At 41.9% G+C, this 59362-nt stretch overlaps 1 protein-coding gene across 1 annotated transcript; it reads left to right on the top strand.

Annotated features, from left to right (window-relative positions):
* Positions 1-17290: 17290 nt before the first annotated feature.
* On the top strand, positions 17291-49836 carry LOC124788580 (ketohexokinase-like). The gene is made up of 4 exons (XM_047255853.1): positions 17291-17426; positions 28966-29085; positions 35148-35333; positions 49560-49836. Exons 1-4 carry the CDS (start codon positions 17329-17331, stop codon positions 49834-49836), a joined length of 681 nt encoding a protein of 226 aa, XP_047111809.1. The 5' UTR covers positions 17291-17328.
* The last annotated feature ends 9526 nt before the right edge of the window (positions 49837-59362 follow it).

Below are 59362 nucleotides of genomic sequence, written 5' to 3'. Positions count from 1 at the left end.
ATCACTTAAATCTTTCTGTGCGAACTCTAATTAATTTATTATGATGACATTTCTCGATTTGTAGATGGGCGCGAACAAAATATTTTCGCATTCAGAGGAAAAAGTAAGTGATCGAAATTTCATGATAAGATCCTACCGCAAAGAAAAACTCCTTTTTTAAATGATTACCACTCCAGTTCGCATATCGTGTCCGTGGCACTTTCCCCGGTGTTTCGCGATAATACAAAACGAGCTGCCCTTCTTTAAAATTTTTCGTCAGTACCATCTGATACTAATCCCAAACCGTGCAGCCAAACTCCAGAAGAGGACAGACAAGTGAAGTGTAGGCAGTCTTTTTAGTAGACCTGTTGCATTTTCTAAGTGTTCTGTCAATTAAGGGCGGTCTTTGATTCTCTTTCCCCATATTATATATGTGATCATTCCAATTTGAGTTATTCGTAACTGTGATTCCTAGGCTTTTAGTTGAACTGACAACCTTTAAATTAGTGTAATCTTTCGTGTAACCGAAATTTATTCCTTTTAGTACTCACGTGGACAATTTGACGCTTTTCGTTATTTAGTCAATTGGCACTCTTCTCACCATACATATATCTTGTATAAATCATTTTTCAATTGGGTTTGATCATCTGATGTCTTTACAAGACTATAAAAGAAAGTATAATCGGAAAACAAACTAAGAGGGCTGCTGAGATTGTCTCCTAACTCGTTTGTATAGATCACGATCAGCAGAGTACTTGTACCACTTCGTTGGGGAACGCCAGCTGATACTTCTGTTTTACTCGATGACTTTTCTCAATTACTACGAACTGTGACCTTTTTGATAGGAAATCACGAATCCAGTCTCACAACTGAGGGGATACTCCGTAGGCACGCAATTTGTTTAGAAATCGATTGTAAGACACTCGATGTGGGGCCCATGGCTTGTCCTGATTCACAGCCTTTGACAAAGTCTGAGATAAATTCTAAATTTGCGTCAAAACTACATGGACTGAACATGCTAAGTACTTTACCTGAAATCAGCTCCCAAAAATACCCCAGAAAAACCTCTTGTCCTTGAGGAAAAAACTTCATTGTTAACCAATGTTATGACTTGTTTACACCCATACCATCTATCATAGATGGTTGTATCGATTCTACAGGGATTGAGTATATTTAACAAATTCACAACTTCATTAACATTTATGGCTAAAACTAGCTGAAAATTGTCACGGCAAATAAAAGAGCCTCGTTTCGAACGTAAATAGTCAAGTAAGTTCAATATGAACACTGTAAGTGCTTAAGTAAACAATAGAGCCAGACATATAGTGGGTATAGCCAGAGTCTGTCAGCATCGTAAAGACAGGAGGCACAAATAGTAAGTAATGTGAGACGTAAGTTTCTTCTGGCGTAACCAATGTTCAAATAACTTACAGGAATCGTCAACAATCGCCGGTATTTTGACATGACCACGCCCTGCCATTTTCAAGGCATGACTGCACAGCACTTGTATGTATATATGTATGTGTGTATGTATGTATTGAACTGGGGACCTAGAAACGATGGAGAGGCTTCGTCCCCGCCGTAGCCCTCAGTGGTACACAACCCCGCAACAGGCTACAGTAGTCCACTAACCCACCGCCGCCCCACACCGAACCCAGGGTTACTGTGTGGTTCGGCTCCCAGTGGATCCCCCCGGGAACGTTTCATTCCATGAGTGTAACCCCAATGTTTACGTGGTAGAGTAATTATAGTGTACGAGTACGTGAAGGCAGTGTTTGCACAGCAATCGCCGACATAGCGTAACTGAGGCGGAATAAGGGGAACCAGTCCGCATTCGCCGAGGCAGATGGAAAACCGCCTTAGAAACCATCCACAGGCTGGCCGGAACACCGGACCTCGACACTAATCCACCGGGCGGATTCGTGCCGGGGACCGGCACGCTTTCCCGCTCGGGAAGCAGTGCGTTAGACCGCACGGCTAGCCGGGCGGGCTTGCACAGCGCTTACTTGCCCTACTTAATGCATTGAAAATGGCAGGGTGGGCTCCTTCCGAAATATCGGCTATTGTCGACGATGTCACCCGGTTGCATTCCTGTAAGTTATTTGAACAAATGAAAAGTACTGTAGATCGTACATACGGGGACTGTCCAATGTCAAGAAGATGCATCACAGGTCCACAAGCATATCTGTGTCATTTCGTTGGTCGGCTCTTAATTCCAGTGCCGATCGAAGGGTTGGATCATGTTATAAAATGGTGTCAAGAAATTTTATATTATTAGCCATCAGACAAAAAACCCATATATTACTTTCTGGATCTTAATGTCGGTCCCACCGTACTCTGGACTTAACTGGTGGAGTTCTTCGTATCTGCATTTTTCTGGGAGCTGTTAATCAGTGACAGTCGCTAGGTAATTTGCACGTGGTTAACGGACGTCGGCTGACAGCAGAAAAGTTTGACAGTGGTAACTCGCAAGCATCTTTATCAAAGACTCTCCCAATGCAGTAACGGATAATTTCCCAACGCGAGAACTATGAGACTGTAGGTTAACGCTGGCGCATTCGTTTGAGATGTCAGCATCTGTTAGTATCCGAGATCTATTAGGTGCCACGACGAAGCCCCTGGGATAATCATACATAACTACACTGTACAAATATAATTGGTCGCCCTCAGCAGACCTCACTCTAAGGCCGTGTAGCATCATCTCAAAACCCGATGATGGTCTTAATTGCGCGAGAAAGATAGTCCACCTTTTTATTCAAGTCTGCTATATCCGTCTGAAGCCAATCACTGATGATTAGATCCCATAGAGCAATCAAATTGCGATGACGTTGATTTGCTACGATTCGTCTACTGTTCCAGATTGTTCCAGACATTTTATATGGGATTAAAGTCAAGTGATTTAGCGGACTAGTCGAAGAGTAATATGGTGAGTGAATGGTCGGTCGTCAACAAGAAATACAAGCGTGAAATCCTGTTAACAAGGCTGTTGTCGTATTGGAAGACGGGATTGTCCACACGAAGATGTAATTTTGTAATCGTGAATGGACAATTTTCTTCGGTGCTGTCATTAATCTTTGCAACAAATTCATTTGTTACATCAGATGGCGGTCCACTTCTTTCTCATCATGGGCGTTCATGTGACCTTCCTAAAGAATGTTACCATTTTTTTAAACATTGCTGTTACTGATAATGCCGGGTTCGCTTCCCGGCGGGGTCAGGGATTTTCTCTGCCTTGTGATGACTGGGTGTTGTGTGATGTCCTTAGGTTAGTTAGGTTTAAGTAGTTCGAAGTTCTAGGGGACTGATGACCATAGATGTTAAGTCCCATAGTGCTCAGAGCCATTTGAACCATTTACTCATAATGTTCTCTGCGTACATTGCACAAAGTACGATATGATTGTTTACAGCTTTCATGTGTTTCCCACACGTAATGCAAAACAACATGTAATTCAAAGGCGGTGGGACTTACGATGATAGCGGCCATTTTGATTCTCAGTTGCGGCACAACCAATAGTTCAGTAACCTTATTACGTACTACCCCCACTTCTTCGCACACTATACGGCATCGGAACTTACTTGCCAAAGAGATCTCGTATTATAGGAGAAAAATGAAGAACGAAATTGGTAATCTTACAACTAACATAAACGAACGAATTCGGAAAGGAAGCTCACTGAGTCAAACATCATAATGCCGTCATCTCTTTTAGTTCAATTTTTACTTTACAAGTTACTCTTGAGGCCAATATCCTATTTGATTCAGTTCATCATAAGAGAAATGGGAGTTACTTACATAGTGTCAGTTCTGTATGCCTGAAAATCAGAAGTATAATATTTTGATTCGACAACCTTCTCATGAAAACAGAAATGATAAAAACACAAAACTTACTGTAAAATTGCCAGAATAAATTCGAACAGAATGCTATTCTTACCCATGGTACCCATTATAAAGGGTATTGCGAAGCGAACCCCCCCTCCCGTCGCCATAGAAAGCAGTTACTGCACGAGGTTGCTTGCTAGCGCGCTAGCAACTGGTTTGGTCAGTGGTCGATATTAACTACAAAGGGCGTTCAAAAAGGTTTGCACATTCGCCTCCATTTATTTTTATTTTTTTTGCAAGAGAAGAATGAAATTCTTTGTGAACATACTTGGAACATTTAGCTATAAATTGAGTTTACTCACTCTAGCCTCCATCAACTGTGACGCATCTGGCCCAACGTTCTTTCCAAGATGTAAAAGCACTTTGGTAAAATTCTGGGATTGACTTTTACACCATCGCTTTACACAGGAAATAAGGTCTTTCTCACTATGAGATGTTTTACCGTATAGGTGGGCCTTCAGATGACTAAAGAGGTAGAAATTAGACAGGGCCATGTCCGGACTGTAGAGAGGATGAGGAACAATTTTCCAACCCATTTTCTTGATGTTCTTCCGCATCATAAGGGCTGTATGGGATTTGGTATTGTCATGGTGTAGCCTGATGAGCTGACCCTGAAGCTGTGGTCTGTGGGTCTTGATGGCATGTCGTAGCTTGTCCAATGACAAACAGTAATGGCCCCGGTTAATTGTGGGGCCAGGTTCCAAAAAGTCAATTAAAATGACACCACATTGATCCCAGAAGAAGGAGGCCATCACCTTTCGGCCCGCTGTTCGTGAAAGTCTTGGTTTCTTTTTCCGAGGGGAACCCAGATGACGCCACTCCATGGATTGGGTTTTGCTCTCAGGTTCGGACAAAAACAACCATGTTTCATCCTCGGTAATGGCGCCGTCAAAACACTGTTTCCACTCTTCAGTAAAGGTCTTCATGAGACCCTCGCACACATTCTTCCTCATCGTTTTCATTTCTCTTGTCAATAACCTAGGCACCCAACGTGCACAGATTTTTCTGTACGCTATTGACTGTACCAGTGATCCCACACTACCCAATGACAAACGAGTCATTTCAGCAAACTGTCGAGTCGTCACACATCTGTCGTTTTGGATGATTTGATGAATGGTCTCCTTATTCACATCACTCACTGCCGTCGATGGCCTACCGCATCGTGGATTGTCCATTAGTGAGAAATCACCTAATTGAAACCTTTGCAACCACCGCTGGATACTGCTGCTATCCACTGTGTCCTCCCCATAAACAGGGAGCAACTTCCTGTGAATAGATGTGGCAGATCATCGCCGGTCTTGAAGAGGAACTCCATCGCCGACCATTGCCGCAACCTGACATCTACTTCACGGTCCATTATGGCTCACATGTAAATAAAAGAAAATACTTTTATATACCAACTTATAGCTAAATTTTCCAAGTCGCTTCACAAAAAGTTTCATTCTTCTCCTGCAAAAAATAAAAAAAAATTAGAGACGACTGTGCAGAACTTTTTGAACGCCCTCTGTATAGGACTGATAAGATTTGCAGCATAATGATAGGCAAGTGAACAGCATTTGTTAAAATAATGTACAGTGAAACACTGAACTCTGAGTGGTGTATGATGGGTGGCTCTGCAGTTTAAGTCCTATACACTAATCCAACCTAACACAGTGAAAGAGAACTATTTAATCTATAGAAGTTTTGTCTGGACTCCTGTAACTAATAACTTTTTCTTTAGGCTCGGAATACTGAATAACATTTTGAGACAGTTTGCTTATTTCTATGCGACGATCACTCGTTGACAGCGGCTGGCAACTAACTGGTCGGTGACTGTTGCTGCCGCTGAATTGCTAGCGATGACGTGCGACAAGTGGCCGAGTGTGGCCTTGCAGCCACATTTATCCGCGATCGGCAGATGAATCGTCATCTGCACGCTATTTGAAGGAGGCAGGAAGTAGTCCTTGGTTTCGGCGGTCCATGTGGCATCAGACAGAACTATCGGTACTGTTTTAATGTCTTGCGGTGGAAGCGCAGTACACTGAGGTGACAAAAGTCTTGGGATAGCGATATGCACATATACAGATGGCGGAAGTATCGCATACACAAGGTACAAAAGGGCAGTGTATTGGCGGACGTGCCATAGGTAATCAGGTGATTCGCGTGAAAAGATTTCCGACGTGATTATCGATGCAGTAAGGGAATTAACAGCCTTTAAATGCCGGGTTCGTAGTTGGAGCTACATGCATGGGACGTTCAGTTTCGGAAATCTTAGGAAATTCAGTGTACTGAGATTCACAGTGCCAACAGTGTGCCGAGAATACCAAATTTCAGGCATTACCTCTCATCACTGACAACGCAGTGGATGACGACCTTCACTTAACGACCGAGAGCACAGGTGTTTGCGTACAGTTGTTAGCGTTAACAGACAAGCAGAACTATTCGAAAGCACCGCAGAAATGAATGTGGGACGTACGACGAACGTGTCCGTTAGGACAGTGCGGCGGAATTTGGCGTTGATGGGCTACGGCAGCAAACGACCGACGCGAGGGCCTTTGCTAACAGCACGCCATCGTCTACAGCGCCTTTTCTCGGCTCGTGACGATATCGTTTGGACCAAATGGTTCAAATGGCTCTGAGCACTATGGGACTTAACTACTGAGGTCATCAGTCCCCTAGAACGTAGAACTACTTAAACCGAACTAACCTGAGGACATCACACACATCCATGCCCGAGGCAGGGCCGGCTCGGTTGGACCCTAGACGACTGGAAAACGGTGGCCTGGTCAGATGAGCCCCCATTTTATGTTGTAAGAGCTGATCGGAGGACCGAGTGTGGCGCAGACCACACGAAACCGTGGATCCAAGTTGTCAATAAGGCAATATGCAAGCTGCTGCTGGTTCCATAATGGTGTGGGCTGTGTTTACATGGAATGTCCTGGGTCCTCTGGTGCAAATGAACCGATCATTAACTGTAGTTGGTTATGTTAGGCTATTTGGAGCCCATTTGCATCCATTAATGGACATCCTGTTCCCAAGAAACGATAGAAATTTTATGAATGACAGCCATTTCACCAGGCCATAATTGTTCGCGAGTGGTTTGAAGAATATTCTGTGGTTTGAAGGAATGATATGACCACGCATTTCGCCCGACATGAATCACATCGAACATTTATGGGACGGAAGTGAGAGCTCAGTTCGTGCACAAAATTCTGCACCCGCAACAATTATGTTTCTGCAGGGGACTTTCAACGACTTGTTGAGTCCATGGCACGTCGAGCTACTGTACTATGCCAGTAAAAAGGAGGTCCGATACTTACATTGGGAGGTATTCAATTACTTTTGTCACCTCAATGTAAGGTTCCTGTTACGTGTGCTATCTGCCTGGCGACAAATCAAAACTCCTTGCCCCATGCCTTAGACTGCCTAGCGTTGGCACCCACCATAGTTATGGGCGTGTACTATGTGTGTCGGTGGACAGGCCAGAGAAGTACGAATTTGGAATCAAATTTTGTAAGTGCAATTTATTTTGAAAACAATGTATTCTTACTGTGTTTTATTTAGTCAACATTAATTATAACACTGTCTTTTATGGGTAACAAGTTGTATGAATCGAGGTATTTTAACCTGCTGATTAGACTGAGATAGCTCAATTGTTTCAAAAGAATGCATTTAAAAAGTGTCCAAAAAGCAGCAGACATAATTTCTAAAAACGAAACCAAAAGCGAAAACTTGAATCACGTGAAGACAATCGATAATAGCGTTAATACGTATAATGTGTAGGAGACTGATATGAAATGAGATTTACAGTTTCAAGGAATTTTTTAATAGCCGAAAATGTATATTATGTTAGATCAAAACAAACTTTTAATACCGGGAAGTGTATATTAAAAGGAACATAGAGCCTTCAGTCGAAAACGACTGTTTATAATCGATGTTTACCTGGCAAGAGAAACAGTGAAGTCAACACAATTTTATCGGTCGCTTCTCCTGTCCTAGAGAGTTTTAGTCTACCTTCTGTTATTCCTGCTATATGTCATCTAGAATTAAGGTCCCTTTCTTTCACTCTATTCACAATACTGCGATGTGAATAGTACATCTACATCTACATGGATACTCTGCAAATCACATTTAAGTGCCTGGCAGAGGGTTCATCGAACCACCTTCACAATTCTCTATTATTCCAATCTCGTATAGCGCGCGGAAAGATTGAACACCTATATATTTCCGTACGAGCTCTGATTTCCCTTATTTTACCTTGGTGATTGTTCCTCCCTATTTAGGTCGGTGTCAACAAAATATTTTCGCATTCGGAGGAGAAACTTGGTGATTGGAGTTTCGTGAGAAAATTCCGTCGCAACAAAAAATGCCTTTCTTTTAATGATGTCCATCCCAAATCCTGTATCACTTCTGTGACACTCTCTCCCATATTTCGCGATAATACAAAACGTGCTGCCTTTCTTTGAAATTTTTTGATGTACTCCGTCAGTCCTATTGGTAAGGATCCCACACTGCGCAGCAGTAGTCTAAAAGATATGTAAGTAGGCTTTTCAGGTTTTTATGTCGGTAACGCCACGTAGTGCTCTGAATGAAAATCACTGACTGTGCTGTGTGCAATCTGTGGCTGGTTGGCATTGCTGGAATATTCGCTATTGTAGTGTTGGGCAGTTGGATGTGAACAGCACGTAGCGCTGTGCAGTTGGAGGTGAGACGCCAGCAGTGGTGGATGTGAGGAGAGATGGCAGAATTTTGAGAGCGGACGATCTGGACGTGTGTCCGTCAGAAAACAGGAAATTTGTAAGACTGGAGGTCATGAACTGATATATATACACTCCTGGAAATTGAAATAAGAACACCGTGAATTCATGGTCCCAGGAAGGGGAAACTTTATTGACACATTCCTGGGGTCAGATACATCACATGATCACACTGACAGAACCACAGGCACATAGACACAGGCAACAGAGCATGCACAACGTCGGCACTAGTACAGTGTATATCCACCTTTCGCAGCAATGCAGGCTGCTATTCTCTCATGGAGACGATCGTAGAGATGCTGGATGTAGTCCTGTGGAACGGCTTGCCATGTCATTTCCACCTGGCGCCTCAGTTGGACCAGCGTTCGTGCTGGACGTGCAGACCGCATGAGACGACGCTTCATCCAGTCCCAAACATACTCAATGGGGGACAGATCCGGAGATCTTGCTGGCCAGGGTAGTTGACTTACACCTTCTAGAGCACGTTGGGTGGCACGGGATACATGCGGACGTGCATTGTCCTGTTGGAACAGCAAGTTCCCTTGCCGGTCTAGGAAAGGTAGAACGATGGGTTCGATGACGGTTTGGATGTACCGTGCACTATTCAGTGTCCCCTCGACGATCACCAGTGGTGTACGGCCAGTGTAGGAGATCGCTCCCCACACCATGATGCCGGGTGTTGGCCCTGTGTGCCTCGGTCGTATGCAGTCCTGATTGTGGCACTCACCTGCACGGCGCCAAACACGCATACGACCATCATTGGCACCAAGGCAGAAGCGACTCTCATCGCTGAAGACGACACGTCTCCATTCGTCCCTCCATTCACGCCTGTCGCGACACCACTGGAGGCGGGCTGCACGATGTTGGGGCGTGAGCGGAAGACGGCCTAACGGTGTGCGGGACCGTAGCCCAGCTTCATGGAGACGGTTGCGAATGGTCCTCGCCGATACCCCAGGAGCAACAGTGTCCCTAATTTGCTGGGAAGTGGCGGTGCAGTCCCCTACGGCACTGCGTAGGATCCTACGGTCTTGGCGTGCATCCGTGCGTCGCTGCGGTCCGGTCCCAGGTCGACGGGCACGTGCACCTTCCGCCGACCACTGGCGACAACATCGATGTACTGTGGAGACCTCACGCCCCACGTGTTGAGCAATTCGACGGTACGTCCACCTGGCCTCCCGCATGCCCACTATACGCCCTCGCTCAAAGTCCGTCAACTGCACATACGGTTCACGTCCACGCTGTCGCGGCATGCTACCAGTGTTAAAGACTGCGATGGAGCTCCGTATGCCACGGCAAACTGGCTGACACTGATGGCGGCGGTGCACAAATGCTGCGCAGCTAGCGCCATTCGACGGCCAACACCGCGGTTCCTGGTGTGTCCACTGTGCCGTGCGTGTGATCATTGCTTGTACAGCCCTCTCGCAGTGTCCGGAGCAAGTATGGTGGGTCTGACACACCGATGTCAATGTGTTCTTTTTTCCATTTCCAGGAGTGTATAAATATATATAATGACTTTTGAACACTATTAAGGTAAATACATTGTTTATTCTCTACCAAAATCTTTCATTTTCTAACTTTGCCTATCAGTAGTTAGTGCCTTCAGTAGTTAGAATCTTTTATTTAGCTGGCAGTATTGGCACTCACTGTATTGCAGTAGTTCGAGTAACGAAGATTTTTGTGAGGTAAGTGATTCATGAAAGGTATAGATTGTTGTTAGTCAGGGCCATTCTTTTGTAGGGATTATTGAAAGTCAGATTGCGTTGCGCTAAAAATATTGTGTCAGTTTTGTGTTGATCAGAATAGTAAAGAGAGAAATGTCAGTACGTTCAGTTTTGCTTAGCTGTTTGAAAATCAAATAACGTAAGAGGTTTATCAGCAGTCATTGACAATTTTCCAAAGGGGACGTTTCAGAGGACGGACAAGCGTAGTGTAGCCAGTCTCCTTAGTAAGGTCTGTTACAAATGGTTCAAATGGCTCTGAGCACTATGGGACTTAACATCTGTGGCCATCAGTCCCCTAGAACTTAGAACTACTTAAACCTAACTAACCTAAGGACACCACACACATCCATGCTGGAGGCAGGATTCGAACCTGCGACCGGAGCGGTCACGCGGTTCCAGACTGAAGCGCCTTTAACCGCACGGCCACACCGGCCGGCGGTCTGTTACATTTTCTAAGTGTCTTGCCAATAAAACGCAGTCTTTGGTTAGCCTTCCCCACAACATTTTCTATGTGCCCCTTCCAATTTGTTCGTAATTGTAAAACCTAGGTATTTAGTTGAATTTACTGCCTTTAGATTAGACTGATTCATCGTGTAACCGAACTTCAACGAGTTCCTTTTAGCCCTCATGTGGATGACCTTACACTTTTCATTATTTAAGGTCAACTGCCACTTTTCGCACCATTCCGATATTTCTTCTAAATCGTTTTGCAGTTTGTTTCGATCTTCTGATGACTTTATTAGTCGATAAACGACAGCGTCATCTGTAAACAATCGAAGACGGCTGCTCAGATTGTCTCCCAAATCGTTTATGCAGATAAGAAACAGCAAAGGGCCTATAACACTACCTTGGGGAACACCAGAAATCACTTCTGTTTTACTCGATGACTTTCCGTCAATTACTACGAACTGTGACCTCTCTGACAGGAAATTACAAATCCAGTCACATAACTGAGACGATATTCCATAAGCACGCAATTTCACTACGAGCCGCTTGTGTGGTACAGTGTCAAAAGCACTTCATGTGAATAAGGAGCTAGTTGGGTTTCACAAGAACGATGTTTTCTAAACCCATGTTGATTGTCTGTCAATAGACCGTTTTCTTCGAGGTAATTCATTATGTTCTAACACAATATATGTTCTAAAATCATGCTGCATATCGACGTTAACGATATGGGCCTGTAATTTAGTGGATTACTCCTACTACCCTTCTTGAATACTGACGCGACCTGTGCAACTTTCCAGTCTTTGGGTACGTATCTTTCGTCGAGCGAACGGTTGTATATGATTGTTAAGTATGGAGTTAAAGCATCGGCATACTCCGAAAGGAACCTAATTGGTATACAGTCTGGACCAAAAGACTTGCTTTTATTAAGTGATTTAAGTTGCTTCTCTACTCCGATAATATTTACTTCTACGTTACTCATGTTGGCAGCTGTTCTCGATTCGAACTCTGGAATATTTACTTTGTCTTCTTTTGTGAAGGCGTTTCGGAAAGCTGTGTACAGTAACTGTGCTTTGGCAGCAGTGTCTTCGATAGTATCTCCATTGCTATCGTGCAGAGAAGGCATTTATTGTTCCTTGCCGGTAACATACTTCACATACGACCAGAATCTCTTTGGATTTTCTGCCAGGTTTCGAGACAAAGTTTCGTTGTGGAAACTGTTATAGGCATCTCGCATTGAAGTCAGCGCTAAATTTCGCCAATTTGGTATGTTTGTTTCGTTGTTTCTGCAACAGTGTTCTAACCCGTTTTGTGTACGAAGGAGGATCAGCTCCGTCGTTTGTTAATTTATTTGGTATAGATCTCTCAATTGCTGCCGATACTATTTCTTTGAATTCAAGCCACATCTGATCTACACTTAAATTATTAATTTGGAATGAGTGGAGATTGTCTCTCAGTAAGGCGTCAAGTGATTTTTATCTGCTTTTTTGAATATGTATATTTTTCCCTTATTTTTCGAGGATTTGGGGATTACAATATTCAATCTTGCTACGAAAGCCCTGTGTTCACTAATCCCTGAATCGTTTTTGATGCTTGTTATTAACTCAGGATTATTTGTTGCTAAGAGTCAAGTGTGTTTTCACAACCGTTTACTATTCGCGTGGGCTCATGAACTAACTGCTCGAAATAATTTTCAGAGAATGCGTTTAGCACAATTTCGGATGATATTTTATGCGTACCTCCGGTATTAAACATGTATTTTCGCCAACATATCGCGAGTAAATTAAAGTCACCACCAACTATTGTCGTATAAGTCGGGTACGTGTTTGAAATCAAACTCAAGTTTTCTTTGAACCTTTCAGCAACTGTATCATCTGAATTGGGAGGTCGGTAAAAGGATCCAATTATTATTTTATTCCGGTTGCCAACAATGACCAGTGCCCATACTAACTCACAGGAAGTATCTACTTCAATTTCGCGACAAGTTAAACTACTTCTGACAGCAACAAACACGCCACCGTCAACCGTGTTTAGCCTATCCTTTCGGAACACCGTTAGGTTCTTCGCAAAAATTTCGGCCGAGCTTTCAGTGCCTATAACGATTTGAGCATCAGTGCTTTCTATTAGGCTTGGAGCTCTGGTACTTTCCCAACACAGCTACGACGATTTATCACTGTTATACCAATGGTTCCTGTATCTACGTTTTTCCTGTGTTCAGCCTGCACCCTTTGTGACTGAAGCCCTTTTTGTGTTTTCCCGAGACCCTCTACCCTAAAACACTGCCCAGTCCACACTACACAGCCCCTGCTACCCGTCTAGCAGCCTTCTGCGTATAGTGGACACCTGACCTATTCAGCGGAGCCCGAAACCCAACAACCCTTTGGTGCAAGTCGAGGAATCTGCAGCCTACACGGTCGCAGAACCGTCTGAGCCTCTCATTCAGACCCTCCACTCGGCTCTGTACCAGAGGTCCGCAATCGGTCCTGCCGACTATGCTGCAAATGGTCAGCTCTGCTTTCATCTTGCAAGCAAGACTGGCAGCCTTTACCACTTCTGCTAGCCGCTCGAAACCAGAGAGAATGTCTTCTGATCCAAAGTGACACACATCATTGGTACCGACGTGGGCCACCACCTGCAGTTGGCTGCACCCTGTGCTCTTCATGGCATCTGGGAGGACCGTTTCCACATCTGGAATGACTCCATCCGGTATGCACACGGAGTGCACATTGGTTTTTTTTACCCTTCTTGTCAGCCAAGCCCCTAAGGGGCCCCATAACGCGCCTAACGTTGGAGCTCCCAACTACCAATAATCCTACCCTCTGCGACTGCCTGGATCTTGCAGGCTGAGTGGTTTCCTCTGAAACAGGACAGGCGTCAGCATCTGGCTCAGCGACAGTGTCAGCCACAGATACCACCTGGAACCTGTTTGTCAGAGAAACCGGGGATGCCTTTCGTGCGGCCGTCTGGGAAGTCTTTCGCCGCCTGCTTCGCCCCAGGGTGACCTCCCACTCGACCACAGGTGAGGGGTCAGCCTCAGTGCGAGCAGTAACTGGGTTGGCCTCCGGTAAGGACCGACCGGATGACTCTGACGTGCTGGACGTCCGTTGGATCCCCACAGCCGGCCCACAAAAGTGGTACCCATCCACTGCAGCCTCAAGCTGTGTAACCGAAGCCATCACAGCCTGAAGCTGAGAGCGAAGTGTCACCAACTCGGCTAGCATCTGCACACAACAATCGAAACTCCTGTCCATACTAAAGACCGTGGAAACTGCAGATAAATGGACTATCGGCACATGCTGCGCAACTCTACTGTAGAACCTGACGAAACCGTAATACGCAGATATTCAAAAACCTAACTACCGAAGCATTCAGGTGTAATTAATTTGACCCTGATTTGGAACTTGTAATATGTCACAAAATCGGTTTACTTTCCGATGTAAACGAAAAACGCGACAACTGTGGCTATTAGATATTAAATTTACACGCAGAAACTCAAGAAACTGAACTATTAAAGTATGCAGATGATATAATAAAATTCGCTTCTGGTTAGGAACTCGTAAATGACAAATGCGGTTACTTGCCTGTTTCTGGGTCTGTCTTTGTCGGCTACTGTTACCTGACTGGCTGACTAACACCAACAAGCGTAACTCATCAATTATTTCTTTCTTTGCTTTTTTTCCTTTTTTTATATTCTCCACACTTGCCTATCACGGTCTCTCAGAGGGTCAAAAACTTTTCTTAGAAACCTCCATTCAAAAGCTACCAATTTCTGTCCAGCTGCCTTCACGAGGTTAATGTCTCACATGCAAGACCAAAATACGCTCTTTTAGACGCTGAACGTCTCGCTTTAATTTCGAACTCACACCTATTACATTAAATGGAAAAACAGCCCCGGTGTTTAAAACTGTTTGTTGTTTTGAATGCCAAATCATTGGTTATTAGAGGTGTCTTTCTATCGTCCGTCTTGTAGGTAACCGTGTACTTCCTTTTCCCTTCACTAATTTTTATCCTTGTCTTCAGTGCAATGTTTTCATAGGCACTAGTGATGTCAGCGAGATTTGGTTTGCTTTTACTTATTAGAAAATCGTTATTTGTGTAAGTAAAGTGGAGGGGATTTGCTCATCCTGCTTTTAGGCCTCTTGGTTTGTATTTTTGGAAGTTTCTTTCAAATATTTCTAGTACTAGCTCCAATAGTAATGGGGATCGTGCATCTTCTTCCCTGAGGCCAATTTTGATTTCGGATTGCTCAGAGTTCGGTGAAATCGGTGACCAAATTTAAAAGTTATATGTTTAGACTTTTGTATGTCACGCAATAAAACCAAAAGGTCCTTACAGGTTTAAGTACTTACTGGAAACAATACTACGACTATTGGACTACAAACTAGGAAGCGATGTGTTTCTTACATTATTAAGTAATTACGATATAGTTCCTGATGCAATGAAGGGATAATTGTACCTTTGCATAGTCCGCCCCCGGTAGCTGAGTGGCGCCGGCACGGTAGCTCATCGTGTTCGGTCAGAGGGTTAGCTACCCTCTGTAATAAAAAACTGAGTGACCGGATGAACGAACAACCTGAACGGGTGTCATGACACGTCCGCCCCGAGCATATACAACGAGCAAAGTAGAACAAAATGAGATCAACAAAGAATTAAAAAAAAAAAAGTGGTCAGCGCGACAGACTATCAATCCCGGCTGGGTCGGAGATTTTATCCGCTCTGGGACTGGGTGTTGTGTTGTCCTAATCATCATCATTTCATCCCCATCGACGCGCAAGTCGCCGAAGTGGCGTCAAATCGACAGACTTGCACCAGGCGAGCGGTCTACCCGACGGGAGGCCCTCGTCACACGCCATTATTATTATACCTTTGCATAAAATCAAAACACAAACGCGGAAGCGTTTTAAATATAGTATCTTAAGATATATGAGTTTCGATAGTGTGAAACAAGTCTCTTCTGCCACAAATTTTGGGAGGCGGTGGTATGGACAAAAAAAAAAATGTTCGCTAAACATGAGCTCTAAAGAGCATATCAGTAATAGAAAACAACCAATCAATGTTTATTTCTCTCCACGACGCGTGATTGGTAATAGTAACTTGTCACGCGTCGTGGAGACAAATAAATATTGATCGGTAACAGTAAACTTGTTTTTTTTTATTTAAACATTTTTTATTGTTTTGATCCACACTACCACCTCTCAAAATATGGAAGTGGAGAGTCTGCAGTAGAAGAGATTTGTTTCATTGTATCGAAGATGAAAAGTGCTCATAGCTCTTAAGGTATGTGTTTCGGAACCCATGTTCACTGAGCCTTCTTTGCTTATAGTATCGTGTACATTCAACTGTATATGTTTACGACATTAATTACAGTTTTTACTCACTGTATGACCATAAAACAAATTAAGAAAATATGAAGATATCTATTCATTCAGAGAATCGAAGGTATGAAACGAAGTATCTGGATTTCAGAACTTGAAAAATACATTTGAGTCTAGATTAGCCAACTGTATATGTTTACGACATTAATTACAGTTTTTACTCACTGTATGACCATAAAACAAATTAAGAAAATATGAAGATATCTATTCATTCAGAGAATCGAAGGTATGAAACGAAGTATCTGGCTTTCAGAACTTGAAAAATACATTTGAGTCTAGATTAGCCAAAGTAACCGCTCCTAACGAACCATCAAGGCTAGCAAACATAAGAATACCCATTCAAAACGTGGAGGGATCAATAAGTTGTGGAGGTTTAGGGATTAAAATATGATGCCAGTGATGATAATGAAGCTACTGAGGTTTTCCTGTGATGTCTGTCAAAGTATGGACTCAAACTGTTCATCACTAACCATATTTACCATGCTTTGCTGTTTAATAATTATATACAAATTACCATAGGCTACTGCAATGCTTAAAATAATTTAGTCTAAAGAAAAGAATTACACATGTTCTCGCATCAGGGTAGTAAACAAAAAATGATTATTGCGGCTCTTGCGAAGGTATAAAATTTAATTGCAGTGTGACGGATGAGAATGGTCTCAGATTGACAATTGGATAATTATTTAGTCTTACACTCGCACCAGCACATTTCTTGATGAAAACACGATCACTCCAGACAGAGGAGCCAGTGTTTCAATTTAACGTATAGGTCAGTATTAATGACGTCAACATTAGACCTTTCTCCAAACCAGTGCAGGAGAGAGAGTTTGTGACATTATCATTGCATATCCAGACCAGACTGTTTACATTAGCGCTTCTGATTTTTTTTTCTATCAGAGTAACAGATCACATTACACGACCACGAAATTCAGCCCTCACATAACATCCTAAGACCGGAAAGAACTAATTAGCTGCAGATACCGTCGAGCGGTAACAATGTCAGTTTCAGAGGTGGTAAACATTACATAATAAGATAGCATTCTGATGTTTGCTGGCAGTGAGACTTTTGTGCTGATATGCGTTGCAACCCGGGATTCTTTCCATGGACGTTTTCAGAACACGAAGCTCGTTTTTAAGGCAACCCACATCGCTTACAACGAGGCCTACATATTCTGATTCACTGATCAAAGATAAATATGGCAGTGAGTGACAAAAGAATTCTCTGCGTCGGTGTGATCTGCTTCGACGAATTGTTGTACTGTGAAAACTACCCCGTCGAAGATTCTGTGGAAATGTACGTATGTCTAGAAATCGTAAGTAGTTACTTCATACTATGTTATGTCGTAGAAAGCTTTTATCTATCATTTATTTATAGGTTACTTGTGGTATATGGAAAATAAGTTTTTATTTCCTTGGCACAATCAAATGTTTGGGAGTTTAACTCTGGTACTACATGTAATCAGGAATTACAAAGACACTTAAAAAATGAATCTGGCTCTTATTTGTTGAGAGAGGTTAGAAGACATTGTCAAGGATGCATAGACAGTTGAATTGATACCTTTTGATGAGGGGGATGTTCATAAAACAGCGAATGTATGTTTCACGACAATCACGTTACAATGATATGGAGATCAAATGCTATCGATCGTAGAAGGAATTTATCGTTAACGCTCGATCAGTCATACGAAGAAACTGACATCGAATAACATATTTTTGTGTGTTCATTCGTTGTCCTCCAGCAAATGTAGGGGCAGTCAACTCAGACTGCTGTCAACTGAGTGTATTATATCGCGATAGCGTCGCTATAAATCACCGCAAAGAGAAAGACATAAAGTTAGATCTCCATCTGTCAGACGTGACAAGAATAGTGTACTATCCAATACATTTGCAATACTTCAAATCATCTTGCAAAAATGTTAAAATTTCTTTATTTTTTCTGATGAGCTAACAGCTAGACGAAAAATATATGATTACCTTAAACAGCACAGGTAAAATATTATTCAACAGCAAAGACGAAATGAAATGTAAGTCACAAAGTAGTGTGTATATGGTCACCTGCAAGTACTGTTAAAATTATATATAAATCAGTCATGCAGATTTACGACCGTTGGGTTATATGAACATCGGAGAAGATGGAGAGCACAAAAACTTTCTAATCAAGCAATAATGAAAAACTAGCCAAATGATCTAACTTATAACTTGACTAACTTGACCCTCCCCATACAGCTTGGGGAGGTAAAAAGATGACACTAATGATTGACATTAGAGTGCAATAAAAATAGAACCCAAAAGCTGACATGCAGAGTCGTGCGGCGAAAACATTAAAAAATATGTGTGATCGGCGTTCCAGTGGCCTCCAGTAACTGAAATACCACGAGCTTTCGATCGAGTATACGTTGACCACTGTCAAAGTGGTTCAAAATGGCTCTGAGCACTATGGGACTTATTTCTGAGGTCATCATTCCCCTAGAACTTAGAACTACTTAAACCTAACTAACATAAGGACATCACACACATCCATGCCTGAGGCAGGATTCGAACCTGCGACCGTAGCAATCGCGCGGTTCCGGACTGCAGCGCCAGAACCGCTAGACCACCGCGGCCGGCGTCCGCTTCCTCGCGATCGTAATACCCTGAGGTGATCGTCTAATAAAGTATTGGAATTTACAATCGGAACGATCGAGTCAGTGTTAATACAGGGCTCTGGACGATTAACTGGCAATATGTGTGCATGTGTATTGACAGATAATGATAATGACTTTTTATTAGTACGCTTTGAGTTATCAGCTGAATAAAGTTGTGATGAAACTGCTCGTTTCATTAACCTGGGTATGACAGAACAACAAAACTAATACTGGCATGGCATCTGCTGAGAAGGGGCAACGTCTTATGGCATGCAAGACTACGCACCAGCAAAGAACACGGAGTTGTACCAACGCCTACAACGAGTTGTGTTCAGTATCTAACATCATTGACAAGGTTGTGTTTTGTAGTGTGAACTACAGACAAAGACTGTTCGAGAGCAAATAGTCACAGGCTGTAGTCATATTAGAAAGAACTGTGTTAGTGAATGTCAGCAATTAAGATCATGGCTGTCATAACAAACGAGGTACAAGTAGATGGTGAATGAAATATACAGGAAAAAGACACAAATAATGGAGATTTCGTATGGGGCTTAGGGCTCGTGGAAGAAACTGAAATAAAGTAAATGGGTAATCAAGAAGAATCTAGAATCATAGACAGGGACAAAGAACTGAGTGCAGCTAATAAACAATTATTCAAAATGACAGTCACAATCGCATTATTTATTTTGCCGCCAACCGGTTTCAACCAACCGTGCACAGGGAAGGTGACGACACCAGCGAGCGACCAAATGGTGTAAATTGCCCTGGAGATGACCCCATCGCGAGTTGAAACATGTTGACAGCAAAATAAATAATGCGATTGTGACTGTCAATTTGAATAATTGATTATAAGTAAATTAATCGATGTTATATCCACACAACTATGTTGTCTAAAAATGTAAGTGCAGCTGAATGAGACAATGGGATGACAGTACGAGGAACAGAATTCGTTAGGAATGAAAATGGAGACATCGTAAGGATTGAGGATAGATAAACTAACATAAGCACAAAGGGCGTTGACGGAAAATTTTGAAATGGGTGACGGCAAAAAGAAGATGAGACACAAATGGTGTTAGAAATGAGGGCGGATGAATTGTGAATAGAGTCGCGGAAGAAACGAAAGAAAACTTATCAAGACTAATAGAACAACAACACTTATGAAGATTTACACAGATAGTAATCACTCATAATCGATATTTGCAGGAATAAGGCCATGAAACCCAGACGACGATGGCGATTTTTCATCTCAGATAATTCAGCAAAAGACCGAAGTGCGATATCTGAAAGAACAAATTGAAGAACAGAGGAAAACTGTCGAGAGTGTAAAGATAGGGGTTGTACTCCACCATTCAGAGTGAGCTCTGAGAGCTACGGGACTTAACTTCTGAGGTCATGAGCCCCTTAGAACTTAAAACTACTTAAACCTAACTAACCTAAGGACATCACACACATCCATGCCCGAGGCAGGATTCGAACTTGTGACCGTAGCGGTCGCGCAGTTCCAGACTGTAGCGCCTAGAACCACTCGGCTACTCCGGCCGGCTATCAGAATGGGATCAGTCGAAAGCACCACAGACAACATTCTAGGATATGCACTAAGAAACCTATCAGCAATTCAGAGCAAGAAATGCTTTCTACACAGCCGTAATTATAGGGGAAAAATTTGTCAAGGCGGAACTACGTCAGAGTGCTATATTACGGCTACTACACGTAAATGTTTTTGTCGTGGGTTTCAGTCGGAAGACTGATGCAGTTTCCCACGCTACTCTATGCTGTGCGAGCATTTTCATCTCTCCGTAGCTAATGTAACCTACATCCATTTGAAACTGCTTACTGTATTTATACCTACCGTACTCTACAATTTTCAACTCCACACTTCCTTACGTTACCATATGGACTATTACTTGATGTCTCAGGAGTTCTCGTATCAATCGATCCCTTCTCTTAATACAATTGTGTCATAAATTTCTTTTTTCCCAGTTCTATTAAGTGCCTCTTCATTTGTTAAGGGAGTTACTGATGTTCTGCATTCTTCTCGAGCAACACGTTTCAAAAGCTGCTAAATCTTTCTTGTCTGCGCACTTTTCATCCACGTTTCACTTCGGTGCACGCTCCACACAAATCCCTTCGTAAAAGACTTCCTAATTCTTAAATTTATATTTAGTATTAATAAATTCCTCATTTCCAGAAAAGTTTTTTCTCTTGCCAATCTGCATTTTATTTTGCTGCCCAATCTAATTCCCCCAGCGTCGTTTGATGTAATTCAACTACATTCCATTACCTTTGTTTCACGTTTATCTTATTAGCTCTTGTAATCTCATTCCGTTAAACTACTCTTCCAAGTTTTCTGATATCTCCGATAGAATTACAGTGCCGGCCGCGGTGGTCTAGCGGTTCAGGCGCTCAGTCCGGAACCGCGCGACTGCTACGGTCGCAGGTTCGAATCCTGCGTCGGGCATGGATGTGTGTGACGTCCTAAGGTTAGTTAGGTTTAATTAGTTCTAAGTTCTAGGGGACTGATGACCACAGATGTTAAGTCCCATAGTGCTCAGAGCCATTTGAACCATTTTTAGAATTACAGTGTCACTGGCAAAATTCGGAGTTCGTATTTATTTTCCCTGAATTTTAATATTCGTTCTAAATTTCCCCTTGGGTTCCTTCACAGCGTGCTGAATGAACAGATTGAATAATATCAGGAGTAGACTACAACATTGTCTCACTATCTTCTCAACCATGTCATCCCTTTCATGTCTTTGGACTCTTAAAACTGCAGCCTGATTTCTGTACAAGTTGTAAATAATGATTTACTTCCTGTGTTTTACCTGTGCTACGTTCAGAATCCCGGATACGTTCAAAATTTCGGTGAATGTAGTCCAGTCAAAATTGTCAAAAATTTTCTATTCTACAAATGCTACAAACGCAGGTTTGCCTTTTTAAAACATATCTTCTAGGATTCGTCATACAGTCAGTACTGCCTCACGTTTTCCTATATTTCTTCGGAACCCAAACTAATGTTCCCCGAGGTCGGCTTCATTCAGTTTTTCCTTTTTTCCTTTAACAATTCGTGTCTGTATTTTAGAATCATCACTTATTAAACAGATAATTTGATATTATTCACACCTGTAAGCAGCTATTTCCTTTGGGATTCGAATTATTACATTCTTCTTGAAGTCTGCGGGTATTTCCTCTGTCTCATTTACCTTGCACACCACTTGTGAAACCTTCCCGTCTCCTCTATATCTCTTTTGTTTTACGCAATAACCGTCTCCTCTATATCTCTTTTGTTACTCAACCTTCCCTTCTACAATAAGCTATGAAACCTTTCCTTAGGATTTCTATCTCTTGCTTAATAACAACAAATGAAATATTCCCTTTGAAATTTATTCTCTTTCTCAATCTTCGCAAACAAATTTAATTGCTGCTTGTTAAAACTGATTTTCTGATTATTTCGACGAAACATAGAATGTGTCGTCGTCGTCGTGGCCCTCAGTCGCTATCTGCAATAACCCAAAACTGTTCCTTACCTTTTTACTGTTACTGGATCGCCATCTGACTGCTACATTGAACTGGGACATTAATATACTTACTCTGGTTTACTACACTCTATTAACTGCTGGTGGGCTATCATATTAAGTGGCTGTATTTATTACCAAAGCTGACGTTATTCTTTAATTAATTTGGCTGAAGTTACGTAATTCATAGTTACACTTTTTCTTGACAATAATAAAATTTTTGCAAAGTTTTACGTTGATGGTTTTTTGGGATGGATGCAACATTGCTGGCAAAAATTAATTATATTCTGAAAACGTTTCTGGTAATGAAATGATTTTACAAACGTTCAAATTGGAGTTACTTTTTACAATAATCGTACAACTAGCATTGCGCAAACATACCTTCAGTAGTCTTGAGTTTCGCAAAGAAAATAATTCAATAATGTTAGTTCCTCTCATAGTTAGCTGATGTCTCTATTCATGCGTTTATGATCTCCTGTAAATCATAGCTGGTGACTGGCAGGCACACTGCTCCTCTCAACCTCTCGCTTCAGACCTGCTACCAACTCGCTTCACATCTCGCTTACTACTGACTTCCTACGAACGCTAAAGTGCGGTCTCTCTTGCCAACAATACTTTGGTGCAGACATTCCCTGCTACCACAATTATTTCCAAAATGACAAATATTAATTATTCCTACTTAATTCTATTAATAAAATACAAACACCTTTCATAAATTGTGGTTTGACAATAGACAATAGAAATATACACGTCTTACACTTGGAATAGTTTTATAGTGGTTGGCTTACCCTCCAAGGATCTCAATACTTTAGAACAAAAGTCATCTACTCCAGGGACCTTGTTTTTCTTAGGTCTTTCAGTGGTCTGTCAAATTCTTCTCGCTCTATCGCATCTCCCATCTCATGTTCACCTACTTCATCTTCTCTTTCTATAATATTGTCATCAAGTTTGTTTGTCATATATAGTCCCTCTATATATTCCTTTCCGTTTTCACTTCTTTGCTTAGTACTGGCTTGCCATCTGAGCTCTTGATATTCAGACACTTGCCTCTCTCTTCTCAAAAAATCTCTGTAATTTTCCTATGGACGGTGTCTGTTTTAAACATTATATAATTCAGTCCGAACCTTCAAGTGTCCCCAAGTCTCTTCCACGTACAGTCTTCTTCACTATTTTTAAACTATGAGTAAGTTAAGATTAAATCATGTTCTGTGCAAAATTCTATCAGGTGGCTTTCTCTTTCATTCCTTTGCATTAGTCCATATTCCGCGACTATTTCTCTTTATCTTTCTCTTCCTACTACCAATTTCCGTCCCTCCGCCTACCACAACTAAATTTTCGTGTTTGCTAACTACCGGAACTCCGAACTCCGAATATGAGAATGCTACGTTTTTTTTCCTGATGATGACAGCTTCCTGACTCGTCCCCTCCCGGAGACCCAAATGGGGACTATTTACCGCCGTCACCATTTAGGGCGTACTGTAGAGCTGGATGCTCCCTGGCGAAAAATATTGTATGTAGTTTCCCGGTGCTTTCAGTTATTTACAGTATCAGCACAGCACGGCCATGTTGGCTTATGTCATAAGACCAGATGAATCAGTTATACAGACTGTTGTCCCTGCAACTACTGAAAGGGCTCTTACCCCTCTTCAGAAATCATGGGTTAGTCTGCCCTCTTCGCAGGCATCTCTCAGTTGTGGTTGTACCAACAGTATGGCTATTTACCCCTTTGAGGCACGCAAATCACCCAACCTCGGCAAGGTGTGTGGTTCATGGAGGATGAGGAAGGGGGTGTCGTGGTTATGGACCTGTCAGTACAAGGCGCCACGACTCAATATACGAGGGAACTCCCCACGTCCTCGAAGAGAAATGCAATTAAAAATTATTTTACAGTGCTACAAGTCCAGCATTTCAAGCCATCGCACAGAATTCATTTGCGTAGCACACCACATACTTGTAGGAAGAAGCGAATGCTGTTGGCGCAAGAACTGCAAAGGTTGTTTGCACTACAAACGTTATGAAGAGGTCTTCATGTAATAATGCTGGTTGCGAATGAAGCAACAGTTCAATGGCTGCCTGTAATAGAAGAAAAATAATCAAAAGATAAGTTACGAAAGAAGAATATGACAGATAAAAGCAAAGAGAACGAATAATTAGATACTTAAGGAAAAAAGGTAAATACGAATGCAAGAGAAGAGACAGTAAGAGGGAAGAAAGAGTGGAGAAGGAAGATACGAGGTGCAGATAACGGGAAGAACAAACTGAGCGTAAAAAGCATAAGAAAGAAGAGAGACAGAGAAGAACTGAGAGGAGAAGCAGGAAATATGAAAGAGAGAACGAAGGAGATCTCTACAGTAAAAAATCGAATGTCCATGTCCATCCAAATGTAGTCCAGCTTACATGTATCACCTCTGGCTTAACATACAGCGCAAATAATGGAGCAAATATCAAGAAATAGTGCAGAAAGCGGAGCTACCCTCGCGTCAAGTGCGAGACCCAGACAACAAAAAGAAAAAAGGCGCACAAAAATAACAACAACTAGAGGAAATAATGCTAGAAGCACAGAATCTAGGATTTTCTCTTAAATTTAGATGCTACACATTAGTTTTAAAGTTTTTTGGTCCTCTCAGAATATAAAGTTGCGGTACTATACGGGAACAGCTGAGATAAGGAATGACGGCATGCATTGCAAGCATAGCGTGAAATGACCCCGTGAGGCGGTCGTCTTTCTCAAGTACTGACTGGAACCCACAAGACGCAACGTCCGCTTCGATATAAACGGTGTGATCGAAAAACTAGTAATGACTGAGAAGTGACAAATATTCAGAGTTACTTCTTCATACTTCACTTAGTGACCAATTGGCCACTGTCGTAGTTACTAGATTTGTATCAGCTAAATGTTGAAATTGCGTGTTTAATAATCTTAGATGTCTAAACCAGCATCGAGACGCTACCAACATGAGGGCTCCAATCACCTTCGATACGTCATTATTACAGAGAACACAAACTTGCCTGTGGCAGATTTATTTGCCCACTTAATCATCACCAAAACTGCAGAAGTAAAACACTCTGTGTTTTCATTTTTCCTGTAAACATATTTTCATTTAAAGCTTAGAATGATGTCCAGTGAATACCGCAGTCATTTGATTTAGTCTGTGTATTCTGGAAGGTTGTGACGTTATGAAATGAATTAAGGAATGTTCTTAATCCCTTGCTTTTTGGCGCTCGCCGCGGTTTCGTAAGTGTTTTCCTGACGTTTCGCCATGCACAACAGGCTAGCATTGTCAAAGGCTGAGCCGAGGCCGCGTCGTCGGTGTGTGGGTGTGGATACTCGTCTTGCTGTAAGAATGCCGATTTCCTGTATCAAGGTGCTTGGCGTGGCCCTCTACGAGCCTGCTCGGCCGAACACACGGTATGTCTCTCCTCTCGGACGGTAGCCATGCGGGGTCACCGAATCCCTGCATGGCTTTGAGTTTGGCTACTCTGAGCACATGGTACTCGTGGGATTTCGCTCGATGTAAACGGCAATAACTGGGAACAAGAAATCGCAGATTCGATAGGCCACGACCTTGCCTATGTGTAATTCCGATACACGAGGATAGACGTTTCACCTTCTTACTTTCCACAAGGAACCAACATTTAGGTGTGATTCCCGACTGAGAAAGCCACTGCAGAATATTTCTTTATATGACGACGTTCCTCCTAGTTACTTTGTGCGCTCAAGCTGACATCTTAATAATTTACATATGCAAGCGTGTAGCACGCTTCATGACAGTATGACATTTGTTACATGCCGTCTTCATGTTGAAATATTAATGGCCAGCAGTGTAGAAGAGACACGGAACATCCAATGAAGAGCGATACATTTCGTCACGAAATCGTTTAGTAAACGCAAGAGTGTCAACGGAAACGCTCAACAAACTCTATGGCAGCCGTTAATGGAGAGGTGATGTGCATCATGGACGAATTTATTGATGCGTTTATGTGAGCATACATTCAAGGAAGAGTCTTGAAACATATTACCTTCCTCCTACTTATATCTCGTGAAATGGCGACGACGACAAAATTAAAGAAATTAAACTTGTATAGAGGTTTATCAATAGTCGTTCCTCGCACGCGCCATACGTGAATGGAAAAGAATAGAGGCGAAATGACAAATCGTGCTAGGATTACTATCTGCCACATATCGTAAAGTGGATTGGAGAGTACAGATGTACATGGAGATGTACATGCCGATATCAGGGAACGAACACATCGAAAACTTCATTAGACATTACAACCCTCGTGTCTATCAGGCAGGGACAGAGGGATTCTCGTTCAGTTGAGGATTACAATTGAAGAAAAACTGGCCTAATAGGCGTCCATCTCTATGACAGGCGAGTGAAAGATGAAACTACTGTTCGATCTCGTGGATCCGTTTGTTCACCGATAGCCCCGAAACAATGCACCACTCCATATCCGCCTAATTGTGTCGCAATAGTTTTAGGAACTCTCCATGGACGTGAAGTGGTTTGTGTGGGCCAAAATACTATTTAGCACATGTGATATGCCGCAGGCACACATTCCCAGCAATCATCACAAGTTATAGGCTGTGGTTGAGTGATCATAGATGAGGATGGCTGTCAATGTATTTGATGTTTCGTGGAGTCATACTGACATGCGTCGTCTCTGTCGTCAAAAGGTGAAGGATGCTAAACTCTACAAGGTATATGAGCCTAACTCAGCTGCTCGTGAGTGTTTATTGGTCTAACTAGATGAGTAGTAGAATCCTGTTTCACGAAACAAGTACACTGTTAACCACGAAAACTGCAGCACCAGGAAGGGTATGATGTAACGAATTTTACTTATTGTGCACATACAACACAATAGGTGATATTAGGGTGTACAGGATACGAAATTAATTTGTAGGGCTGCCACTTCTGGCAGAAACAGCATTAGTATAGCTGGGCATCGTGTCGAACTGAGTTTGGTTGTCAGATTGAGCATATCATTCCACGCTGCTTCAACACTCTGTGCCAGTCAATCGTCGTGGCTGGCGACTGGTGGCGCGCCAGTGTCCATGATCAGATATTTCCAACTGGTGAGAATACGGAGAATGAGCTGGCAAGGCAATGGTTGAAAACCCTCAGCATCGAAGTAGGTCATGTTATTGGTCTTGCCATATCTTGTTGAAAGATTATGGCAAGGAGACGTCAAATGAAGAGCACAGCCATCGGCCTTACCACTTCAGGTATGTAACGCCTGCTATCACAGTCAGTGGCTGTGCGAACAGGAGGTGACCGTACTGTGTACCCAATGGCATCACGTACCATCACGTCAGGTGCTGGACCCATATCACGATGTCGAATGCGATCTGGCAATAATCGTTTTCCTTGGAGGTCCCACACAAGGAAACGCCCGTCGTGATGGTGTAGGTAGAACAGGGAGTCATCTCGAAAGACGACATGGCGAGTCTCCCAAGACCAGTGTAGTCGTTCGTCGGGCCAGTGTTTGCGCGACTCTCTGCTGCTATATATTCTACGTATATACTGAACGCCAAAGAAACTGGTGTAGGCATACGTATTCAAAACAGAGACACGTAAACAGGCAGAATACGACGTTGCGATCGGCAACGCCTAAACAAGACAACAAGTGTCTGTCGCAGTTGTTAGATCGGCTACAGTGGCAGGTTATCTAGATCTAAGTGAGTTTGAACGTGGTGTTATAGTCGGCGCACGAGCGGTGGAACACAGCATCTCCGAGATAGCGATGAAGTGGGGATTTCCCGAACAATCATTTCACGAGTGTACCGCCGTTATCAGGAATCCGGTAAAACATGAAATTAAAACATGAAAACTCCGACATCGCTAAGGCCGGAAAAAGATCCTGCAAGAGCGGGATCAACGACGACTGAAGAGAATCGTTCAACGTGACAAAAGTGCAACCCTACCGCAAATTGCTGCAGATTTCAGTGCTGGGTCATCAACAAGTGCCAGAATGCGAACCATTCAGCGAAACATAATCGAAATGGGCTTTCGGATCCGAAGGCCGACTTGTGTACCCTTGATGACTCCACGACACGAAGTTTTACGCCTCGCCTGAGTCCGTCAACACCAGCATTGAACTGTTGATGACTAGAAACATGTTGCCTGATCGGGCGAGTCTCGTTGTTTCAAACTGTGTCGAGCGGATGGACGTCCACCGGTATGCAGACAACCTCATGAAACCATGAACCTTGCATGTCAGCAGGGGACTTTTCAAGCTGGTGGAGGCTCTGTAATGGTGTGGGGCATGTGCAGTTGGAGTGACATGGTACCCCTGATACGTCTAGATACGACTCTGACAGGTGACACGAACGTAAGCATCCTGTCTGATCACCTACATCCGTATATGTCCATTGTGCATTCGGACGGACTTGAGCAATTCCAGCAGAACAATGCGACACTCTTCGCGTCCAGAACTGCTACAGAGTGTCTCCAGGAACACTCTTCCGAGTTTAAATACTTCCTCTGCCCACCAAACTCCCCAGACACGTACATTGTTGAGCATATCCCGGATGCCTTGCAATGTGCTATGCTCAGTTCGCAGAATTCCTCATCTATTCTAAATCTTAATAACTAACTATATGAGTGAATGCTTATACATACATATCACAATATTCAGACGCCATTTTATGTTTTTCACTTGTTCCTTGTGTAGTATTTTTTGAATTTCTTGACAGGGTTGTTACTCGACAACTGAGACCTGGAGGGAACGCTGCCAACAACTGCGCCGTTCTGGGTGAGCTGGGTGTTCAGTGCGACTTGTTTGGAACGCTCAACAATAATTCACGATCAGGAAGGTACGTCCGATATACATAGCTTTCTTATCAGTGTTTATAGGACCTACGTCAGCAGTCTCGTCATTCTTATATGTAACTTCGTTGTTGTCGTTGGGAACATTAATATATAAAATCTCGTCAAATAAATAACCTAATGAAAAACCATGACAATGATAAAATATCAGGATATTTTAAAATGATTAAATACACAGTAATGTATTCAAAAATGTCTAAAGAGCTACGATTTGAATATTTTCAAACTTAGATGTTAGAGCCAGACTTAAGTTACTTGCTGTTTGTTCTATTTTATCACCTTTGATACGATTTCTAAAGAGATAACAAAATTTATTAATCGTTTGTCTCTTACTGCCTTTAAGAAAACAGAGAGAATATACTCATACAAGCCATAGGTTGCCTTTTCATTTCCAAATTGGGTGCACTTTTTCAAGCTATGAGGTTCTGTTGTTTTTACTGCAAATCCCTCATAGTGGCGATTCTTCTCGTTAGTCGAGGAAACAGTGTGTCCAAGAGCAGAGTCGTTATGATACACCCAGAGTAAGAATGAGCAATGCCTCAGTAGCTGGAATGAACTACGCTGCAGCCAAATAATAAATTTTACTGATTACAGTTTGTTGTGTCTCACATCCAGCTATTGCTGTCTCCGCTGACGGTTTGATCAGTGCCTGAACAGCGATGGCACTCACTGTGTGTAGAGAGAATGTACACTATGGTATTATGTGTATTTTGAAATTCGCCTTGTGTCTTAAACACGCCGCGTGGTATTAGCTGAGCGGTCTAAGGCACTGCAGTCATGGACTGTGCGGCTGGTCCCAGAGGAGGTTCGAGTCCTCCCTCGGGCATGGGTGTGTGTGTTTGTACTTAGGATAATTTAGGTTAAGTAGTGTGTAAGCTTAGGGACTGATGACCTTAGCAGTTAAGTCCCGTAAAATTTCACACACATTTGAACACTTCTCACACCCGCCTTCCTATTTTGTCAAATACGCACATGCTCTGATACGAAGTATAATATCACTTTGTTGTCACTGTAAGTGAAGGAGGATGCCCGAATTATACGGGATCTGTCTTTCCGCTATGTACGTACAGCGAATAGGTCATAGTACAGTGGAGGAGTCACACAACACAGATGAGGAATATCCTGATTGAGCGCACCTCATCTACACCAGTGTCTTCAAAATTACATCTATCTCTGGATCTTAGTATAGGCGAAAAAGTCACTGAGCAGCCAGTAATTTCCTCATTTTACGATGCTACAGAATAAGGGTAATGCATTCATCAACTCAAAAGTTAGTTTGAACACTACAGTGCGGTAGTAGGCATCATCCTTTGCGTTTTTCCCATCTTCTGAGTTACGCAGTCAGTGATAGGATATACGTTATAATATGGAGAATCACAGTGGAGCTTTTGTATGGAGGCACGTGAATAAAATGCGGGTCCACGTGGTCCACATTAAAATCTACCCGTCATGGTGATTCCTTAGGGGTCTCACACAGACAAAAACTTGTTTGGGCTTTGAGTGAGGTCTTGAAATCACACTTAATTTGCAAACTGCACTTAAAAGCAAACTGGATTTCGGTTGGGTTTTTAAGACGTAAAGTTTCGACCTTAATGTACGACATTTGATCTTCAAAGGACGCAGTATCTGAGATGTATGCAGGCTCCATGTATACAGCGCGTTACTTGAAAACAGATGCTGCTATGGATGAAACAAAACATTTCTTTCTTTGTCAAGCCTCCAACGTTTAGTTTCCTGATGTAACTTCCACCATTTTTAAGCCACCCATCTTCTTCTTTCAGTCTGGATTTGAGCGAGGAAGCAACCAGGAATGTACGAGCCCTAATTTTTTGGGGCACCGTGATTTTTACCGGCAGCGTTCAAATGGCTCTAAGCACTATGGGACTTAACATCTGAGGTCATCAGTCCCCTACAGACAGGGCCTTGAACTAAGGAGATCTCCTTTCGGCAGAGAAACTAGAATAATTTTTGATAGCGAAAATGCAAAAGATCTGGAATTATTCAACCTTACACTTACCTAAATGTCCTCATTCATGTATGCATCTGTGATTTCTTTTGCATTGAAGAATGTCCCGGCACACAATAGATGGAGCCTAAACGAGAATTTGAAATATTATTTATTTAGTGTACAGCTTTTACTGTCGGAAATCTCAGAAGAGATGCTCGGCTCGCCTTCGATGCAGCTCTTTTACTTAAAATGAAAATGGGAAACGACAGTAAACCATTTTCAAGCTAGCGGACGGATAGATTCACACTACATTGCCTCCCGAATCCATGGATTGCTAGTTAAGAGGCTCACCACGCAGAGCTACCCCAAGCTGGTGTAGAATTTGAAAAAATTGGTTGTTGTACATTGTTTTAAAACAAAAGAAAATGCTTCACAACAATCGACTAAATTCTGACATTGCATGTTTTTCCTTTAATTGTGTATGTTTACTCATTTGATAGTGCACGAGTGCATGCATATTTTAAGATTTAATTGCGCATGGGACTGCTGGCTTCAGTTACAACAGCGTAAACAGATTTTGGACGAAGAGGGAGGGATGCAGGCATAGTCGGCTAGGACGAAGTCAAGCAGCCTGCTGAAATAACTTTTTCGAAACGAATGAATTATAGAATGTGCTGTCGTTATATGCCCCTTCGACTCTCCTTGTGAAATACTGCAATCCCAAAGCTCTACGAACCTCCAAATATCGACAATTATTGAACTACTAGGAAAAAAAGAAAACCTAAATTAGTTACAAACTACGACGTGCCCACACTTTATTCAACATCTAAACGTCACTAAAGATTCGGATTTAGGTTATGACACGTTCGATATGCCTGCCGTCGTGGGCGATGATGTGGCGCAGACGAATAGCGACATTTTTCATGACCCGCTGAAGTGTCGGAACATCGATGTTGTCGGTGACCTGAATTGCTGTTTTCAGCTCAGCAGTCGTTTTGAGGTTAGTGCTGTACACCTCGTCTTTAAAAAAGCCCTACAAAGAGGAGTCGCATGTGTTCACATCCGGCGAATATGACGGCCGATCGAGGCCCATGCCAGTGGCCTCTGGGTACCCCAGAGCCAGAATACGGTCCCCAAAGTGCTCCTCCAGGACATGAAACATTCTCCTGCTTCGATGAGGTCGAACTCCGTCTAGCACGAACCACATCTTGTCGCAATCAGGGTCACTTTGGATAATGGTGATGAAATTATCTTCTAAAACCTTCACGTACGTTGGTAATCACCGTGCCATCAAGGAGTATCGCACCGATTATTCCGTGACTGGACACTGCACACCACACAATCACCCGCTTAGGGTGATCCCTCAAATGCGCCAATTTTACTCATTGGCGAATCCATTCAAATGAAAGTGTCGCTAAACCATAACATACTAATTCCCATCATGGCTTCCGGCCAACCACGTAGTTTGAACGTCCTAACGCACGCCGTTCAAATTTTTACGATTTTATTTCGTATTGTTCAATAATTGTCACACTCCAGAAAAATGGAGTCAGAAGTGTCTGCTCAGATCACATTTCGCCACATTTTGTGTAAATGCATGTGAAGTGAACCAGTGATCAAAAGTTATGTGACAAACTGTGTGGAAACAGTGCACTGAATAGCTGTTGATCGAGACACCAACCTGACACGTAACAGGACGAAGAAATTTTGCAGATGACATGCTGTAAAAAAAACGACGAAAAAGGCACAAAAAAGGGATGTGTAATAATGCAGTTCATCTAGCGAGGTAATTTTAAGAAATAAAAATTTGAACCACTGAAGATGACACATAAGTGTCGAAACATGTCTGGGTAAATACAAAAATAAACTGCGTTTGCATAAGGCGAATTTTCAAAACAACCTAATTTTAAATCGCAAACACGGAAGAACATCAAGAGGAGCTTCAAGCCTTAGTAAAACGAGAACAAACACAACAATTACTACAAATCTTTATTCATCAGGAGTATAGTAGACAAGCAGCGTTAACACATTAATCGGCTCACACGACGTAGTTGGGTGGCATCAACAAAACGCTCTCGAAGCCAACAAAGGCGGCTTCCGAAGTAATAAACGTTACGCACGTGGTCACACAATTCAGTCTGAATACAAACTCAGTCTGATTCAACATGTGAAAACTAAAGAGCTCCCACAGTATGAACTCGCGAGATTTTCGTGATTTTGCAGAGAAGATCTTCAGCACTGACGGGGAAATATTATTTTGTAAACTATGTGCAGTTAACATGACTGTAGAAGAGCGCTTAAATTTGCAACAACGCTCTAATACCGCCAAACATAGCAGAAATACGAATATCAGTGCTGAAAATGACAGCAGAAAAACGCTATTATCTGAGCAAACGGGTCCACTTTCAATCGTGCAATCGTCCTTGAAAGACTTGTGTGACATGATGAGGTCTTGCAACATCCCATTGGGTAAGCTGAAAAACGCTTAAGACCTCTCTTGGAGAAGTACACAACACACCCAGTTCCAGATGAACCTACGTTCAGAAAGAACTGGTTGTCCGTGTTCTACGAGGAGCAGCTCAACAAAATACGAAGTAGTGTTGCTGACCAAAGGTCTGGGTGTCTATAGATGAAACCACCGACATGGGTAGGCGCTATGTTGCAAACGTTGTTGTTGATGTTCTAAAAGTTGACGGGCCTGGAGAAATGGTCCTCCTAACGTGTGAACCTCTCGGGCATTTTGTCTGAAGCTACTGTGGCCGATTGGTTTGAACAGAGACAACTTTTTGCTACTAGTAACAGATGGTGCTTTGTGCATGGCTAATGCGGCCATGGGGCTTCAGGTTCTCTACAACAGTATTGTATACTCACTTGCCTCGCCCATGCGTTATACAGAGCTGCAGAAAAGGTGCAGCCAAATTACTCTGATACGGACAAATTAATCTCACGTGGCAAGAAAATCTATATGAAAGTCTTCTACAGGTGCAGTAATTACAGGAATTTCACTGTCCCTCCCGGTAAGCCTGTTCTTACATGATTTGGCTTATGCTGCTGGGTATTACTGCACCAACTACACCAAAATAAATACGATCTTTTGTCGCCTTGATAGCGGAGAATCAAGTGCTTCAAACCTGTGAAAGAGGTCTTCACAAATACCTTGTCTGGACACTTGGCATACATCAACGCCAACTTTTCATTGGTATCAAAAGCCACTACGCGAATGAGAGCTGCTGATACTCCACTGTGTAACGCCTTGGGTATTGTGCAACATGTGCAGAGTGAGTTGGATCGAGCTCGTAGTCATGTGGCTGAGAAAGTGAACAACAAATTGCGAAGTATTCTTCAGCGGAATCCAGGATATTCTGCACTGTGCAAAATTAGTGATAGTCGTTCTGGGAATGCTACAACATTTGAAGACAATGAATCAAAACTGGCCTGCAGTTACCTTGCCGCCTTCAAATACACTCCTTTGGCGTCCTGTGATGTGCAGAGCAGAGCAAAACATGAAAGTGCAATTTATGATCCAATGAAGCTCTGCAGAAATTGAGTACTGGCAGGACTTTTCACTTTTTATAATACTTTAAACAAGTGTTAACATCACAGTTCGAGCGCTTGGCGTCGACTTTCGCAATGTGCTGAATACATGCCCTTGTTACAGTTCACCTATGTACTGAGGTGCTTTCAACACCCACTTTATGACGTCGTTTTGCTGAGTCGGTCACAAGAGTCATACACTTCGCCAGGCAGAACCGTGGCGTAACATATTAATGCTCTACTAGCGCTTAGCCTGTTCGTTGGCGACATTGAAGGGCCTATCAGCCTTCGTTGCGTAATCCAAAGCTGGTAAACAGAACGAGAGGTGTTCTCTCCATGGTCTTAAAGCGAATACTCTATACGCTCACGTGTCAAGCCGATTTTATTTATAACACCACTGCTCATTAGCTACGACAAGCAAAATGAGAGTAGTAATAATTGTGACTACCTTGAGACTGGTTCATTAGTCACAGGCGCTGACATAATCTTAATGAAGTAGATTTTGTTTCCTTGATGTGAACTGTTTACCCAAGAACCTGTAATTACCTTTTTCTCTTTTTATTACAGTTTTGTCACAGAGCAACTGGAGTCATATGGTGTAAACCTGAAACAATGTGAGATTGTAGAAGGCAAAGAACTACCAATGTCGACGTGTATAATTAATAAGAGGAATGGATCGCGAACGATACTGCACCACAGTGGCGATTGGCCTTGGGTTTCATATGAGGCTTTTCTTAAAATAGATTTGTCGCAGTATACGTGGATTCACCTGGAGGTATCGTAAACTGGGAGACATAACATATAATGCATTGTGTAAAGTTCATTAAGCGAAACTGAATGATTACAGACATGTTCTATGTTACTTTTTTCTGTTTTCAATTTCCTGTTTTCTGTTTTCAATTTTTGGTGGAGGCAAGAAACTTCGACCAGCTGAAGAAAATGGTAAAAAGGATTCATGCATGGAATTCTGAAGAGCGAAGACGTATCCCGATGTCACTGGAAATCGAGCATTATCATGACCATTGTCTGGAAATGATACCCACGGCAGATCTTGTTATGGTCAGCAAGGATTTCGCGAGGGCGCTCGGATATAAGTCAATGTCTGATACACTGGATGGACTTCATGGATACCTCAAACCTGGGTAACCTCCGTTTTCTAACAGATTTGTATGATATTTTAATTTTCACTACGAAATTCTTACGCGCACATTGTCTTAATGTGTTACATGTTCTTTGATGATTAGCTATGAGCCTCTGTATTACTCGCACTCTGGAAAAAAGGGTCGAGGCATTTTTTAATTCGATACATTATACAGGTATGGAAAACTACCTATTAAACTGCAGCATTCGTTTTCGCCTTGATATAGCTGGTTTAGAAGTAGCGACTTTGAGAAGTAGTCAAAACGTGCTTGGTCCCGGTTTCGATCTCAACAGCTGCATAATTTCTGTATAAAACTCGTCTGCCGGCCGGGGTGGCCAAGCGGTTCTAGGCGCTACAGTCCGGAACCGCGCAACTGCTACGGTCGCAGGTTCGAATCCTGCCTCGGACATGGGCGTGTGTGATGTCCTTAGGTTAGTTAGGTTTAAGTAGTTCTAAGTTCTAGGGGACTGATGACCTCAGCAGTTAAGTCCCATAGTGCTCAGAGCCATTTTTAAAACTCGTCAACAATGGGGGCCAAATACTCCGGGTATAAGGAGTCACCGTCATTCTGCCAACGGTCTTGTCAAAAGGGGCAGAGGAACGGACATTTTCATGGCAGTCTCTTGCATTTGGGAACTGGCTCTAAATGGCAGAAAAATCAGCAAGAACATGCAGTAGGCAATCGAAGCGGCTCCATTAAAGAAACATAACGTGTATCCAAAGGAGATATGGTCTGTAGTTGAAAAAGTGTGATGATGATCTATTCATTAGCATTGGACGGGCAGCCAAGGGGAAGGTAGCGCTCGGAAAGAATCTGAATAGCCAACGAAAGATTAGGATTTTACAAACCGGCCTGTGGAATGTCATATGTTTGGAGGTGGTAGAGAAGCTAGCAAGTCTGAAAAGGGAAACGCGAAGGCTCAATCTAGATGTTATAGGAGTCAGTGCATTGAAATGGAAAGAAGGTAAAGATTTCATGTCAGACGAATATATGGTAAAATCAATAGCAGCAGAAAATGGTACATCAGAAGTAGGCTTAGTTATTAGTAGGAAGGCAGGGAGAATGACTTAGTCAAAGCATCTCAGTAATAGAGTTGTTTTCATCTGAATCAACAGTAAACCAACGCCAAAAGCAGTAGTTGAGATGCACGTGCCGATGCCACAATTGGAAGACGATGAGACACAAAAAGTATACGAACATAGTGATCGGATAGTTCAATATGTAAAGGGGGACGATAATCTAATAATCATGGGAGATTGGAATACGGTAGCAAGGGAAAGATAGAAGACAGTGCTATGTGAGAAAGGCTAATTGATTACTAAACAAATTTTAGGTAGTAATAGACAACACACTGTTCTAAAATTACAAAAGAAGAAGGTGTACTTGGAAAAGGCCCAGACACACAGAAAGATTCCAGGTGAATAACGTCAGGCTTAGACAGAGATTCGACATCAGATATTCGATTCTAAGGCGTGAACAGGAACAGATTTAAACTCGGGTCACAACTTCGTAATGATGAAGAGCAAACAGAAGTTTAAAAGAATCGTTCAGAAGAATCAATGTGGAAAGAAGTAGGATACAGAAGAACAGAGGAATGTTGACATGTATTCCAAGTTCTCTATGGCTACGATAATTAATATCGAAATAGATAATACTGTTGATGGGAACTGGCATCTCTAAAAAGGGGAACCACAGAGACTGGACAGTCAAACATAGGCACAAGGAAAGTGAAACCTTGGGTACGGAAGAAAGATTTCAGTTGATCGACGAAAGAAGAGAGTACAAAAACGTTCACGGAAAACCGGAATTACGGCAATATAAATCACTTAGGAACGAAATAAATAGGAAGTGCAGGAAAGAAAAAGTGAAATGGCTGCAGGAAAATATGAAGAAGTAGAAAAAGAAGTGGTCATCAGAAGGACTGATGCATCATATATAAATGTGAAATCAAAAGCAGGAGCAGCAACATTAAGTGTGCAGTTGGAATTCGCTGTTTAACGCAGAGATGAGAGCGGGTAGGTGGAAGAAGTGCACTGAAGGCCTCTATGAAGGGGATGAACTGTCTGATGGCGTAGTAGAAGAAGAAATGGGAGTTCATATAGAAGACTTAGGGGATTCTGTATTAGAGTCAGAGTTTAAAAGACCCTTAGAAGACTTACGATCAAATAAGTCAGATGGAATAGATAACATGAAGTGTAAATGATTTAGATAACATACCAGACCCCTTAGTAGCAATTAATTCTGAGCGAATAGATGGTGTCATGACGGGTACAGGGATTAGTGACCAACAAGGTCGTTCTAGCGCGAAGTAATACCGTAACATCCAAATCCAACAAAAGAAACGCAAAATATGTCCATTTCAAAAAGGTAGATAACAGTTTGCTTGACCCCTTTCTAAGAGACAGACTCCATTCCTTCCAAACCAACTATCTATCCGTAAACCACATGTTGCTTGAATTCAAGGAAACTGAGAGATTTATGCCAAATAGATTGATATGAAATGGAACTGATCCCCCATGGTACACAAAACAGACTAGAAAGCTCTTGCAGAAACGACGACAAAAGGATTCCAGATATTGAGACTGCAAAATCTCCAGGATTGGCAATGTCTCGCAGAAGCTAGAATTTTAGTGCGGAATAATTTACAAGTAGATACTCTGTGCGTAGTGAGCAACTTAACTCACTCAATAAAGCCAAATCTTCTGGTTCAGGTAGTATACAAATTAGGTTCCTTTGGCAGTATGCAGACGAAATAGTTCCATTTTGTAATCAGATACGACCGCTTACTCGACGAAAGGTCCGTACCTAAAGACTGGAAAGTAGCACAAGTTACAGCAACACACAAGAAAGGCAGTAGAAGTAATACGATGAGCTGTAAACCTCTATCACATACATCGAATTGCAGTATGATTTTAGAGTACGAACTGTGGTCGTGCGGTAGCGTTCTCGGTTCCCGCGCCCGGGTTCCCGGCTTCGATTCCCGGCGGGGCCAGGGATTTTCTCTGCCGCGTGATGACTGGGTGTTGTGCGATGTCCTTAGGGTAGTTAGGTTTAAGTAGTTCTAAGTTCTAGGGGACTGGTGACCATAGATGTTAAGTCCCATAGTGCTCAGCGCCATTTGAACCATTTTTTACAAACTGTGTTCGAACATTATGAAATACCTCGCGGAAAATTATCTATTGACACATAGCCAGCAAGAAATATCACTCCTGTGAAACACACATGGCTCTTTACTCACACGAAGCAATGAGTGCTATCAACAGAGGATCTCAATTAGATTCCATATGCCATCTGCTTGTATCACAATTGTGTCCTTGATCGAGTCAGACTCAATAATGATTGGGAAAAACGTGATAACTAATGTGGGCACTGCAAGCCCTTAACTTTCGCACGGCTCGCTGAAGTCTGTGGGTGGTGGTACGTCACCGTTGCTTTTAAGCCCAAAGTTTAACACAAGTATGCATCAAGCCATTTAATAGCAGGACAACAATTTACCGGACTGACTTATGAAATAAATAAATAATTGAAAAGTGCAACAACTAAATAAAATCCCGTATGGTAGTAATGTGAACGATATCAGATGAGTTGATGTTTCAGCGAAATGTTTGCTTCAGAAATCTGCATATAACAATACGAATCGTTGCTTTATAACGAGAAAATTTACAACAAAATTTATAAATAAGTTGGATAATAATAAAATCAGTAGCGCAATTGTTGTTACGTAGTGCAGGCAGGGCATTTACAGGCAATAGCATGCGTAAAAGGAAATACCGTGTGGCTAGGGCCTCCCGTCGGGTAGACCGTTCGCCTGGTGCAAGTCTTTCGAGTTCAAGCCAGTTCGGCGACTTGCGTGTCGATGTGGATGAAATGACGATGATAAGGACAACACAACACCCAGACCCTGAGCTCTCAGAAAATCTCCGACCCACCTGGGAATCGAACCCGGGCCGTTAGGTATGACATTCCGTCGCGCTGACCACTCAGCTACCAGGGACGGACGTAGCAGGAGTGGAATAAGTACATAAAGCCGTGATTTAATTAACTTCCTCGTTAAGCGGTGGCAAAATCACGGAGTGCGTTGGTACGAAATTCCTCTAACGTTCTTGTAATTTGATGCAGCTCTCAATACTACTCTATCCTGAGCAGCCTCTTCATCTCGAATAAATATTTCAATCTACGTCCTTCTGAATCTGCTTACTGTATTCATATCTTGGTCTGCCTCTGGGATTTTTACCCCCCCCCCCCCCCCCAAACTTCGATTCAGTACTAAATTGGTGATCCCTTGATATCTCAGAATTTGTCCTAACAACCAATCCCTTCTTCTAGTCAAGTTGTGCCACAAATTTCTTTTCTCCCCAACTCTATTCAGTACCTCCTCGTTAGTTACGTGATCTACCCATCTAATCTTCAGCATTCTTCTGTAGCACCACCTTTCGAAAGCTTCTGTTCTCTTCTTGTCTAAACTGTTTATCATCCATGTTTCACTTCCATACATGGCTGCATTCCATTCTAATATTTCATAAAATACTTCCTAACACTTAAATCTATATTCGATGTTAACAAATTTCTCTTCTTCAGAAACAATTTTCTTGACATTGTCAATCTACATTTTATATCTTCTCTACTTCGACCATCGTAAATTATTCTGCTGCCCAAGTAACAAAACTCATCTATTACTTGAAGTTTCTTGTTTCCTGTTCTAATTCTGTCGGTATGACCTGATTTAATTCTACTACATTCCATTATTTTTGTTTTGCTTTTGTTGATGTTCATCTTACATCCTCCTTTCAAGACACTGTCCATTCCGTTCAATTGCTCTTCCACGTCCTTCGCCGTCTCTGACAAGAGTTACAAACCTCAAAGTTTTTATTTCTTCTTCCTATTTTTTCCTTTACTGCTTGCTCAATGTACAGACTGAGTAACATTGGTGAGAGGCTAAAACCCTATCTCACTCCCTTCTCAACCATTGCTTCCCTTTCATACCCCTCGACTCTTATAACTGCCGTCTTGTTACTGCACAAGTTGTAAATATCCTTTTGTTCCCTTATTTTAGCGCTGCTACCTTTAGAGGTTCAGTGAGAATATTCCAGTCAATGCTTTCTTTGGAATTGGAATTATTACATTCTTCTTAAAGTCTGAGGGTATTTCGTCTGTCTCATACATCTTGCACACCAGATGAAAGAGTTTTGTCATGACCAGTTCTCCCAAGGCTGTCAGTAATTCTGATGAAATGTCGCCGACTCCCTGAATCCTTGTTTTGGCTTAGATATCTCAGTTCTCTGTTAAATTCTTCTCGCAGTATCACGATTCCACATCTCATCTTCATCTACATCCTCTTCAATTTCTATAAAGTAGTCTACAAGTTCATCTCTCTTGTATAGACCGTCTATATTCATTCCACCTTTCAGTTTTCCCTTCTTTGCTTGGGACTGGTTTTCCATCTAAGCTCTTGATATTCATACATCTGCTTCTCTTCCCTCCAAAGGCCTGATAATTTTCCTGTAGGTATCTATTTTTCCCCTAGTGAAATATGCTTCTTAATCCTTAAATTAGTTCTCTAGCCTTTTCTGCTAAGCCATTTTTCACTTCCTGTCAATCCCATTTTTTAGACTTTTCTATTCCCTTTTGCCTTCATCATTTACTGCAATTTTATAATTTCAGCTTTCATCAGTTAAAATCAATATCTCCTGTGTAATCCAACAACTTCTATTAGGTCTTGCGCTTTTACCTAATTGACCCACTGCTACCTTCACTATTTCATCTCTCACGGCTGCCCACTCATCTTCTAGTGCATTCCTTCCCCCTATTATTGTCAATCATTGCCTAATGCTCCTTCTGAAACTGTCAACAGTCTCTGGCCATTTCAACCTTTCCGGGTCCCGTCTCGTTAATTTCCTACCTTTTTGCAATTTCTTAACTTTTAATCTATATTTGATAACCAATACATTGCGGTTAGAAACCACATCTCCCTGTGAAAATGTCTGACAATTTAAAATCTGGTTACGAAGTCTCTATTTTTACGATTATATAACCAATCTGAAACCTTCTGGTTTCTCCAAGTCTCTTCCACGTGTACAACTTTCTTTCATGATTCTTAAACTAACGCTCAGTGCAAAATTCTACCAGTCATTTCAATTTTTGCTTCTCTTCCTTTTCCTACTACCGAATTCTTCTCCTCCATCACAACTGAATTTTCGTCTCCGTTAACTACCTGAATAATTTCTTTTATCTCATCATACGTTTCTCCAATCTCTTCATCGTCCGCGGAGCTGGTTGCCATATAAACTTGTACTACTGTGGTGAGTGTTGGCTTTACGTCTGTCTTGGCTACAATAGTGCTATCACTACGCTTTTATAGTTGCTTTCCCACATTCCTATTTTCTTATTCATTATTAAACCTACTCCTGAATTACCCCTATTTCATTTTATATTTATAATCCCGTAGGCACTTTGACCAGAGGTCCTGTTCCTTCTGCAACCGAGCTTCACTAATACCCGCTATATCGAACTTCAACATATCCACTTCCGTTTTTAAATTTTCTAACGTATCTGAGCGATTAAGGGATCCAATCGTTTCACGCTTCGATCCGTAGAACGCCAGTTTTGTTTCTCTTGATGATGACATTCTCCTGAATAGTCATCGTCCGGCGATCCGAATGGGGGACTATTTTACTACTGGAACTTTTTACCCATCAGGATTCCATCATCATTTAACCACACAGTAGAGCTACATACTCTCGAGAAAAATTACAACAGAAGTTTTCCCTTGCTTTCAGCCTTTCGCAAAACCGGCAAGGCCGTTTTGGTTGATGTTACAAGGCCAGATCAGTCAATCATCCAGACTGTTGCCCCTGCAACTACTGAAAAGGCTGCTGCTCCTCTTCAGGAACCACACGTTTGTCTGGCCTCTCAACAGATACCCCTCCGTTGTGGTTGCACGTGCGGTACAGCTATCTGTATCGCTGAGGCACGCAAGCCTCCCCACCAACGGCAAGGCAGGTGGCTCTCTAACATATGCAGTGTAATCTAAGTTCATAATCATCAAGAATATCGCGGCTAATCTAGAACAAATTCGTCACAAAATCTGAAATCATAACATCCAGTGAGATTAGTAAAGTTCACCGCTGCTTATAAATAGTTAAATAACGACAAAGTTCGCTTGAGCGCAAGGGAATCAGTCTCCAAAAATGACTTGAAAATTCTAAGTACTGACCGAATTCAAAGTCAACAGCTCACTCCCACACATTTCTTCAGAGTCATGAAATATTTTCAAGTGTTCACCTCGCGCACACAAAATATTCGAAGTCCTTTAAGCGCTGTGAAACCGTGCCGCGCATGGCCACCCTGGGGATCTCACCGCTCTTAACAAACCGACGGATTCACACCGAAACACCGTGAGATCTGCTGTGCGAGTGCTTTAAGGACTCTATCTCGTTATCACTATTCAACTCAAGACGAATGAAAAGGAATTAGCATGTGCATTTTCAACTTCTCGCGGCGTAATGAATAATCCATTAAATTTCGGGCATGCAGCCGGACGATACGCGGCCGAAATATCAGTAGAAGAAATTTTATTTGCGCGGCTGCATGCCCGAAATTTAATGGATTAGGAATTAGCATATTTCATCAAAATATAAAAGTATTAGGGATAAATTTAGAGAAATGCTTACAGATGTTGACTCTGACATTATTGATATATCGGAGCACCACAATTCCGAGGCTTCCTTTACCAGGATACAGATTAGCTAGCTGTTTTTCAAGGAGTTCTTTTCAGAGTGGTGGAGTGGCTATGTGTGCAAAAAACAGTATTCCATTTGAGTCCCTAGACGCATCACGGCGTTGCATTGAACAGATACGTGAATGTTGTGCAGGGGCAGTTGAATTTAGTGAAACTAAACTTCTAATTGTTGTTGTTTATAGATCACCTAACTCTGACCTCAAAGCATTTATGCTCAAGCTAGAGAGTGTTCCTGGTTTACTTTATGGAAAGTACCAAAAATTAGTTACATGTGGTGACTTCAATATTAGTTTTGTATGTGATTGTGCAAGAAAAAGGATGTTCGTAGATCTCCTAAACTCATATGATCTGATGCAGATTGTGTTTTTTCTAACCAGGGTGCAGGGGGACAGCAGCACAGCCACAGACAATATTTTTATTCATTCTTCATTACTGAACGAGCATTCTGTTAGTAAAAGGGTGTATGGCCTTTCTGACCATGATGCACAAATTTTAACACTAAAAGGCCTTTGTACTTAAACCAATGTCATATTTGGTTACAAACTATGTAGGAAAGTTAATCCAACAGCAATAGAGAGTTTTTTAAACCTTGTCAAGGAACAAGAGTGGCAGGATGTTTATAGTGCCGATGACATCGATGATAAATACAATGCTTTCCTTAACAAATTTCTCATGCTCTTTGAGAGTTGCTTTCCATTACAACGTTCTAAACGGGGTACTAGCAGTAATAGGCAGCCCAGGTGGCTGACTGGTGGGATAAGGATATCTTGTACAACAAAGTGTGAATTATATCAAAATGTTAGAATTAGTCACAAACAAGCTACAGTACCCCATTTCAAACGGTGTTGTAAGGTGCTCAAAACGTTATTACGAAGGCGAAGAGTATGTGGTGCAAATAGAATAGCTAATTCACAGGATAAAATTAAAATAATAGTTGTGAAGGAAGTGTCTGGTCAACAGCACAAGGTCGACGATTTATAGTGAGTTCGTAGTAAAAATATTTCTGTTACTGATAAGTCATCTATGTGTACAGTATTTAACAATCACTTTTTGCGCATTGCTGGTGAATTAAATAATAACTTAGTTTATATAGGGAATCATATAACTCTCTTGGGAAATGCTTTTCCGAGATTGATGTCTGAAATACTCCTCTGTGATACTGACAAGGGAGAGATTGAGTCAATAATTAAATCACTGAAGACTAAGTACTCTCATGGATACGATGGAGTGCCTAGCAGAATATTAAAGTACTGTGCAGCACATGTTAGCCTTCTTTGTAATTTTTCCTTTAAGAATGGTCAGTTTCCGGAACGATTAAAGTACACAGTAGTAACGCCGCTTTATAAAAAGGGAGAGGGGATAATGTAGACAATTTTAGACCTATTTCTACGCCGTCAGTGTTCGATAAAGTCATTGAAAAGGCTGTGTATGTAAGGATAATTGATCATTTTATATCACATAATTTGCTGCCAAATGTACAGTTCGGCTTTCGACGTGGTTTAACAACTGAAAATGCTCTATTCTCTTTTCTCTGTGAGGTACTGGATGGATTAAACAAAGGTTTCGAAGGATATGCATATTTCTTGATTTAACTAAGGCGTTTGATTGTGTTGATCACAAAATATTCGTCCAGAGTAGCTCACAACGGGTTCACCCTTTGCTTTGATAACAGACAGCAAAAGGTCATTATTCACAATGCTGAAAATGTCTGTGATGTGTGGTCTGAGTGGGGCTCGGTTAAATTGGGGGTGCCCCAGGTATCAGTGTTGGGGTCACTCCTGTTCCTTATTTATGTAAATGATACGCCCTCTAGGATTACAGGTAATTCTAAAATATCTGTGTTTTCTTGTGACACTAGCTTGGTAGTAAAGGATGGTGTGTGCAACATTGGCTCCATTTCAAATAGTGCAGTTCATGACATAAGTTCATGGCTTTTAGGAAATAAACCAACGCTAAGTCACAACAAGACTCGGTTTTTACTGTTTCTAACACACAATTAAACGAAACCTGACGTTTTAGTTCACAGAATGGGCATATGATTAGTGAAACTGAACAGTTCAAATTTCTAGGTGTTCAGATAGATAGTAAACTGTCGTGGAAAGGACACGATCAAGATCTTGTTCAAAGACTTAATGCTGCGATTTTTACTATTCGAACGGTATCTGAAGTGAGTGATGGTTCGACACGAAAATTAGTCTACTTTACTTATTTTCATTCGCTTATGTAGTATAGTATTATATTTTGGGGTAACTCCTCCCATTCTAAAAGGATATTTTTGGCTCTGAAAAGGCCAGTTCCGGCAATAAGTGGTGTTAAGTGCGCGAATCTCTTGTCGACCCCTGTTCACGAATCTGGGTATTCTGACATTGTTCTTGATATATATATTCTTTGCTGTCGTTTCTTGTTAACAATATCAGCTTATTCCTAAGAATAAGCAGCTTTCATTCAGTTAATACTAGGCAGAAATCCAATCTGCATTCGGATCGCACTTCCTTGACTCCTTTGCAGAAAGATGAGCAGTATACTGCGCCATCCATTTTCAATAAGCTACCACAAGAATCCAAAAATCTTAGCAGTAATCCACAGGCTTTCAAATCGAAACTAAAGAGTTTCTTCATGGGTCACTCCTTCTATTCTGTAAAGGAGTTCCTTGAAAAATTAAGCCGATTTCTATGTTATATTGTCGATTGCGTTTACTTGAACTTAAGGCTTGTCTTTTTTTGGGTTCATAAACAATTTATTTTATCTGTTATTACCTTTATATTGTAATTTCATGTGCTGGTACGTTCCATGACCTTGGGGATTTCCTCCTCAATTTAGTCCAACGGAACCAGACGGGTAAAACAAAAAAAAAATCATGACGGCCACTCCCTTATCAAGACACACACACACACACGCTCTCAAACACGCGCAACGGCCTGATCGGCTAATTTCAAGGCTAATTAACTCGGAAATGGCGGAACGTATCGAATTTTTTTCTTAACATTTATTTTTCAGCACAACTTACTCTGCGACACTCTTACAATCTTTTCAGACTATCTGACCACTCTGTATATTAGCCTTTCCCCCAACGACATTTCCCGTGTACTCGTTATATGCATATACTCCAAATATTCCATCTCTGTCTACATCCTCCTCGGCCCTGGAGATGTGCAGTGTTTATTTATTTCAGTCTGTAATTGTAAATGAAATAATATGAGCTGCCTTTACAGTACCACAGCGAGAAAAAGGTGCTATGTTGACAGTTATCGCTTTGATGTAGTAGTCGATAGCGCTTTGTGATTGAAAGCTGTCCAAAGCGTTCCCAACTGTGATGACTTTCCTTATGCTGTATGGACTATTGGGGTATCTTGTCACTATGGTATGTATATCAGTGGTCCATTTAATACGTGTACCATGCGTTTGTCCATCTACACTTCCTCACCGCTGTCTTTGTTCATCTTCCTCTCCACTGACTGTGTACGTTCTCTCCCTAAGTCTCTGTGTCCACCATCCCTATCTCTGTCCATCTCATCCTTCCCCTCTCTATGACCATCTCACACTCACCCCTCTCCAATCATATCCCACTCCTTTCTCCCTCTATTTATCAGTCTGTCCCTTCCCCCTCCTCTGTCCAACTCCTCCCCACTATATCTGCCAAATTCATCTTCAATTTCTCACGACAACTCCTCTTCCCCCTCCTCTCCCATCTCTCGCTCCATCTCCTCCTCCCTCTGTCTCTACATCTATCTCCTATTCTCAACCTCAGTCCATCTTATCCTCCCCCTGTCGCTGTCTCCTCCTCCTCCTCCCCCTCTTTAATTGTATCGAATGTTGGGGTGTCTTTTCACAACAGTATATGTAGCCACGATCCATTTCATACATGTACATATGTCTATCCATTTCCTGACCTCTAACCCTCTGTCCATCCTCCCCCCTCCCCCATCGCCCCTCTATGTTCTCCCCTCCACCTCTCTATGTCCATCTGCCCTACCTCTGTTCCAGCTCATCACTCTCTATGACCATCTCTTCTTCACCCTCTGTCTATCTTTTCCTCCCCTTCTCTCTGCCCATCTCAGGTGGGAACCTGTCTCTATCATCTCCTCCTACAGCTTCTGCATCTGACCACCTCTTCCTCCCCCATCTCTCTCTTTCCATCTCCTAGTATCTCCTACCTATCTGTCTCTCTTCTTCTCCCCCTCTCTCTCCACCTCATTCTCCACCTTTATTTACCCTCCCCTCCTTCTCCCTCTCTTTGTGCATCTCCTCCTCTTGCCTGTCTCTGTCTCACCCTTCCTATCCCTTATCATACTCTCCATCACCTCCTTCCATCTCTCTCTGTCTGTATCCCACTGCCACCCCTCCACCCCCTCTTTTCTGTCCATCACCATATGCGCCCTCTCTGCCTGTCCATCTCCTCCCCTCCTCTCTCTCTGTCCGCTTTATCCTCCTACCTCTAGCTGTCCATCTTCTCCTCACCACTTCTCTGTCTCCACATCTCCTCCTCCCTCCCTATGTCCATCTCCTACCCCCACCTTCCTGTCTGTCCATCTCCTCCCCTGTTTCTCTGTCCATCTCCTCACCTCACTCTCACTATCCATCTCATCATCTTCCTCCTTCCTCTGTGTCAACTACTGGCGTGTTTTGTCACCATGATATATGTATCAATGTTCCATTTACATCTCCTCTCTCCCACTCTCTATGTCTGTCCTCCTCCTGCACCCCCATTTCTTTGTATGTCTCTCCCTCTTCTGTTTCTCTACATCCTAATTTCCACCTCTCTGTATCCATTTCCCCTATCTCTTTCCATCTCATCCCTGCCCTCTCCATGACCATCTCATCCTCACAACTCTCTGGTCATCTCCTCCTCCCTTCTTTCTCTGTCCATGTCCTTCACCTCCAACTCTCTGTCCATCTACTCCTCCTTCAATATCTGTCCATCTCCTTCTCCTATTTGTCTATGTATGTCATCTTCACCCTATTCTCTCTGTCTGTGTCATCCTCCCCACTCTATCTGCCAAACTCATCCTCCAAAATCTCTCATGCCAGAACTCCCTCTCCCCTCTCTCTGTCCACCTTCTCCTCTCATCTGTCTCTGTCCATCTCTTCCTGTACTCTCTCTATCTCTCCACTTCCTCCTTCCTATTCCCTTTGTCTATCTTCTCTCTGTACACCTCATCCTTCTGTCTCTATCAGTACATTCCATCCTCCTCACACATTCTGTCTCTCCATGTCCTCCTCCCCATGTCTCTATATCCATCTCCCATCTCTCTGCCTGTCCATCTCCCCTCCCCCTTTCCAGCTCATCCTCATCATCCCTCCTCACTATCTATTCCTCCTACCCTCCTCTTGAAGCCCCTACAATGCATACTGATATGAACCGCACAACAAGCCTGTAGTAGGGTCAAAGGGTAACCCTCAACTACAATCTGCTCATCTCTTTCACAGTTGTATGCAGTGGAGTGGCCTTCCTAATCACCTAATCTTAATCTCTTTGGGAGTGTTTGGGCTGCTCCCAGAATGTGTTGATCAGCTCTGAAAGAAAAAATAGCATCCACTTGTATAAGTTCATAAACGCTGCCATTAACAGAAAATATACTAAACCTTATCGCTTTGCAAGGTAATCATACTTTGCCAAAATATCAGTTTTCTCACAGGAACTTGACATATGTACTCCATAGTTTTCAATTATGTGACAACTTCAGATGTGAAACTTTGTTTCATGATTTTATTTACAATGTGTTATGTTTTCTATATGTTGGCTTACGTAGACATACCACGACACTGCACTGAACAGATACTTGAATGTTGTGCAGGGACAGTTGAATTTAGTGAAACTTAACTTCTAATTCTTGTTGTTTATAGGTCCCCTAACTCTGACCGAAGAGCATTTATGCTCAAACTAGAGTGTGTTCCTTGTTTACTTTATGTGAAATACAAAAAATTAATTATATGAGGTGGCTTCAATATTAATTTTGTATGTGATTGTGCAAGAAAGAGGTTGTTGGTAGATCTTCTAAACTCATATGCTCTGATGCAGACATTGAACAAATAAATTGTTGAAGTATTCTCATTTCTATGATTTTTCCCTTGATTTATGGATGTGTGTTCCTGTTACAGAGCAACATTGGTGGTGCCGTGGGGAGAGCAGGGAGCGGCTGCAAAAAGTCCTGAGGGCGTCTTTTTTGTCCCCGCCTATCCTCCAGAGCGCGTGCTGGACACGCTGGGCGCTGGAGACACCTTTTGCGCTGCGCTGCTGTCAGCGCTGTCTGGCGGGCACCCACTGCAGCACAGCCTGCACTACGCCTGTCAAGTTGCTGGAGCCAAGGTCGGCATGCACGGATACCGCGGACTTCAGGGTGTTCTCAGGGAACGTGGTGTACGCTGTCAACACTAGACGATTTTGTCCAGTAGTAGGTGACCCTGAGGAGCTCTTTTACAATATGGGCGGTACATATTCGAGTGACTAAAAAGAGATTTGTGATAATTACATCGAGATTAATTTGCTACATTTACAGAACTTTAGAGTCTGGTAATTGTTTCGCTGGTCTACCATCACACGTCATAGCTAGAGTCGTGAACAGATTATATTGCAGCGTAGTTCGATCCTGAGGTAAAAGGTTTGAGACCAGATTGTGCAAAAAATAATTGTCGCCAATATTTCAGTAGAAGGGTAGGAGAAATTGTGGAACTGGGTTAATATTCACCGGGCCATGCACCAATGCAGTGAACTAAATCACAGGTATCTCTACAATTTCTCATAGAGTGATGACATAAAACAATCATCTTGGTTGCCCGTCTGCCAGATGGGGAACATTAACTTTATGGACCTCTTGGTCCAATCTCAGAAGGGTATGCTGTATCCTAGAATCCACTTTTAGCCAATTCACTTCCTTTCATTCCAAACCCGTCTATGATAGTACGAGTTGAAGCGTGATACTAGGGACACATTAGTCACTTGTAAAGAACTCGAATTACTGTGCGAAAGACAGAAGGCTAAGGTCACGTGAAACCTTCTCACCTCTGTGACCTGCTGAATAGCACTGCTGAAAACCGACGCAAAGATCTCTGGTTCAGTACCCGATAACCTTCTCAAATCTGTATTGCAAAGCTTTGGGAAGGATCCACCCACTTTCAAGAGGCCAACTGAGAATATGTTTGAAATAAAGATGCAACACAATTGACATTCGAGAACGGTTTGCACCAAGATGCGGTCACAAGACTCACATCAGTACATAGGTACATCACTCATTTACAGAAAGAAAAAAATGGGTCTCCATGTTGTCCAGCATTGAGCCAAGAACTATGCAGACTATTTCCATGGACACTCTAAAAGTCTTTACAGAGCTCATCATATGTTCCCAAAGCTTTTATGATCTTAATGATTATCGAAATATTACATGACACATAAAAGTATGTTGCCCATGTCGGAGTCTAAAGGTGCATTTGGACCTGTGCGTCTACTGTTGACTCAGAAACAGAAAAAGGTTCATGCCTCTTATTCAAGACGTTTGCATGTCTCATCCCAGTCACCAGCAAAGAAGCCTGTACGCATTGTTATTGTTTTAAAGATGTCCGTTTTAATAGCAGCAGCTCCGGTTGCAGCCAGAATTGTTTTGCGACAAATACTAAACCGAAGAAAGAAGCTCAAGTGCTGAGTAAATTATATGTTCGGTGCTGTGATACCTGTGTTAAAGTAACTTAAGAGATCAAGATATGAATCAGTGTGTTCATTAAAACTTTACTTGGATGTTGGCTAGTGATTTTGAAATACATCGGTTATTTATAAAAGCCCATGAGCCACACAAAGTACGTTTTTAGATAAGTGGAAAGTCTATGCGGAGTACAATATTTTGATGGTAGCCCTAGCAAGTTGCTTAAGGTAAAAATAATGTAATACATTTTAATAGAGAAACACAAAATAAGGAACACTGTCGCAGATTTTTTGGAAAATTGTTAAAATACCTTTATTTTAAGAAGTGTCCAACATTTAGAACTCTGAAGCCATTAAAATATGTGATGATTTTCTATTGCACATTATGCAATGAATTTTCTTTTATTATATATCAACTGATGCATAACACCAAAAAGAGAGATATATACTGTTGTACTTTCCTAAAAAAACTAGAAAATACTTATTACACATAAAATAATAATTCTTATACTTTATTTCATTGTTTATTCATGGTCTGTGTCTAGCTTTTGGAAGTATCTAGGCCATTCCATTAATTTATCGTAAAGTCAGCATTTCATGTGGCATATATTGACAAACCTCCTGTACATCCAGATCATTTTTAGGGATAAGCGCTATGGAAGAATATACGTTTTCTGTAGGAAACAGTAGTGTCTCTACTAGCTTTTGCAGATGAAATAAATCTGTCATTAGTGTATTAATATGTGTCATCTGCAGAATGGTGACATAATTGGAGAACACCACGAAGTATGTGACAGTAAACAAACCGTTCCTGTCTTCACGTTGTCCTGCGACTTTAGAAGCGACTGATAAAGCGTTGTTGTTGAAATATAGGTACCATTAACGCTTGCACTCATTTTTCATTAGTATTACTGTAAATTTACTCTACTTCCTGAATTTTAGCATCACTTTTTCGTACTCAGAAGATTAACATCATTACGCCGAATTAATCGTTTTATCACTCCAAATATTAGAGAGAGAGTATGAGTGATGCCTGATAGGAAATTAATGCACTATTTTATTGAATGGACTTGCAGCAACGAACGAGACAAAAATCGAACAACATTAGTCTCTGTTCTGGCCATCACGTACTGATGACAATAGATGAGGCTCTTTAACTGTATGCGAAATTTCATCCTTGATGTATTTCACAACAAATGTGTAGATTAGCTTTGGTCTCTTTTCTCATTCCCCATTGTGTTAGAAGTAATATTATGATTTACCAGTTTTGACATTGTGTTCACAAATTCAACGCATTACACATATTACTCCATTGCATGACCACTCTTGTCATTACATGTAATAAATGTAATTCACCTTCACCTTCTCGAATTTCATGCAGAGTCATTTTTAAATGGGAATATTAAGTTAAGTATGACGATTACCGAAATTTGGGCACTTCACCATGAAGTTGACATATAAAGCTTCATGTAACATGAAACTGTTTTTTGGCTTATTAGTTAGGAAAAACTTTTTTTCTTTAAAAAAATCATGGAATTGAAAAGTATTAATTTATTGCATGGCCAAAGGCCACAAACAAATTTGAAACAACAGCTGAAGGTCTGAACAATTTAAAGTAAACCCTTCTCCTCTTATAAAAAATTTCCTTTAAAGTATACACATGGCTGAAGGCCTTATTGAAAGGGGTTCACGTAAATCCTCGACTGATGACCGCACATAACACATCAAACAACTAACGGCTTAGGGCCTGGATTACAAACAATTTCAGATAGAACCAATATTAAGGATTTTTTTATTTTTAAAATAAAATCAATCTTCAAAATTTTAATTCAACATAGCTGAAGGCCTTTATGTAAAATTTAAAAGGAACTGATTTAATACACAGCCTAAGGCCTCGCACAATACTTCAAACCAAAATGAAAATCACAATTTGAAACAAGCAGAACAAATGGTGCTCAGAAGTGTTCCAAGGGTCAGCCTGAGAAGGTAGCTCAAATGTAAGGTAAGGTGAGAAAGGCAGCCAAAAGTTGGAGTTAAACAATCGGATGGCAACCCATACTAGGGACTTCCCAAGGACTGACCAACAATTTAACGAATTCCCTTCCATCCAACCAATGGCACAACGATGGAAAATATCGGCCGAGGACGAGGATACGAACAGCACTACGTCTCCAGATATTAGCATTTAAAAACAGGCAAGGGAACAATAACCACTCTAAGCAAATATGACCCAAACTATTTAAAAGGCTGTTGAACTACACACCGTGCCGGACAGCATCAACACAACGAGGAAAGGCACACTGCCGGAAAAGTACACTAACGACCAGGGCATGTAACTGGGGCGTTAATGGCCACAGGACAGAAAATACTGCTGGTGTGCTTCAAAGGCATGTAACAGTCAATTTAATAATTAATCATAATACAGGATGACGGCTGCAAGATTTTGCCGACCCCAACACATCATACGTTGCTGCTAGCCCGAACAGCCCAGGGAGCAACAACCCACAAATGAACAAAGAGATATTACGATAGTTCAGGCTTCATAACAGGTTAACTGATCACTCAACTGCAGCGACCAGGTTCGGTGGGCAACGAACTTTGTCACTCTTGCAGCTAGCGCCTCACAATCCGACAGGACCTGCACACCGCCAGCAGTCCAGGCCTGCCCTCGAGCTACGGAGAGTTCCTTGCTGCTCTGTCCCAACCGACTGACTACCACATACACCACCACCACCACCCGGAAATACTAGTGGTCACACCAAAGATAGTACGACAGTACTAGTATCGATAAGCGCTGCTGTTGCCACTCAAGGAGGCAAGCCAGCAACTTTTTTACACAAGTAAGTAAGTAAGGAAGAAACAAGATGCCACTCGATGTGACAAAATGCCAAAGAACAAACAGTATGAATGCGAGCCACACACGGCTCAACGACACACATGCCTGAGGCCTTTATATAAATAAAATGGCCATCAATGCTTTTAGCTTTATGCAAACAAACTGCTCACTTGGCTGTGGCCGTTATATAAACAAAATGACCATCAGATGCTTCTAAACTAATTTGTTTATGATGCATAACCGGCATCTTAATTTCTATAATTTATGATCTAAAAAAGGCCACTTTCCCTCCCTTGTGGGTGGGTTTTGGACCATACAGCCAGTATGGGAATGTGCATGTGGTGTGGATAACAAAATTAAATACAATCTCTCTCATCAACTTGCGAAAAATCAAAGTTTTTAACTGTTCACAAATTCTGTATCAGCTCAGAGCCCCAACATGCTACTGCATGAAACAATTTACGCACACATTACACAGCACAAACACTTCAATGGGCCCCCGTAAATGTGTTTCGACTTACAAGTTTGGCTAAGTTTCGTCTATGGGCCACCAACTCACGTTTGTCGCAATGCACCCAATGTTGCATAAAAATATTTAATATAAATGCAGGCAGGATTTGCTTGGCAAAAATCACATACTCATGCACTTTTCAAAGTTTCATAATTTCGAGTTTATTTCCAATAAGATCATAGAACAATCGAAAGTCACAGTTCACAATAAGTTAATTTCAGAGCCCGATTGAATTTCTTAAGTTCTTGGAAGTGGTTCAGTAAACTATGATTAATTGTGTTTGTCATCTTCAGAAATTCATGGAAATTCCACAGTACCTCAAACTATAAATTCCACAATGGCTTCACACATAATGAGTTCACCATTATAGAAATAATAATGATAGATTAGTACATTGTTGGAAGACTGCCACATTGTGATGTAGGAATTACATGAACAGAAGTGCTGACGACAATAAGATTGTTGTATTTCAAAATCAGTAAGGTGGAAGCTGGGGATACAACAAGCAAATTGCATTTCAATATTTGGAAGATGTATGTTGAAAATCAAATGCTGTATGTTGAAGACCAGTTTTAGTGGATCATTTGTCGATGACAAGAATTTAAGGAAAAGCAGAACCATGCAGTGATACTCTAAAATACACCTGAGGTGGAGTGGTGTAGATAATCTGTTTTTAGTATAGATTTGTTGTCGAGAATATTACGAAACATTTATTTGCTTAAAAAAGGATGGCTACTTTGTATCAGCATGTCATGTACTGGGCACTGTATATATTGTTATCCCATACATTAAAATAAGGACACATCATAAACTGCTCCCACAAACACTGTTATTCCCCATATCTTAAGAAAATGAGCAATGACTCTACGAAACTTAGGCTAATGATATGAAAGACATTACTTCCAGACTTCTGCAGCAGATGGAAGAGATATATGTTATCCATACCCTAAATTTGATATTAAGGTTCTTCCACTCTCGAATAGCATGTGGGGAAAATGAACAGTAGGCTTGTTCTATGTGTTGTATTGGAAAAAGATCCACACCTGTAAGGATTAAATTCATTTTTCTTTCTGCAGATGTAAAGCAGATTACTGAGCATGGAGACAGTGCGTGCTACAGATTTTGATGTCCCTTTTAATACATACTGATCGCAGTAAACTAACTGGGGGCCTGCATCTTCAAAATATTATGTAGCTCTCCATTGAGGAACCTTGTTTAATATATATTTCACATTAGTTATATTGAAAAAATATGATCTACTCATAGCAGTGTTCCCAACCAGAGGATCCCTAGCAGCATACAGAAAAAATATAATCTACTCATAGCAGTGTTCCCAATCAGAGGATCCCTAGCAGCATACACTGCACAATGACATTGGCAAGAAAGAGAGCTTGTATTTCTAATCACTGCAATAATGTGAGTGTTATTAGTAAGTATCCAGACATATTTGAAAGTCTCTATTGATACTGATTAAACGAATATCACACTAGACTAATTTGGGACTGCACTATCCAATGAGAACATAAAAAAGTTTTTGTCCACCACAACCAAACGCAATTTGTCACTTTACGTCGACACTTGCAGCCTATGAAGTACCTGATGTGCGATATTTGTTTTTGTTGACTTCAGCTACAAACTGCAAAAACAAAATTGCAAATATATAGTGAAACAGTAGAGAAAAACATACCTGATGACTCTTAGGGGAATGACACACAATGCACTATGAGGGAAATAAAGAGAGAGCCGTCTGCCATAATTGTAACGTTAGTTATTGGTTGATAAATTCAGCAACGATCATTTTGTGAGAATGAGCGGCAAATACTACATCTACCAAACCGCAATTTGATACGAATTTCATAAACATTTGAACTCATATACCTCTGGAAAACTATAAAGGCCTTGTGTCACTTAGAACATGTTGTATTCAATGTAATTGAATGACTTACATCTGTATTATTCATGTATAGTTTAGCATATACATTTTAGCCCATTGCTACCCAGTGTGCTCTGCGAAGATAAAGTAGTAGAACTGCGTATGTTAGGTGCTCTGTAATATCCGTTTTATACATACTGTGCATAAGCTGTGTTGAGCAAAGATGAAATTTTAAGGGAATTACATAAGAAAGTGATTGAAGCTCTCATTTCTCATTTAATTATGGTAATACATATGGAAGGATCTCAGAAAGACTTGGGTGGAGCAGTGGGGAATGGTATGGCGTCTTGCTTATTTGCCCCTGTGCATTGGTTGGGTGCTGGAGTGCGGTGGAGAGCTGGAGAGCTCAGTCTCCTGTCAAGACAATGTAAAGTCTGCACTCTTAATGTGTTTATGCACTTGCAATGACAGTTGTAGGCTTCAATGTGCACTGTGGTGGTGAGCCTTTACTCGATGGCTGTACTGAAGACAAGTGCTGCTCCCAGTCAGCGCTAGGTGGTGAGGTGCATTAGGGATTCACTGCACGGAGCACTGAAGGCGGCCTCCATATTTTTTTTGCTTAATTTAAATAAACCCCATTGGTGGTGGTAGCAGTACAAGTGTGGTTAGTTGTGTGTGTACCTACATGCCTGTAGAAACGTTCCAACTTAGATTTCATGCTGTTATTTACAAGTCTTCCATAATCTTATAGCGACAGAGCACTCTAAGGCAGTCTAATAGTGACAGTGGGGACTGATGACCTTAGATGTTAAGTCCCATAGTGCTTAGAGCCATTTGAACCATTCTGAATAGTGACAGTACTGTTTTTAACACATTAATAACGCAGTGGTGATTCCTTACAGTGAAATGTAGACTTAGTAATTAGCAAAATTGTATTTTTGCACTATGATAACTTTTAAACATTAAAACATTGGGATTTTAACGTATTTGTTTAAATAATGCACTGTGCTGGTATTTGTTAAATATTTGAAGCCTCATATTAATGTGTGTCTTCTTGAAAAGTGGGTATTTGTGGAATACTGGGAGAAAATGGTCAGACTTTTAAGGAATTTCCCCACAACTGTAAATAGCATTATACATTGGCATGTTTGCAAAAAATACCATTGGTTGCAATGCTCTGCTGCAATTTGCAAAACCAAATTGCGAGTATCACCAGAATTTGCTGCTGCTACTGCTGAAGATACTTCACGATGTTGATCAGCCAACATACATAACAAGAATGGTAAGTCCATCTCTTGATTGTCATACTCTGATGTGTGGTCAGGGGGTCAACCCCACCAATAGGACTGCACTAAGGGAGTAGGGGAGGGGAGGTGGGGGTTTTGGATCATAAATTATAATAATTAAGATCACAGCTGTGGGTCGTAAACAGATTAAGGTAAAAGCGTCAGGTGGCTGTTTTATTTATATAAGGGCTGCAACCAGGTTAGCAGTGTATCTACACAAGACTAAAAGCATTTTCAGACGGTTTCTTTGTACAATGGGCCTCAGGCAGAAGTGTAGTTTGTTTACATAAGGGTTATTAAGTGGGTGGAGCCTTATGACCAGTTTGTTTATATTACAAGAACAAGAGGCCGCTTGATCCAGTATACCCACTGCTCCACTACTCTCCTGTGCTCTTCAGTTGTGCCAGACTGCGGTGTGGGACACTCCACAGACATGAGGCTAGCTGACATAAATCTTACTTGGAAATCTGTTACACGACTGATTGAGGTTTAAATGCCTCAGCTCTAGCTCTGGCCAGTCTCCCGAAGTTGAGGGAGGTGACTGAGTCATCATAGATCAAAATGGGTCCCAAAACACCGTTCCACATCCGAGGTAGTTAACACGCGCTTGTGCAGTAGAAATCGACTGGGAGGTACACCAGTGGTGGATGAAACTTTCACTGCCAGTATTTCGCCAGCAAGTGGAGAGCGTAAAGCTGCCTATCGCGTCTTTGCGCCAATGTCCTGGGTTAAATCCCTAATCTCTCCACAGTGTCCCATGAAGTGAGGACACGTGGTTGTGTTGATAGTGATATGCTTTCTACTACTGTCTTTTATTTATACGCTAAGACCAAAAAACGGGGCACCACGAAGGAGTTATGCAAATCGGTCACAAACCAATATCCATCCAGGTACTGAGGGAAAATGCGTGATTTTAAACTCTGGCGGCTGATGGATGAATGTGTAGCGCTGCAGCTGCCAACCATAGTAAACAGGGAACATCTCGATAGCAGGGCATAAAGACTTTGCAAATTTTATTCTGTGTACTTGAACAGTAATCATGCCTCGCAGACTGGCACGTGAACAATATAGGCAGACGTCAGCATTTGAGAGGACGTGTTGTTGGGCTCAACGAAAGCGGTTGGAGTAATCACTCGACATTTGAGTAGGGGCGATGCCACTATTCGACGAGTTTGGGAGGAATATATGAACCATGGCCGAACAAAGTGTCAAGAAGCGTGCGGTCGACCTAGAGAGACGACGGAACTTGAGGACCGAGCAATTGTCAGAGGGGCACCCAGAGCCAAGGGTTCATTATTATTGTCGATCCGACGTGCAACTGGTACGTCATTGACCACAAGGACCATTAATACGTGGCTCAGAGAAAGGGAGCGATTTCGTGGCGTCTTGCGCCTCCTACCATTGACCACTGTACACCAACAAGCCCGTTTGCAATGGTGTTGGGCACATTGTGTCTGGAATTTCATTGAATGGAGTAGAGTTGTAATGAGTCCCGCTTCGAACTTAGCCCCGATGATCAGTGAAGACATGTATGGAGATTCCCGAGACAGCGGTCGGACACCAACCTGACTGTCGCCCGCCATAGAGCCCCGTAATCACGATGGTCTGGGGTGACATTTCATTTCACAGCAGGACCCCTTTGGTTGTCATCCATGGCACCCTTAAATCGCAGCGAGAAATCGATGATGTTCTATGTCTCGTTTTGTGTCCTTCATGGCAAACCATCCTGGGCTATTTCGGCAAGATAACGCAGCCTGGACACG

This window comes from Schistocerca piceifrons, chromosome 3 (assembly GCF_021461385.2).
Source record: "Schistocerca piceifrons isolate TAMUIC-IGC-003096 chromosome 3, iqSchPice1.1, whole genome shotgun sequence".
Classification (NCBI taxonomy): domain Eukaryota; kingdom Metazoa; phylum Arthropoda; class Insecta; order Orthoptera; family Acrididae; genus Schistocerca; species Schistocerca piceifrons.
The sequence above is the reverse complement of the archived record's forward strand: the minus strand, read 5'-3'. Positions and strand labels throughout refer to the sequence as shown.

Coding starts and splice junctions, on each gene's coding strand:
- LOC124788580 (XM_047255853.1), top strand. CDS start 17,329: ATGGCAGTGAGTGACAAAAGAATTCTCTGCGTCGGTGTGATCTGCTTC. Junction 17,427..28,965: donor GTCGAAGATTCTGTGGAAAT/GTACGTATGTCT, acceptor ATTTCTTGACAG/GGTTGTTACTCGACAACTGA. Junction 35,334..49,559: donor CTTAAAATAGATTTGTCGCA/GTATACGTGGAT, acceptor TTCCTGTTACAG/AGCAACATTGGTGGTGCCGT.